General features: G+C 34.2%; 2 protein-coding genes and 1 pseudogene across 2 annotated transcripts; 1 reads left to right on the top strand and 2 right to left on the bottom strand.

Annotated features, from left to right (window-relative positions):
* Positions 1-24,682: 24,682 nt before the first annotated feature.
* LOC140873429 (probable flavin-containing monooxygenase 1) lies at positions 24,683-26,788 on the bottom strand (annotated as a pseudogene).
* A 9,087-nt stretch (positions 26,789-35,875) lies between these two features.
* LOC140873432 (uncharacterized) lies at positions 35,876-39,235 on the top strand. Its single transcript, XM_073276540.1, has 3 exons — positions 35,876-36,061; positions 37,263-37,330; positions 38,995-39,235. The coding sequence occupies exons 1-3, from the start codon at positions 36,001-36,003 to the stop codon at positions 39,208-39,210; spliced, it is 345 nt and encodes a 114-aa protein (XP_073132641.1). The 5' UTR covers positions 35,876-36,000; the 3' UTR covers positions 39,211-39,235.
* Positions 39,236-50,269: 11,034 nt separating this feature from the next.
* On the bottom strand, positions 50,270-51,851 carry LOC140873430 (protein CHLORORESPIRATORY REDUCTION 6, chloroplastic-like). The gene is made up of 4 exons (XM_073276539.1): positions 51,617-51,851; positions 51,399-51,530; positions 50,835-51,043; positions 50,270-50,645 (listed from the first exon to the last, which is right to left on the bottom strand). The coding sequence occupies exons 1-4, from the start codon at positions 51,810-51,812 to the stop codon at positions 50,424-50,426; spliced, it is 759 nt and encodes a 252-aa protein (XP_073132640.1). The 5' UTR covers positions 51,813-51,851; the 3' UTR covers positions 50,270-50,423.
* Positions 51,852-72,089: the final 20,238 nt, after the last annotated feature.

Below are 72,089 nucleotides of genomic sequence, written 5' to 3' on the forward strand. Positions count from 1 at the left end.
TCGAACTTTGTTGGACATGGTTCGATCCATGATGAGCTTCACTGAGCTTCCACCTTCGTTTTGGGGCTATGCGCTTGAAACGGCGGTATTGTTGTTAAACAACGTCCACACTAAAGCAGTGGACAAAACACCATACGAGTTATGGAATGGCAAAGCACCTAAGTATTCGTACTTGAGGATTTGGGGATGTCCTGCTTACGTGAAGCGGACAGTGGGAGATAAGTTGGATAGTCGATCCAGCTTGTGTTATTTTGTAGGGTATCCGAAGAATTCAATCGGATATTATTTCTATTATCCTGCTGAAACAAAGGTGTTTGTTTCACGGAATGCCACCTTCTTGGAGAAGGAGTTCATATTGGATAAGAAAGGCGAGATGATGGAACTCGAAGAAGTTCGAGAAGAACCCGAAATACAAAATAACGATCCTACACCTCAGGAACCATTGCTGGACACGCCTGCACCTAGAAGATCCGAGAGGACTTCTAGACCTCCTATTCGATATGGTCTTCTTCTTGAAGGGGATCAAGATGAACCCGACATTGGATGTGATCCAAGAAACTTCAAGGAAGCAATTTCTGATGCGGATTCAAATTTATGGCTTGAAGCTATGCAGTCAGAATTGGATTCGATGCATACAAACCAAGTTTGGTCTTTAGTAGATCCTCCCGATGTAATTGTTCCAATAGGGTGTAAATGGATCTACAAGAGAAATCTTGGGCCTGATGGTAAGGTATTGACCTACAAGGCGCGATTGGTGGCGAAAGGTTATACTCAAAGGCAAGGAGTTGACTATGATGAAACCTTTTCACCAGTTGCAATGTTCAAGTCCATAAGAATCCTTATTGCCATAGCTGCATGGTATGACTATGAGATATGGCAGATGGATGTGAAGACTGCTTTTCTTAATGGAGACATTAAGGAAGAAATCTATATGAAGCAGCCTGAGGGGTTCACATCCATGGGAAGCGAGCATAAGGTATGCAAGCTTCAGAGATCAATTTATGGTCTAAAACAAGCATCAAGAAGTTGGAATCAGAAATTTGATGAAACAATAAAAGATTTTGGTTTCATCAAGAACCCGGAGGAACCATGCATGTACAAGAAAGTATTTAAGGATGCTGTGACATTCTTAGTACTTTATGTTGATGAAATCCTACTCATTGGGAATGACGTAGGGATGTTGCAGTCAACAAAGATATGGTTATCAGGTAGATTCTCGATGAAGGATTTGGGTGAGGCATCCTACATTCTAGGGATACAGATCTATAGAGATAGATCTAAGAGAATGATAGGACTCACTCAATCAACCTACATCGACACCATATTGAAACGGTTTTCAATGGATGGGTCCAAGAGAGGACATCTACCCATGTGTCATGGAGTTTCTCTATCCAAGTCTATGTGTCCCAAGACTGATGAAGAGATAGAGAATATGACACATGTACCATATGCGTCAGCTATAGGTAGTATCATGTATGGGATGATATCTACCAGACCGGATGTAGCATTTGCTCTGAGTGTCACGAGCAGATATCAAGCTAATCCTGGTCAAATGCATTGGAAAGCCGTGAAGGACATTCTTAAGTACTTACGAAGGACTAAGAATATGTTCATGGTATATGGAGGACGAGAACTGAAATTGGAAGGCTAAACCGACTCTAGCTTCCAAAGTGACGTGGATGACTCGAAGTCAACCTCTGGATTTGTGTTCATGCTCAATGGCGGTGCTGTCTCTTGGAAGAGTTCCAAGCAGGACACCACAGCGTATTCCACCACTGAGGCTGAATACATTGCAGCATCAGCTGCTGCTAAAGAGGCCGTTTGGATGAGGAATTTCGTCCAAGAGTTGGGCGTCATTCCTGAAGTTGTTGGTCCAGTCCCGGTGTAATGTGACAACACGGGTGCCGTTGCTCAGGCAAAGGAACCATGTCTCATCAAAGATCCAAACACGTACTGAGGAAATACCACATCATCCGGGAGATTGTGGAAAGAGGAGACATCACAGTCGAAAGAGTGGCCTCTACAGACAATATCACTGATCCACTTACTAAGCCCTTGCCAGGACCATTATTTGACAAACATCGCGAAGCAATGGGTCTACGTAGTATGACTAGTTGGCTATATGGCAAGTGGGAGATTGAAAGAGTGGGTGCCCAGTGAGCCAACTTGTGGCTATGGGCTTTGATGACTCTTTGTATAAACAATCTTTTGTTTAATATAATTTACACTTTTATTAAAGGCAATGACTTTATCTTTCTTCATATTGTTATATTTTGATATACTATTGTTGTTTTGATAAAGACCTTGAATATACTATAGTGTATGCAAGATGTGGTAGAACATGGGGATGTCTATCATGAAACACATCTTATAGTCACTGTATATTCTAAACCGTTCCTAGTCGATTGAGCCGTCCGATAATAAGGATAAGGATCGCTCGAGTTTGAGACTAGCATTTGCGATGCAGAGTACCACGTTTCATTGGTAGGGAACATGGAGATGTTCGAAGCATGCAAATGGATATTCATATGATGAATAATCGAACTACCCTATCCGGACTTTCCAAGTGGTTATCACTTATCGAGTGGATAAAGTCCGCGGTTTTGGTTGTACACCATTAGTCCTTACTACTTGAAACATCATGGAGACTCTATATGCTAGTACTGTGCTTTGACTCGTTTACCGACTCTATTGGGGTCATCAGGTGTCGAGATTGGGTACAGTTACAACACATATAGGAGTCGATGCATTGTTGTCAAGGATTCACCACATACTTGCGAGTGTGGATATCCTATGCGATCTGAGGAGATATTAGTGTGACGAATCTCTGGCCAGAGTACTTGATGTGATTTAAGAAATGGTTTCTTAGTAGCACATGCGATGTCACTAATTTGATCTTCAAGATGTATTGCATAGTTATCGAATCTTGAGCGTCTCTCGATATACCAATGGTTGTTGATTCGATCGGGATATATGGATGAAGGGACCGTACTGTACGCTAACCAAAATCTACTGGTTCTTGTAGGCACTATCAGTGATACCTAGGGAATCATGGGGCGATGTTGCTAGGCGCTTTACCATGATTCGTTGGGCAAGTCAGAAAGTGTTGTTCCGAGTCACAAGGAGTTGTGAGCCCACGGCTAGCTGTATCCCTGAACCATTGAGGGTCACACAGAGTAATGGATATTTAATCCCCGTTGAGATAGTTAAATTTAAAGTGTTAAATTTAATGAACAAAGAAGTTGGACTTCTTAATTAAGAGTAAGGGAGTAGGATTTCCTAAAATGACATAGGGATGGACATTTTTGGAAACCACTGAATTCGGATTCAGAAATATTTATCTTGACTTTAAAAGGTGCAGAAATGGTTTCTGTGCACATTGGTGAAATCGGTTCATCAATCGGAGTCACGATTAATTTTATATAAATTTTTGAACATGCGGGCTTTGCTTGTCGGGCCTGAACTTATGACTAATGGGCCCTAAGGTGTTAGTGGCCTGCATTATAAATAAGTTATTGCAGTACAGAAATTACACACAACAGGTCATAATTTGAGAGACTAAAAATTTCGAAAACCCTAGCTCTCTCTCCCTTGTGGCCGCCGCCCCTCCCTCACTCTGCCTGAGTTTTTCCGGTCTGTGATTTTGAATTGCAGTCAGGATTAGCGAATCAAATTCGTTATTCTCTTCGTAGAAAACTTCTGATAGATTTTCTAGTGCAATCTATCAGAGGGATTAAACCTCCATTCGTGGACCTGATTGAAGAAGCATTCAATCATCAGTTCCAGGGAGATACAAGAAGCGCAGAGAAATCTGTGTGGTGTCCATAAATCTCGATTCGAGATTGAAGGTAAAATTTAATAATAGTTATTTAATTTTACACAAACACAAATAGTTTAATCGTTGAAGGTTTGATACCCATACTATGAAATTGTTCCATACAAAATTTTTAAACTTCCGCTGCACCGGGTATCAATACCGATTGATCTGAGAACCGCGTTTTCCAACAGTTAAGTATTCTCCACCTCGATCCGATCGAAGTGCTTTAATACTTTTACCTAGCTTGTTTTCTACTTCAGCCTTGAATTCTTTGAACTTTTCAAATGCTTCAGACTTATATTTCATTAAATATAAATACCCATACCTTAAATAATCATCAGTAAAGGTAATGAAGTAGGTGTGGCCATATTGAGTACCAACTCTAAATGGACCACAAACATCTGTATGGATCAAATCCAACAGATTTTGACTACGCTCAGGTTTCCCCTTAAAAGGAGATTTAGTCATTTTTCTTTTTAGGCAGGATTCACAAGTAGGTAGAGAGTTAATATCAGACATATCAAACATGCCCTCTCCCACTAGCTTGTTCATCCTCCTTTAGGAAATATGACCTAGCCTAGCGTGCCAAAGGTTTGCCGGGTTTTGACTATCGATTTTCCTTTTGTTTGTTGTTGCCGGTTTATCAATAATTTATTGGAACGTCTTTTAGTTTTAAGTTATATAGATCATTTTCAAGTTGTCCATTTCCAATCAAACATTCATTCTTGTAAATATTGCAAATCCCATTCACAAAATTGCAAGAATAACCTTCTTTATCAAGCATAGAAACAGAAATAATGTTTTTAATCAAATCCGGAACAAATAAAACATCTCTCAAAAGTAACTTAAAACCGTTCTGCAAAATTAAATAAATATCTCCCACAGCTTTAGCTTCAACTCTGGAACCATTTCCGAGCCTCAGCTGGGTCTCACCCATTCTAAGCCTGCGACTTCTTGTCATCACCTGCAAATCATTGCAAATGTGAGATCCACATCCGGTATCCAATACCCAAGAAGTAGTATTAAGTGAAACATTTATTTCAATATAGAACATACCCTTCGCAGTTCGCAACTGCTCTAGATATTCCTTGCAGTTACGCTTCCAATGACCGGGCTTCTTGCAGTAATGGCAAACATCCTTGGACTTTTCCATGTTTGAAGCCTTTGTCTTGTACTTCTTCTCGGGTTCGATTTTCTTGGGTGGGGCAGAACGTTTCTTACCCTTTGTACTTGGCCCCTTCTTAGCAGAAGAAGAGGAGCCCACCAAGAAAGCCGGTTTATCCTTCTTTAAAGTGGATTCATATGTCACAAGCCTCTATCTTGTTCATATTGAAATTCACCACAAATCCGTCAAACGAAGAAGGAAGAGATAGAAGTAGTAAGTCCACGTTGAGTTCATGCTCCAACACCAAATCAAGGGTTACCAACTTCTGTATGAGCCAAATCACTCGTACCCCATGATCACGGACCGAAGTCCCTTTACGCATGCGACACGTCATTAGCTCCTTTACAGGAGCAAACCTTTCAGCCCTCGATTGAGCCCCAAAAAGTTCCTTGAGTTGTACGTGAATGTCAGCAGCATTCACGGTGTCCTCAAATTGCCTCTGGAGTTCATCAGACATCGAGGCTTGCATATAGCATTTGGCCATGATATCATGGTCCCACCATGTATCAAGTTTGGCTAACTCTTTCGGACTTACGTCAGCTGGTGCTTCCTTCGGAGGAGATTTTTCTAACACGTAGAGCATCTTCTCCGAAGTCAAGACAATCTTCAACTTACGAAACCATTCCGTATAGTTTGCGCCAGCCAATTTATTTTGTTCGAGGATCGAGAAAAGTGGATTACGCAAATTCATCTTTATAAAATACTGAAAAGAAACAGACAAATATCAGTGATTGTTTAATTAATTTACTAAGACATAAAATAGGCGAAATTTATTTTATGAATCTCACTCCCACTATTTTAACGATTTCACTACCCTCTAGTGAAAACGGAAAACTGTTTTCCTTAGTGAGAACATGGAGTCCAATTGACAAACTATGGTCCCGAATAATATCAGCCAACCATAATTTTCAAAAGGTAGAGCCCAATTGCTTCCAAAGCAACCTCCACGTTTTTACCTCATGTCCAATAAGGGCCCAATAATATGACGCCGTTTATTGTGACATGTCAAGATGACCCATCAATATTAAGTTGTGATGGACGGTCGCCATGTGGATCCCCCAATAATATGAGCCGATCCCATGGGAGTTCCACCCAACTTACAACATGTGTCAATCCAATGTACAGCTTTCCGACGAACGAGCCCCCCAATAATATGAGCCGGACCGTATCCGCGGGTAGCATCTCATACATTGATCGTTGATGGAAGGTAGGAGCATTTAAACAAATTTAAATTTCCTTTATTTATCTTGATATCAATTTTAAATCATATTTAAAATGAGGGATTTTAATTTTGAAAATTTGTCTCATCATTTTTAAAATTTTGTATGCTTGCCGGATTCACACAATTTTGTCTAAAACTTGCATACAACAATAATATCACATATTATATAGGATGATCGATTCCATTTCTAATCGACCCGTGGTTGCCAATCACATGTCTTAGTCCAATCCTAGGTAATATGCAGTATGCAATGCAATCCTATTACATTGTGCTTCCAATTTACATTTCTTCTGTCTTTATTGTCTACTGGGCCCACCTCCGTCTTCAAATCTTCATCTCCCACTAAATCTAATGTATTTACAATAAATAACAATGACAAGTAGGGGATACATTTTTAAGGGGTGGGAACGGGCCATAAACCAAGCCCACATTTATTACATATGACAATTCATATTGGGTCATAAACCAGGCCCATTAATAAATCCAACAACAATAAAAACAAATGTAAATTTCTAACATACACCTACCAAATTGGTCATGGCAATCGATCATCCTTATCCAATAACATTTAATTCAAAATAAATTTATTGGATAACATGCAATGGCAATTTAAATTTAAAAGGATAAAATCATATTTCATATATAAAATCTTATTTTACATACAAAATCATATTTTATCTTTTTATCAAATAAAATCATATTTTATCTATAAAATCCAATTTTATACATAAAATCATATTTTACTCAATATATCCATAAGATCATATCTTATCATCAATTGTACCAAAAATAATTAATTTCAAAATTCAATTTAACGGATAAAATATTTAAATTTTCAAAAAATTCAAATTTATCCAAAAATCAATTTTAAAATTTTCGGACTCGAACAATTCGATCCGACGCCTCGTGGACCAATCAAAAACAATTTTCGATCGGACCAAAAATAGAATTTTAACATATTAAAATTTAATTTTAAAATTAAAAAATTAATTTTTCCGCGGGCCGCCCGAAGGATTAAGAATATGTTCATGGTATATGGATCGCTGCCTAGGTTTTGCCCGAAAAAAAAAATTTTATTTTTAAAATATTTATTTTGTTTCAAAAACCGAGGCTTAAAATTTTTTTTGTACAATCGATTAATTTAATCGCTTGATCTGAGCAACCTGGCTCTGATACCACTGTTGGAGAACGCGGCGATCAGATCAATCAGAATTGATACCCAGTGCAGCGGAAGTTTAAAAATTTTATATGGAACGATTCCATAATGGGTATCAAAACTTAACGATTAAATTGTGTGTGTAAAAATTAAATAACAATTATAAATTTTTACCTCCAATCTCGAAGCGAGATTATGGACATCAACAGATTGCTCTGCTCTTGTTGTATATCCCTGAAACTGATGGACGAATTGTTCTTCAATCAGGTCCACGAACGGATAATTAATCCCTCTGATATATTGCACTAGAAAATCTATCAGAAGTTTCTACGAAGAGAATTAACGAATTTGAACCGTTAAACCAGACTGTGTTGGAGAACGCATCGTTCAGATCAATCAGGATTGACACCCGGTGCAGCGGAAGTTTAAAAATTTAAATATGGAACGATTCCATAGTGTGGGTATCAAACCTTTTACGATTAAATTATGCGTGTGTGAGTAAAAATTAAATAACTATTATTAAATTTTTACCTTCAATCTCGAATCGAGATTTATGGACACCAAACAGATTTCTCTGCTCTTCTTGTATCTCCCTGGAACTGATGATCGAACCTTTCTTCAATCAGGTCCACGAATAGAGGTTTAATCCCTCTGATAGATTGCACTAGAAAATCTATCAGAAGTTTTCTACGAAGAGAATAAAGAATTTGATTCGCTATTCCAGACTGCAATTCAAAATCACAGACCGGAATATCTCACGCAGAGAAGGGAGGGGGCGGCGGCCACAATGAGAGGGGAGGCTAGGGTTTTCGAAAAATCCTGTCTCAATTATGACCAGTTGTATGTAATTTCTGTATTGCAATAACTTATTTATAATGCAGGCCACTAACAGCTTAGGGCCCATTAGTCATAAGTTCAGGCCCGACAAGCAAAGCCCGCATGTTCAGAAATTAATATAAAATTAATCGTGACTCCGATTGATGAACCGATTTCACCAATGTGCACAGAAACCATTTCTGCACCTTTTAAAGTCAAGATAAATTTTTCTGAATCCGAATTCAGTGGTTTCCAAAAATGTCCATCCCTATGTCATTTTAGGAAATCCTACTCCCTTACTCTTAATTAAGAAGTCCAACTTCTTTGTTCATTAAATTTAACTCTTTAAATTTAACTATCTCAACGGGGATTAAAAATCCATTACTCTGTGTGACCCTCAATGGTTCAGGGATACAGCTAGCCGTGGGCTCACAACTCCTTGTGACTCGGAACAACACTTTCCGACTTGCCCATCGAATCATGGTAAAGCGCCTAGCAACATCGCCCCATGATTCCCTAGGTATCACTGATAGTGCCTACAAGAACCAGTAGATTTTGGTTCGCGTACAGTACGGTCCCTTCATCCATATATCCCGATCGAATCAACAACCATTGGTATATCGAGAGTCGCTCGAGATTCGATAACTATGCAATACATCTTGAAGATCAAATTAGTGACATCGCATGTGCTACTAAGAAACCATTTCTTAAATCACATCAAGTACTCTGGCCAGAGATTCGTCACACTAATATCTCCTCAGATCGCATAGGATATCCACACTCGCAAGTATGTGGTGAATCCTTGACAACAATGCATCGACTCCTATATGTGTTGTAACTGCACCCAATCCCGACACCTGATGACCCCAATAGAGTCGGTAAACGAGTCAAAGCACAGTACTAGCATATAGAGTCTCCATGATGTTTCAAGTAGTAAGGACTAATGGTGTACAACCAAAACCGCGGACTTTATCCACTCGATAAGTGATAACCACTTGGAAAGTCCGGATAGGGTAGTTCGATCATTCATCATATGAATATCCATTTGCATGCTTCGAACATCTCCATGTTCCTTACCAATGAAACGTGGTACTCTGCATCGCAAATGCTAGTCTCAAACTCGAGCGATCCTTATCCTTATTATCGGACGGCTCAATCGACTAGGAACGGTTTAGAATATACAGTGACTATAAGATGTGTTTCATGATAGACATCCCCATGTTCTACCACATCTTACATACACTATAGTATATTCAAGGTCTTTATCAAAACAACAATAGTATATCACAATATAACAATATGAAGAAAGATAAAGTCATTGCCTTTAATAAAAGTGTAAATTATATTAAACAAAAGATTGTTTATACAAAGAGTCATCAAAGCCCATAGCCACAAGTTGGCTCACTGGGCACCCACTCTTTCAATCTCCCACTTGCCCTATAGCCAACTAGTCATACAACGTAGACCCATTGCTTCGCGATGTTTGTCAAATAATGATCCTGGCAAGGGCTTAGTAAGTGGATCAGCGATATTATCTGCAGAGGCCACTCTTTCGACAGTGATGTCTCCTCTTTCCACAATCTCCCGAATGATGTGGTATTTCCTCAGTACGTGTTTGGATCTTTGATGAGACCTTGGTTCCTTTGCCTGAGCAACGGCACCCGTGTTGTCACAGTACACCGGGACTAGACCAACAACTTCAGGAATGACGCCCAACTCTTGGACGAAATTCCTCATCCAAACGGCCTCTTTAGCAGCAGCTGATGCTGCAATGTATTCTGCCTCAGTGGTGGAATCCGCTGTGGTGTCCTGCTTGGAACTCTTCCAAGAGACAGCACCGCCATTGAGCATGAACACAAATCCAGAGGTTGACTTCGAGTCATCCACGTCACTTTGGAAGCTAGAGTCGGTATAGCCTTCCAATTTCAGTTCTCGTCCTCCATATACCATGAACATATTCTTAGTCCTTCGTAAGTACTTAAGAATGTCCTTCACGGCTTTCCAATGCATTTGACCAGGATTAGCTTGATATCTGCTCGTGACACTCAGAGCAAATGCTACATCCGGTCTGGTAGATATCATCCCATACATGATACTACCTATAGCTGACGCATATGGTACATGTGTCATTTTCTCTATCTCTTCATCAGTCTTGGGACACATAGACTTGGATAGAGAAACTTCATGACACATGGGTAGATGTCCTCTCTTGGACCCATCCATTGAAAACCGTTTCAATATGGTGTCGATGTAGGTTGATTGAGTGAGTCCTATCATTCTCTTAGATCTATCTCTATAGATCTGTATCCCAAGAATATAGGATGCCTCACCCAAATCCTTCATCGAAAATCTATCTGATAACCATATCTTTGTTCACTGCAACATCCCTACATCATTCCCAATGAGTAGGATGTCATCAACATAAAGTACTAAGAATGTCACAGCATCCTTAACTACTTTCTTGTACACGCATGGTTCCTCCGGGTTCTTGATGAAACCAAAATCCTTTATTGTTTCATCAAATTTCTGGTTCCAACTTCTTGATGCTTGTTTTAGACCATAAATTGATCTCTGAAGCTTGCATACCTTATGCTCGCTTCCCATGGATGTGAACCCCTCAGGCTGCTTCATATAGATTTCTTCCTTAATGTCTCCATTAAGAAAAGCAGTCTTCACATCCATTTTCCATGTCTCATAGTCATACCATGCAGCTATGGCAATAAGGATTCTTATGGACTTGAACATTGCAACTGGTGAAAAGGTTTCATAATAGTCAACTCCTTGTCTTTGAGTATAACCTTTCGCCACCAATCGCGCCTTGTAGGTCAATACCTTACCATCAGGCCCAAGCTTTCTCTTGTAGATCCATTTACACCCTATTGGAACAATTCCATCGGGAGGATCTACTAAAGACCAAACTTGGTTTGTATGCATCGAATCTAATTCTGACTGCATAGCTTCAAGCCATAAATTTGAATCCGCATCAGAAATTGCTTCCTTGAAGTTTCTTGGATCACATCCAACATTGGGTTCATCTTGATCCCCTTCAAGAAGAAGACCATATCGAATAGGAGGTCTAGAAGTCCTCTCGGATCTTCTAGGTACAGGCGTGTCCAGCAATGGTTCCTGAGGTGTAGGATCGTTATTTTGTATCTCGGGTTCTTCTCGAATTTCTTCGAGTTCCATCATCTCGCCTTTCTTATCCAATAAGAACTCCTTCTCCAAGAAGGTGGCATTCCTTGAAACAAACACCTTTGTTTCAGCAGGATAATAGAAATAATATCCGATTGAATTCTTTGGATACCCTACAAAATAACACAAGCTGGATCGACTATCCAACTTATCTCCCACTGTCCGCTTCACGTAAGCAGGACATCCCCAAATCCTCAAGTACGAATACTTAGGAGCTTTGCCATTCCATAACTCGTATGGTGTTTTGTCCACTGCTTTAGTGTGGACGTTGTTTAACGACAATACCGCCGTTTCAAGCGCATAGCCCCAAAACGAAGGTGGAAGCTCAGTGAAGCTCATCATGGATCGAACCATGTCCAACAAAGTTCGATTACGACGCTCTGATACACCATTAAGCTGTGGTGTCATAGGAGGAGTCCACTGAGAGAGAATCCCATTCTCTTTCAGATAGTCCAAAAACTCGATACTTAAGTATTCTCCACCTCGATCCGATCAAAGTGCTTTAATACTTTTACCTAGCTTGTTTTCTACTTCAGCCTTGAATTCTTTGAACTTTTCAAATGCTTCAGACTTATATTTCATTAAATATAAATACCCATACCTTGAATAATCATCAGTAAAGGTAATGAAGTAGGTGTGGCCATATTGAGTCCCAACTCTAAATGGACCACAAACATCTGTATGGATCAAATACAACAGATTTTGACTACGCTCAGGCTTCCCCTTAAAAGGAGATTTAGTCATTTTTCCTTTCAGGCAGGATTCACAAGTAGGTAGAGAGTTAATATCAGACATATCAAACATGCCCTCTCCCACTAGCTTGTTCATCCTCCTTGAGGAAATATGACCTAGCCTAGCGTGCCAAAGGTTTGCCGGGTTTTGACTATCGATTTTCCTTTTGTTTGTTGTTGCCGGTTTATCAACATAATTTATTGGAACGTCTTTTAGTTTTAAGTTGTATAGATCGTTTTCAAGTTGTCCATTTCCAATCAAACATTCATTCTTGTAAATATTGCAAATCCCATTCACAAAATTGCAAGAATAACCATCTCTATCAAGCATAGAAATAGAAATAATGTTTTTAATTAAATCTGGAACAAATAAAACATCTCTTAAAAGTAACTTAAAACCGTTCTGCAAAATTAAACAAACATCTCCTATGGCTGTAGCTTCAACTCTGGAACCATTCCCGAGCCTCAGCTGGGTCTCACCCATTCTAAGCCTGCGACTTCTTGTCATCACCTGCAAATCATTGCAAATGTGAGATCCACATCCGGTATCCAATACCCAAGAAGTAGTATTTAGTGAAATGTTTATTTCAATATAGAACATACCCTTCGCAGTTCCCAACTGCTCTAGATATTCCTTGCAGTTGCGCTTCCAATGACCGGGCTTCTTACAGTAATGGCAAACATCCTTGGATTTTTCCATTTTTGAAGCCTTTGTCTTGTGCTTCTTCTCGGGTTCGATTTTTTTGGGTGGGGCAGAACGTTTCTTACCCTTTGTACTTGGCCCCTTCTTAGCAGAATAAGAGGAGCCCACCAAGAAAGCCGGCTTATCCTTCTTTAATGTGGATTCATATGTCACAAGCATATTGACCATCTCTTCAAGGGAGGCCTCTATCTTGTTCATATTGAAATTTACCACAAATCCGTCAAACGAAGAAGGAAGAGACAGAAGCAGTAAGTCCACATTGAGTTCATGCTCCAACACCAAATCTAAGGTTACCAACTTCTGTATGAGCCAAATCACTCGTACCCCATGATCACGGACCGAAGTCCCTTCACGCATGTGACACGTCATTAGCTCCTTAACAGTAGCGAACCTTTCAGCCCTCGATTGAGCCCCAAAATTTCCTTGAGTTGAACGTGAATGTCAGCAGCATTCACGGTGTCCTCAAATCGCCTCTGGAGTTCATCAGACATCGAGGCTTGCATATAGCATTTGGTCTTGATATCATGGTCCCACCATGTATCAGGCTTGGCCAACTCCTCTGGACTTATGTCAGCTGGTGCTTCTTTCGGAGGAGATTTATCTAACACGTAGAGCATCTTCTCCGAAGTCAAGACAATCTTCAACTTCCGGAACCATTCCGTATAGTTTGCGCCAGTCAACTTGTTTTGTTCGAGGATCGAAAATAATGGATTTCGCGAATTCATCTTATGAAATACTGAAAAGAAAACAGACATATATCAATGATTGTTTAAGCAATTTACTAAGACATAAAATAGGCGAAATTTAATTTTATGAATCTCACTCCCACTATTTTAACGATTTCACTACCCTCTGGTGAAAATGGGAAACTTTTTCCTTAGTGAGAACATGGAGCCCAATTGACAAACTTATGGTCCCGAATAATATCAGCCAACCATAATTTTCAAAATGTAGAGCCCAATTGCTTCCAAAGCAACCTCCATGTATTTACCTCATGTCCAATAAGGGCCCAATAATATGACGCCGTTTATTGTGACATGTCATGATGACCCATCAATATTAAGTTGTGATGGACGGTCTCCATGTGGATCCCCCAATAATATGAGCCGATCCCATGGGAGTTCCACCCAACTTACAACATGTGTCGATCCAATGTACAGCTTTCCGACGAACGGGCCCCCCAATAATATGAGCCGGACCGTATCCGCGGGTAGCATCTCATACATTGATCGTTGATGGAAGGTAGGAACATTTAAACAAATTTAAATTTCCTTTATTTATCTTGATATCAATTTTAAATCATATTTAAAATGAGGGATTTTTAATTATAAAAATTTGTCTCATCAATTTTTCAAATATTGCATGCTTGCCGGATTCACGCAATTATGTCTAAACATGCATACAATCATAATATCATATATTATATAGGATGATCGATTCCATTTTTAATTGACCCGTGGTTGCCAATCACGAGTCTTAGTCCAATCCTAGGTAATATGCAGTATGCAATGCAATCCTATTACATTAGCTTCCAATTTACATTTCTTCTGTCTTTATTGTCTGCTGGGCCCACCATCTTCAAATCTTGATCTCCCACTAAATCTAATGTATTTACAATAAATAGCAATGACAAGTAGGGGATACATTTTTAGGGGTGGGAACGGGCCATAAACCAAGCCCACTTTTATTACATATGACATTCATATTGGGCCATAAACCAGGCCCATTAATTAAACCAACAACAATAAAAACAAATGTAAATTCATAACATACACCTACAAAATTGGTCATGGCAATCGATCATCCTTATCCAATAACATTTAATTCAAAATTAATTTATTGGATAACATGCAGTGACAATTTAAATTTAAACAGGATAAAATCATATTTTATATATAAAATCTTATTTTACATATAAAATCATATTTTATCTCTTTATCAAATAAAATCATATTTTATCTACAGAATCCAATTTTATAGATAAAATCATATTTTACTCAATATATCCATAAGATCATATCTTATCATCAATTGTACCAAAAATAATTGATTTCAAAATTCAATTTAAGTATAAAATATTAAAATTTTCCAAAAATTCAAATTTATCCAAAAATCAATTTTAAAATTTTCGGACTCGAACAATTCGATCCGATGCCTCGTGAACCAATCAAAAACAATTTTTGATCGGACCAAAAAATAAAATTTTAACATATTAAAATTAATTTTAAAAAATAAAAATAATTTTCCCGCGGGCCGCCCAGGAAGTTCCCGGGCTGCCCGCGCCCCAACAGGCCGTATCGCTGCCCCACCGGGCAGCGATCCAATCGCTGCCCGGGTTTTTGCCCGAAAAAATTTTTTATTTAAAAAATATTTATTTTTGTTTCAAAAACCGAGACTCAAAAATTTTTGTACAATGGATTAATTTAATCGTTTGATCTGAGCAACCTGGCTCTGATACCACTGTTGGAGAACGCGTCGTTCAGATCAATCAGGATTGATACCCGGTGCAGCGGAAGTTTAAAAATTTAAATATGGAACGATTCCATAGTGTGGGTATCAAACCTTTTACGATTAAATTATGCGTGTGTGAGTAAAAATTAAATAACTATTATTAAATTTTTACCTTCAATCTCCAATCGAGATTTATGGACACCAAACAGATTTCTCTGGTCTTCTTGTATCTCCCTGGAACTGATGATCGAACCTTTCTTCAATCAGGTCCACGAATAGAGGTTTAATCCCTCTGATAGATTGCACTAGAAAATCTATCAGAAGTTTTCTACGAAGAAAATAATGAATTTGATTCGCTATTCCAGACTGCAATTCAAAATCACAGACCGGAATATCTCAAGCAGAGAAGGGAGGGGGCGGCGGCCACAATGAGAGGGGAGGCTAGGGTTTTCGAAAAATCCTGTCTCAATTATGACCAGTTGTATGTAATTTCTGTACTGCAATAACTTATTTATAATGCAGGCCACTAACAGCTTAGGGCCCATTAGTCATAAGTTCAGGCCCGACAAGCAAAGCCCGCATGTTCAGAAATTAATATAAAATTAATCGTGACTCCGATTGATGAACCGATTTCACCAATGTGCACAGAAACCATTTCTGCACCTTTTAAAGTCAAGATAAATTTTTCTGAATCCGAATTCAGTGGTTTCCAAAAATGTCCATCCCTATGTCATTTTAGGAAATCCTACTCCCTTACTCTTAATTAAGAAGTCCAACTTCTTTGTTCATTAAATTTAACTCTTTAAATTTAACTATCTCAATGGGGTTTAAAAATCCATTACTCTGTGTGACCCTCAATGGTTCAGGGATACAGCTAGCCGTGGGCTCACAACTCCTTGTGACTCGGAACAACACTTTCCGACTTGCCCATCGAATCATGGTAAAGAGCCTAGCAACATCGCCCCATGATTCCCTAGGTATCACTGATAGTGCCTAAAAGAACCAGTAGATTTTGGTTCGCGTACAGTACGGTCCCTTCATCCATATATCCCGATCGAATCAACAACCATTGGTATATGTTGAGTCGCTCTAGATTCGTTAACTATGCAATACATCTTGAAGATCAAATTTGTGGACATCGCATGTGCTACTACGGAAACATTTCTTAAATCACATCAAAAGTACTCTGGCCAGAGATTCGTCACACTAATATCTCCTCAGCATAGCATAGGATTTCCACACTCGCATGTATGTGGTGAATCCTTGACAACAATGCATCGACTTCCTATATGTGTTGTAACTGTACCCAATCCCGACACCTGATGACCCCAATAGAGTCGCTCTAAACGAGTCCAAGCACTAGTACTAGCTTTTAGAGTCTCCATGATTACCTTGTTTCAAGTTGTATGGACTATTGGTGTTACAACCAAGACCGCTGGAACTTTATCCACTCGATAAGTGATAACCACTTGGTAAGTCCGGATAGGGTAGTTCTGATCATTCATCATGCATGAATATCCGTTTGCATGCTTCGAACATCTCCATGTTCTCCTACCAATGAATAGTGGTACTCTGCATCGCAAATGCTTGTCTCAAAATCGAGCGATCATTATCCTTATTATCGGACAGACTCAATCGACTTGGAACAGTTTAGATTATACAGTGACTATAAGATGTGTTTCCATGATAGACATCCCCATGTTCTACCACATCTTACATACCCTATAGTATATTCAATGTCTTTATTCAAAACAACCATGGTATATTCACAATATAACAATATGAAAGAAGATAATGTCATTGCAATTAATAAAAGGTGTAAATTATACTTTAAACAAAAGATTGTTTTTACAAAGAGCTCATCAAAGACCTTTAGCCACAAGTGGGGTTCATACTGGGCACCCACTCTTTCAGATACTTCTAGTCCACCACGTACACCAACCACGTTACTATACTTGGCAATGGAATTTTGCCACGGGTTAAGAGCACATTTTCTTTGCTTTCTAATACAGTGAATGATAATTGTTTCGATTCAAATTATTGATAAAATATAATGATTGATTTGTAGGCCACTGGAACGTGTCATAGAAAGGAAATCCCACTGCAGCCAATAGCGATTGAAAAATATTTTAACACAGATTGTCCTAGGTCGCACATATTTCCACGAAAAAGGGCATAATCCAACGAGATGTTGTCGAAGCAGCAACATTTTGCTGGATTCAGATTGAAGGAACGTCAAAATAGGGGATTTTGGTTTCGGTAAGTTTAATTTTATAAAGTTATTGTAATTTGTTTTATTTTTAAATGTAAATTTTTCTGTCCAATTATTTCTTTCACCCATACACTTTGAATGGGCAAGCTTCCACAATGATGATCACATCTGGACCTGGTGGAAATGTTTATACCGTTGTGCTCCAGAAATTTTTAGGATCGCCCACTCAATATAAATGACAAGACCGACGTGGTTCTCTCTCGGATTGAACCTTTTTGCGATGCTTTATCACATGAACACTCAATCCGAAAGATCAAAGATGTATGAAAAAATACGATACCGATCGTTAGACTGGAGCGCAATAGTTCTGGGAATCCTATGATTGTATCCATAGCCTACTGGAAATCGATCCTTACAAGCCTGTTGCTGACAAAAGATCCTGGATTTGGTTGCGAAGGATACAAGAAGAGTAATTTTTGTCTTGAAGGTAAGCGTGATCATTAACAACTACTCGTTTTAATGCCTTTCATGGTCTTGAAACTGGGAAAATATGCGTAGATGGTTTTTAATAATCCATATGTATATCAATGGGGGCTTTATTTCGTGGATTATGTTTGTGTATATGAATCATTGTATAAAAGTTTAGGTTATGGCTAAAAGTTGAATTGTGTTTTGTCTTGTTTTGTCTCTGTAGTTTATTAAAATCGATGTTGTGGTTGTGTTTAGTCTTTTGCGTATGTTGTTTGGGGGCATTTAAGTCCGTTTCTTTGTTGGTGATGCGGATTTTCTGTGGTTTATTGTGGGATTGAAAGGTGTGAAATCTCTTGATGGGTGCATACTTTTCATGTGTTTTAAGTCTTTTTGTTTCTTGTTCTGTTCAGGAATTCTTGTATCCTTTTTTTTTTGAGAAACTTTGTGTTGTTTGATCGACTTTACTGTAATTCTTGTTTCTACCTGTACATCCTTCTGTTTGAGAATTGTGTTATATTCTATTGTGAAAATTATAAGAGGTGGAAGGATGGTGCCCTTTGATGCATGTATGTTTTTCTAGGTTTGCAGGTATTACTTTCCTACGTTTTGTGAATTGTGATTCCTCCTCTTTCAAAATTCTCATGCGAGATAGAAGGGGGGGATTTCTTTATATTTTTAAAAAAACGTTTTATTGGGGTTTGACATGTTTCCCTGGTTTGTTGTTTACTTTACTCACTCATTTTGTTTCTCTTTGTCTAAGTATTCTTACTGCTTCTCATTGTGCATCTGAATTGTCCGAGGTTGTGTCATTCCTTGATCGCTTGGCTGACAGCTGTTCGTTATATTCTGATAAGGTTTTTATACTCTTTGGGGTGGTCATATGCTCATCAGTTTAGTTGTTTTAATCTTTCGCATAGTTTGGCTTTTTCTTGGTCTTTGGTATCTTGGATTGATCTTTGAAATTCGTGCAGCTACATCTTGATCGCATGTGTTTGCCTCCTCCATTTGGTCTGTCTTCTATGTTATTGCCCAAGAGGTTTTGCAGTTTGAACTTCATGTTGTTTTTGTCATTTGGTCTTTCATTGCTTGATGGTTCGAATTTTTTTGGGTGTTATTTTAGCTTGTATTTATATCTAGACTTTTACATTTGCCCTTTGCTGGTATATCGAGGGATAAAATATTTAGTATATGTAATCTTGATGTTGATTAATTATATGTTATAATTATTTCTTTTCATATAGTTAAACGTTTTCAACTCCACAAACAACCAGGATGGCCAAATATGAACCAGCCCAATGAAGTAAGGAAAGAAACTTTTAGAATTGATAAAAGTTTTTTGGATCTTACATTGTCTAAATAAGAACAAGCCCAAAGAGTAAAAAGAAACTTTTAGGAATTATAAAAGTTTCATGGTCGATACATATTTATCGTACATCCAGATATGTGTGCAGATTAAATATGAAATATTTTACTTATGTCAGAAGCTAATTTTTAGTGATATCGATAACAAAATAAGATGACAATTTGCCACTAATTGATCATGTAGAGTTTCAAATTGGCATTACTATTTCGATTCAAGACTATTTAATTATTCATGTCAAATTAAAAGGATTTGTATTGTGTTTAAATAATAACATTAATTAAGCTATTCCCGCATGTTGATGAACTTCTTAGAATGGTCTCCCGAATTCGTTTCTTACCGGCTTGTTTCATAAATTTATTAAGTACTTGGGCTACCTGCCATCACTGTTAATTAAAAATCTCTCTATATTAATGAAGCATTCTTTTTAAAGATGGTTTAGTACTACGAAGGGGACTTACATCTCACATGAGTCAGATGTCTCATTGGCTCATGCGGGGGTTTAAATCAAAGGATGTGCCATGAGCGACAGGGACCTGAAAAAGAGCAACATGATCATACCTCAGAGCATATATCCCACAATATTTCAGCAGGAATATATGAACTTCACACGAGGAAACGAACTCGCAACGTTTGGAAAATTTTTTTTTCTTACGTCATTTCAAGTCTTACCAACTCGATTATACCCCTGTTGCTTTAATGAAACCTTTTTTTTTTTTTTTCAATTTCCATTCTTTTATTTTTATTTTTTTTATTTTTACATTTATTCGTTGGTTACTGTTGTTGATACTAAAGTTAATTACCCATATCCAATGACAATTTTCTTCATATAATTATTTTGAATAAGAAGTAGTTACCTATGTTCAATCGAATCTTTACAAATATATATTTTCTTCATTATATAATATATTTTTAACATAAAAATTAATATTTTACGCTCAATCAAAAATATATTATATATCTATGATATTTTCTCAATAAAATAACTAGTGATAGTTTTTGCAGTGAAAAAAATATATATAACATAAAAATAATATTTTCTTATGAAATATCGAGATCAAAAAAGATTATGAAAGTGACTTTTTTAAAAAGAAGACGAGAGCTACACAATCGTTAGCGGTTTTTTTTTCATCACTGAACTTTGTACATGACACGTCCTCGTTATAGTGTTAGCGTTTTTAATTCAAATCAATACATACTACACAATATTTTGTAATAGCATAACAAACAAAATATATTATGTTTTGATGAAAAATTATATTTTCATAATAAAAAGTAAACTTCTTTTCGGACAGTTAATTTATAAAATATTTTATAAAATGTGCTTTTTTAATTTTTATATTTTATAAAATATTTCAAAATTTATTTTAAAAATAAATGAGGTTCAGACAACTGTTTAATAAAAATGTTTTTATAATTAAAAAGTAGTGTATTTTATTTTTTTCGTTATTTTTTTTAATTTTAAAAATATTTAAAAGACGGATCTTGGATGTTGTTTAAAAAATATATTGAAAAGAATTTTTTTCCTTAAGAAAAACATTTTTATAAAAATATTTTTACAATTGAACTTCCGATATATTGTCTGCAACCCAACCACGTGTGAGTGCATCTCCATTTCACAAACAAAACATATATTACTTATCGGGCCATTGAGTTGCCAGATAAAGAAAAATTTGATGATTTGTGGATCAGTTGGGACATCCAGTGGGTATGTGGTTTATTCCAACAGGTGACCAGTCTAAAATACTACTCTGGCGGTTTAGAACACGGTGCTCACTGGATTCTCCTGCACAGAGTGAGTATCGATGAGATGGTGTCACAACTCCCACGCCGTAAGTTGATGCCCCTTCGACACAACAGGGGAGAGATCAAAGTTTACGGTTTTCATCCCAAGTCGGAAGTAATATTTGTAGGAACACCTCGCCTAGTACTCAACTATAATCCGAATACCAAGCATGTTAAAACGTTCTTTCATTTAATACCCGACCGGGAAATTGTTGGTGGTCAATACAAATGTACCCTTCCTCGTGCTGCCCGGTTATTCTGAATGGTGTTCTCTCTTCGTCGGTAAGTTCTCCTAGCTTCTCTTTTACAGCATTGTGTGAGCCATGTCATATTTTCTGTAGACACGATTGAGGAGGTTTGCTTTTGTTGCAATAGTTTGAAGCCTACGTATTGTGAGGCATTTCTGGTAAACAGATGCAAGATATAAATAACATGTCATAACTTAGTTTGAACAAGGGACGTTGTTGATATTTTTGTTGTTCTTACATGTAGTGTAGTCTTCCATCAATTGAAATAACTTATGTTAAGGCAAAAGATGATTCTCAGTCTTCAAAATTTAGCGCCTTTACCAAAGCTTTGTAAACCAAAGTCTCAACCGTTGCTTGCTGTGAACGATCCCACGGCACACTTTACTTCAAATAGTTGCTTCCCCCTATTCCCCTCCAAGCATGACAACGTTATAGATATCTTCACCAAGCACTTGCTCCTCAAGTCCTCATCACCAGCATCTTCTTTTAGATAACTAAACATACCTTCTATTTTGACAACTATTCGATAGATGGCTTGGTTTGTTGCGACCATTTTCTGAGAGTTAGATGTAGTATTGACTAGTTGTGGTTACTGATTTTGACCTTGAGTATTAGGCTTTAGGTCGGACATGGGCTGAAGGTTTCAATTTGGCGTGGCTTTGAATTTTGGGTTGAACGGGTGTTGTCACCGTGATACCATGTGAAATCTATGTTCTGACATGGGGTTACTTGAAAAACAAATTGAGGCTTAATATATAGTTTGATGAATATGCTCTGATTATATCAAGGCTTATATTAAAACTGAGGACATTTGTTTATTAGAAGGCAGACAATCAGATAGGTTAGAAACTAAATATGAAAAACATTTCATTGCAATCCAGCATGTTCTTACAAGTTTTTATGCAAAAAACAAATTGTCATTAAGTTATAAATGAGAACTTGGGATCCACCGTCCCCAACACTTCATGCAAGCATAATAGGTGCCTTGATGCTCGACAGTGCACATTAAGGTCATGGTTTCATGGTTAAGGTGTTGCACCACATCTAAGGAATTGCGCTCTGACTTGTGTTGAGGTGCAAGAACTTGGCCTCGCTATGATGACTTGAGGCTAGAGTTTAGAGACGTTGATACCCAATCATTGAGAAACCTGCATGCATTAGTACAAGGACATGTTGGTTTTGTTGTTATTAAGATTTGATCCATGGGTCAGCACGTTCATGCGATTTGCTCAAAATTTTTAATCCCACTTTGCTTCTGTATCAGAAAGAATTTTTATCGTGTAGGTAACGGGGCTCATTCATCTCGTTTCCGATTGTACAAGTTTCTATACAGGTATGTATATGTGCCTGCAGCTATGACTTTTGTTGTACATTTCGACAGTTGATTGTATCTCATGGCATATTCCGTCAGGTACCAACCCAGGATGAGAAGGGCATGAGAACGCAAAGGTGTTTAGGATGACGATCAAACAAAGTAGAAAGGCCAGCAGTGTCGAGGATTAATTCATCAAGTTATTTAGCTAATTTCTAGTATTGTTTCAAGTTTATTCACATGTAGTCATGATTATGTTTATCTTGAGGATTTTAACAGAGTTGTTTATTTATTAGAAGCTTTAATGTATCATTAAGCTAGCTCAAAGCTTGGTTGTAAAACTTGGAAAATAAATGATTTTGAATTTGATTTCAACATGTATTTAAAATTCTCATTCGAGCTTGGTTGTAAACTATGAACAATGAATTCCATTGATCGGCACAAGTTTCATTGATCGAAGGACTTCCAGAATGAAGAAAATTTTGATGATTGTGGATCAGTTGGGACATCCAGAGGGTATGTGGTTTATTCCAACAATTGACAAGTCTAAAAATACTAGTCTGGCGGTTAGAACACGGCGCTCACTGGATTCTCCAGCACAGAGTGAGCATCGATGAGATGGTGTCCACAAACTCCCGCGCCGTAAGTTGATGGCCTTTCGACCACGACCGGGGAGAGATCAAAGTTTACGGTTTTCATCCCAAGTCAGAAGTAATATTTGTAGGAACACCTCGCCTAGTGCTTGACTATAATCCGAATACCAAGCAGGTTAAAATTTTCTTTCATTTAGTACCCGACCGGGAAATTGTTGGTGGTCAATACAAAATGTACCCTTCCTCGTGCTGCCCGGTTATTCTGAATGGCGTTCTCTCTTCATCCGGTAAGTTCTCCTACCTTCTCTTTTACAGCATTGTGTGAGCCATGTCATATTTTCTGTATACAGGATTGAGGTGGTTAGCTTTTGTTGCAATAGTTTGAAGCCTACGTATTGTGAGGCATTTCTGGTAAACAGATGCAAGATATAAATATCATGTCATAACTTAGTTTGGACAAGGGACGTGTTGATATTTTTGTGTTCTTACATGTAATTTAGACTTCCATCAATTGAAGAACTTCAGGGGCCTTTCTAGGCAAAATCGATTATGTAAGGCAAAAGATGTTTCTCAGTCTTCAAATTATGCGCCTTTACCAAAGCTTTGGAAACCGAAGTCTCACTGTTGCTGTTGTCAACGATCCCATGGCACACTTTTCTTCAAATAGTGTTTCCCCCTATCCCCTCCAAACATGGCAACGTTATCTTGAGATTAATAATCCAACTCTCGTTGCCGCCGTTTTGGAAGATTTCTCCTTTGTCATCATTGGTGAAAATCTCAGCCTCCATGAAAAGGAAGAAATAACTCTTCTTGCTCATCATAAGCCCATCACCAGTGCTTGCCGGAAAGCGACGCACATTAGTATAAAAAACATCTTGGTTTTGTTTTGATTAACATTTGATCCATGGGTAAGCATGTTCCTGCAATTTGCTCAAAATTTTAAAATCCCACTTTGCTTCTGTATCAGAAAGAATTTTTATCGTGTAGGTAACGGGGCTCATTCGTCTCGTTTCCGATTGTACCAGTTTCTATATAGGTTCATGTGCCTGCGGCTATGAATTTTGTTTTACATTTCGACAGTTGATTGTATCTCATTGCATATTCCGTCTGACTATGTTTTCAGGCACAGACCACGTTGAAAAGGGCATGAGATTGCGAAGGTGCTGGAAGATGTCAAGGATGACGATAGAACAAAGGAGAAAGATCCGCAGTGTCTTATTCACCCCAGAGTAATGGTTATGCTATTTATCCAAGGCCTTGTTTAGTTAAGTTGATAGGAATGATACGAGATAAATTATCAATAATTTGATCTACAGTAAGATTTATGTTTGTTGCGACTTGTTTAGTTTTCTGACCACTCGAAAATATTGATAATTCAATATAAGTGCCCACCACTATAAGGACACATTATCACATTAGGTCCGAGAAATTAAAGCATATGTTTTGGGCTGATTGGGGAAATTTTATGACTTAGGATCTAATCCTGTATAATCCGCCATTCCATAAGGCTCAAACAAATCTTTTGAAGAACCCTTTCTTTCTTCTTGGATTGCACCCAATATCTTTGCAGAGTTGATCATTGTACCAAATATGAGTGCCTGCAATACAAGCTCTTCTGTACATATTGTTGCCTGCATACTTCTTCATGTGATTCTCCCACATCTTCACGTCATTTTCCATTCGTTTCACGCTTGGTAATTGAAACTTTCGATCAAGAAAGAACGAGAGCCATTGACACCTCATCTCGAACGTGTAGAGGTTCGAGATTGACTCGGAGTAGCCCACCACTGCTAGTTGAGGGATTCTAGGATGGATCATTTGTCTGCATTGGAACAAACATAGTCTAGGAGTAAATATACCAGTGCAGAGAAAGTTGATAATGATACTTAGTAGTTCAATAGTCTTAGATATGCAACATTACCTATACAGAGGAACTGAAGAGGTTGGAGTTCCTGCAATTATGTTAGCAAAAAGTAGGAGAGGCAAATATATTCTTGAGCTTCTGATCACCTCTATATCCTGTGGCGAAAAACACGATATCCGCCTTCAAGGGATCGACCTCTCCATCGACTACCAACCCTTCTTCGCAGAAGCTAAAACGTTTCGATTTCCTCAAAACGATGCTCCCTTCTTCAACTTTATCATAGAAATGATCCGGTAGGAAAAATATCGTACAAGAAGATAATTCACCAACAAAACTATGCTTGGGTATCATCCCGTATTTTCTCAAGGGAAGTTTCCATCTAAGGTAGCTCTCAACAAACTTCGACACGCCCCATCGCTATATAAACACCATGAAAACGAACACTTACAGATTACCAAATCATAAACTACCAACATCGAATTCCATTGACCAACAAAAGTACTCATTGATTAAAGGATTACCAAAGGTGCAAGCAGAGATGCTAAGATGCTTTGAAAGAAGCCTTCCCCGGGTTTATGAACCATAAGCTCCCAGAACCGGTTGAAAAACAAGTAACCAAAGTTAACTCCCCACGGTTGCCCATCAGGAAGCGCCCAATGAATGGTTCTTTGAATCATTGTGCATGGTTTCTCGATCCCTGATCATCGAGTAACTAACGATTAGAACTCAAAAACATTTTAGCTTTACATGGATCAAACATATCGAATCATCGTACCGTTAACCTGAGCACATTCGAATGCAATATCCACCGCTGATTTCCCAGAACCTACAACCACAATGTTCTTCCCTTTAATGAAATTAGCAGCACTCGCATTGTCCATGGCGGAGTAATCCATGGAGTGGATCACTTTCCCGGAGAACACCTCCGGGCCGTGGCCTTGGGGGAATTCCGGGATTTCCGCCAATCCACTGAATCTTCCATACACAGAATCACAAACTCAGCCTCATACACCTGAAAACAGAGTCACTTATAATCTTGACAATATATATTTCCACACAAATTGTGAACAATTTCAGAACCATTTATATATTACCTCCGTGGAATCCTCCTTTATGTGATGAACTTTCAACTTCCATTTCCCTTTGGATCCAAAAGCATTCCCATCTCCAGTACCACCCCAAGATTCCCAAGCCTGAATCTCCTTTTCAGACTCCTCCCCCACGTAGTCGATGCTCACCACTTGAGCGTTGAATCTCACGTATTGCAGCAGATCAAAGTGTTGAGCGTAAGAGTGAATGTATTCGAGAAGCTGGGAGTTGTTGGGGAACATTTCTTGGACAGAATCCGCCATGGAAGATCAGAGAATTGGTAGTATTGCTTCACATTCTGGAGCTTGGTGGACTCGATGGTTTGTGTCCAGAGCCCACCAACTTCATCTTTTGCCTCGAAAACAATGGGTTTGAAGCCTTTGGAAACTGCGTATTTGCAGGCAAGAAGACCGCTGACTCCAGCTCCGATGATTGCCACCCTTTTCTCCATTTGATCAAATTAATGTAAGGAGAAAGATTTGCTTTGCTGGTTAAATATTATAAGAATTGGCGTTTAGCACGAGCAAGAGATGTCCTCTACGGAATGGATACCATATATAAAAGCTAAAGATTTTGCATTTGTGTGAATTGATAGAGGCTGCATTATTCTATCATATATTTCTTATCAGTTTGATACATCTGACGCAGTATTCGACGTATTATTTTCAATAAAATAGCACGTTCTCCTCCTCTGGTTCTTTCACAATCAAAGATAACGATATTTTTTTTCTAGAATATTTTATTTTTAGGTTTTTTTTTTATTCGTATCTGCTGCAGTCTCCAGTTGCGTCATGTGTTTCTAGTCAAATATAGAATTATAAAATTCTTTTGTTAAAAAGAAAAGAAATGAAAATTGACTACTAGTGTCTCTGATTACGAGACCATGCGTAGTTGCGTACTATTCAATAATTATTTATTTTATAAAATTGACACGTCAAATAATATTATATAAATTTTTTTGTTAATATACACCGTCTATAAAAATAAGTTCAATGGAATAAATAAAATCATCAATAAACAAACTTACTAAAAATATTAATTTTTATTTAAATTTATTGTTTTAAATCTGTTTTCAGAATTGATCGAACTTTTCCAAATTATGATATAATAGTTATTGATTTATGAGATAATGCGTTACAAATGTCATTGAATTTGAAAATTGCACTTCGTCATCATGCCCATACGTGTCGGATCTTCGCTTAAAGAAACGTTAACTATCTTTCAAAAGATTTTCCTTGAAAAAAAAAAAAAAAAGCTCTACTTTAAAAAGATATATTAAATTGAACAAAAAAGTAAATGATTCGTCATATTAAACAAAATTGGATTTAGAGGTTTTTGAGACCAATTATTAAGAAAATTAGAACTCACAATCCATAAATAATTACATGGATTAATATGAAAATTTTGAAAAATGTGAATTGCATTTCAGCGAGATGATTACATGGATTAATATAAAAATTTTGAAAAATGTGAATTGCATTTCAGATCAATCATCTCGCATCGAAATATTAGCTACAATAATTAATTAATATTTTATGATTCACGTCAAATAATGTTTCTAATACGTACAAAAAGCTATTCAACTTAAGTCGAGATGGCCGAACAAAATAATAACTCTAGGGTTTGAAAGTTCAAAAGGACACAATATTGACCTGACAATAGGTATAGCTAAAAAGATGGTTGATATTTTGAAGTCAAATATAATACATATGAATACATATATATAATAATTGAGTGTCACCTTAACGATGAACACAAAAATGAATATCTTGAATAAACATCATATAAAAAATATATATATATTCATCCACTTGAACCGAACTTTCATGCATATTGAATTTGGCTTGCGGTAGTTGGATGCTTTCATATATATATATATATATTCGTTCATCCGAACCGAACTTGCTCGATTCACCCGAATTGACACCCTTAATCAGACATCCATGAATATTCGTCCACCCGAACCGAATTTGCTCGACTCATCCGAATTGACACCCCTAATCAGACATCCATGAAAGCACCCAACTACCGCAAGCCAAATTCAATATGCATGAATATTGTTCAAATTACATGTTTATAAGAGAATTAACTTTACAAATCATTTATTACATGTGGATATGTAATATAAATAATATTTAATTCAAGTTCTAAACAAGTGTTTTGGAGAGATTTTGTTTATTTAAAAGTGATATTTTTAAATATTATTTGATGTTGGTGAGAAGTTAAAATCTAGATTTTTGAAAATAGAAGTTTAAAACAAATATAAGCTAAAGTTTAAGTGTTTGGAGGATAATTGATTCCAAACTTAATTTTTGGTTAAATGACAATCATTCTTTTAAACTACATAAAATTGATCTCTTTTAATTATTTAAATTTTGATACTTACATTATATAAAAATATATTTATATAATAATAATTATTATAATATTATGAATATTGTATCAATTTTTTTTTTTACTACATAAATTCTTGAAAAAATATGTAAGAGTAATAAAATATAAAATATAAAAAATGAAACAATTTGTATGAATACAAAACATATGTATAAAACAAAAGATATATGGTTTGATTAAGAAATCAGACATCCATGAAATGAAAGCAACCAACAACCGCTAGCCAAATTCAATATGTATGAATATTGTTCAAATTACATGTTAAGAACTTAAAGAGAACTCTTCAAATAATTTATTATACTGTATAATGATTTTTATTTTTTATTTATAGTGAGCCAACCTGCGGGCCGGACCGTTTTCAAACCCGTCAAACGTTGAATTTTTGGTGGCTGGTTCACTCTGTCGTAGATTGGTCTGTTAGACAACTCTAATTATACACTTCGTTTTGTAATATAATACTTGATTCAAAGTTGTAAGGAGTGTTTTGGAGAGCTTTTACTTATTTAAAAATGATTTTTTTAAAAAATTATTTTGAAGTTGATGAAAAAGTTAAAAGTAAAGAGTGTTTGAAAATAAAAGTTTAAAGATAATACAACTAAAATTTGAGTGTTTGTAAGAATAGTTGATTCCAAACTTAATTTTTAGTTAAATGACAATCGTACATTTAAAATCATAAAATTGATCTCTTTTAATTATTTAAAATTTTGATACTCATTACTATAAAAAATATATTTATATGATAATAATAATTATTATATTATGAATATTGTATCAAAAATTTATTGTTTTATTACATGAATGCTTGAAAAAATATATAAGATTAATAAAAATAAAATATAAAAAATGACAAAATTTGTATGAATACAAAACATATGTATAAAAAAATATGAAAATGTAAATTATATAAAAAAATACAAAATATTATTTAAAATATAAATTTTCGTAATAAAATATGACTGAAGTTTTATATATTCTATTAGAAAGTATTGAAAAATTATATGACTGAAAATTAAGTCAAATGAATCAAGTGAATACAATTAATATGATTAATATTTTAAGAATTTAAATGTCAACTAGTAATTTTAAACTCTAAACTAAAAAGTAGAAGCAGAAAAAATCATGATGCTATTGCTTTTAGTTTTTTACTAAAATTTATATAAGCTTAAGCTGAAGTTGGCATTCACAAACACTCAAAAAACATTAATATGGAGCTAAAATCTAAAATTGTTTCATAAAAACTCTTCAAAAAACTCCTAAAAAATAAAAGAATAATAAATCACATGATATAAACCAATATACGTGTAAAAATATTTCTCCTATATTTTTTATATACCTCAATGTAATTTGGAGTATTTTAATTCACTAGCTATTTTTATTTTATTTTTTATTTTTTATTTTTGAAAGGCGGCAAGTGGCATTCTAGCTTTTATACATAAAATATTAGTGTTCCTAGACCCAAACACCAGGAAAATAAATTTTGTGCCCCTTTTCACCCAGCCCAATTAGCATGCATGTACGAAACCTATTTTGGATCTGGGCCTGTAACAAGACCTGGCCCGAAAACATTATGAATTAATTTTTGAATATACAACCTAAAAGATAGTGATGCGTATTCAAAAAAAAAAAATCCATAGTCTCAGAGATTAATTTCATGATGCAGATTTTCTATTACATTCGACTCATGAAAATGTATTACTTTTGATGCCAAAATTATTTCTTTTTCAGTACTGTAGACGTGAAAATTGGGATTTGGTCGACCCGTCGAATAAATATAGATCTGAAAGATCGTCTGACAAGATATTTGATATAATATCTATATATATATATACACACATATGTGTATATATATATATATAGGTGAAAATTTAAAATGAGAGAAATTTATAATTTAAATTACTTCTAATTAAGGTTAATTACATATACCTCCCTAAGAATTATAATAATTACAAAACAAAGCCTAACAAACTTCGAAAATTACATATACTACTTCCAGGGACGTAGCCAGAAAATATTTTAACACTGGGCTAATTGATTCAATAAAAAATTAAAATGATTTTAAATAAATAATGTGAAATAAAAAAATAATAAAAGTAGTAATTTATATAAAAAACGTTTGCAAAATATTTAATGGTAGAAATTCTAAATTACTGAAGAAGTGATGATTCAAGTGAACTGAATCCAAAAAATCTTGATGGTCGTAAAAAATTAGAGTTTCGCATATATTATATATTAAATTTTCTATTCAGTCGGTAAGATTACAATATACTTAGAGAAAACATATGATTTTTCAAATAATATATAGAAATTAGAGCACATCATGAAAAAACTAATACGTAACCTACATAAAAAATACCTCATTAATTATTATAAAATAATGAAGAAGTTTTGAGGTGCAAAAGCTTTCTGAATGAATCCAACAAAATTTATAAATCCTACAAGTAAATATCTTAAAAACATGCTTTATCTCCAATTTTCCAACGAAAAAAATGCAAAAAAGGACATAGAAAATAATAAAAACTAAATAAAACCATCTTCTAAAAAAATATCAGAAATCTTCACAATTATTTCCAAGAAACTCATAATTACACACATCTATTAAATCAAGCAGTTCAAAAACAACAAAATCTAATTTTAAAAAACACAAAAAAACAAGATAAAAATTGAACTTTTAAAAGAAATGAAAAAAAACTTGATTATAAAAATGACACGAAGAAGGGGATGTGCTTCATCTAATTAATTTTTTTTTTTAAAAATAATTTTATAAATCAAACAACACAAATTACACAAATATATTTCAAAAATTGGATTAAAAATATATTTCAGAAAATATATTGGACTAAGTATTGGGAAAAATCAACATTTAAGAATACTTTTAGCTTTAAATAATTACATATTTATATGATACTAATACAATTATTTTTTTTAAAATGGGCTAGAGCCCACCCCAGCCTTGGGTGGCTCCGTCCCTGACTACTTCTTCTCAGATTTATATCAAGCATAAATTCACACCCGTTAACTTTAAAATCACATATACCTCCTTAGAGTTTTTTAAATACCTTACAATTTTTTTCTAAAAAAAATAAATAAATACCTTACAATTACCCCCATTTTGTGCATTAATATTTGAAATTGATTTTTGGCAAACACTACCTAAATACATTACAAGTACTCCTCAGCGGCAAATGTCTTCTTCTAAAAAAATAATTTAAAGTTAGAACTCGATTCAAAGATCTCATAACATGTTCGAGTCCAACTAGAATTTGAAAGTTTGAATGCAAACTCAATGATATTATATTTGAGTTGATCATTCCATTCCACTCTTGTGAATTGTGTTTAGTTTGCACTTTATTTATTTATTTATTTTTGAAATATCGTTCCAACAAATTAAGTCTTTCAAGTTTGAAATACAAGAAGAAGAGCGATGCATGAATTTGGATAGAGCCGACAAGAAGCGTGTCCGAAAGTTGGGGGTGGGGGAGGCATGAGATTGGTGGGGTGGGGAGCATATCATTCACATTTAATAGCCCAACAACTTTTTTTGGGAAATTCTATCACCACGAACCCATTCCAATTTCGACCATCTCTTTTAATTTGTATATATTTATTTTATTTGAGAATGAATTTTAGTTTATATTTATTATAAATGTATTTGAAATTCATCATAATAACTTGTATATTTGTCTGAATGAAATTTTTTCAGTTTTTCATCAATAAAATTTTGAAATTTTGTTAACAAACAGTTGAGAAGTGTTTCTTGGAAGTTTTCTCAAACGCTATCTTAATTTATCTTAATTGTTTGATCATTCAGAGCAAGGAAATGGAAAATTATGAAATCCGTACCTCGCCTTAGCCCTAACTAAGAGGAGTGGATCCATGTCTAAGTACGTGGACCCTGTGTTTCGAAACCGATCGACGTTAGAATCGAATTTCTCCTCGACCATATGCAATAAACTAGATATATAGATATATATGATTTATGTGTGTGGATAAATGTTCATCGATCCTCCTTTGAATTGCACACTGTTCATGAAAGGCAACATAAAAGGAACCAATTATTTGAGACACAAAAATTATGGTATCCAATAAGTGGGTTTGAGTTGGATTTCACTGTCTGATTATTCCAGTTTCCAGAAATCGAATGGAGCCCTCGTTTTAGGACAAATTTGTTTTGTTCCTCCAATAGTGACATGACACATCCATCACTGTGCCGGTAATTCAATATATAGCACCAAATTATCAATCCTATTTTTCTTCTAATTAATTGCCAAAATGGTTTAATATTGTACGTAGATTCGTCCTTTCTTAGATGGCTATGTTGTGTGGTGTTCCGTGTAACCAAGAAGGACGAAGCCAGAAAATTTTATCCTAGAGTGTGAAATTTTATTATTTTTTGTTTTTTTTTAAAAAAAAATAGAAAACCGAATTATTAAAAGAGAAACGCATGTATTTAAGAATTTAATGGTTCTGTAAGGGTTTTTGACAAATTACAAAAGGAGAGAGAGCGCTAAAATTATTTTACAAAATAAAAAAAAATAGAAAACCGAATTATTAAAAGATAAACGCATGTATTTAAGAATTTAATGGTTCTGTAAGGGTTTTTGACAAATTACAAAAGGAGAGAGAGCGCTAAAATTATTTTACAAAATAAATATTTCTCGATGAAATAATAAGATGTTGAGAGGAGTTAAAACTTAAGTCATGCATGTATAATAAATAACACACGCCCTTCAAAAGTTTTGCAACTATAAGAGCATCTGTAATGGGAGGTTTATAAAATATAAACCTTCCCTTAAAAACCACACCCCCATTACTGGGGTGGGGTTTATAAAAATTTTCAAAAACCGGTCCCAAGATTTTGGGACCGGGATTAAATTTTTTTTTTTTTTTATTTTATAATTGTGCGCACTTCCCCATGGAGAGTTGCTGACTTTTTTATTAAAAAAAATTATTTTTATTTTAAATTCTTTTTTAGTTTATTATCTATATTAATTTAAATTTAAATTTAAATTTTGTAGTTGTACTTTTGTTTGTATTTGTGTTTGCATTTGAATCTTTTATTTATCTCGTATGTGTATTTGGTTTTTCATTTTACCATTTTATGTAATTTTATAGTTTTTTAATATATCATAAATTTTTTTATTGAACATATTAATTAATAATATATACAAATTAAATTATTAATAAAAACTGAAATTGGGAATAAGAAAATATAATTGAAGATAGTTAGTTGATAGTGGGACCCATAAAAATATAGTTGAAGAGATTTATGATAACTGATAGAGGTTTTAAAAATGTGTGAGGTTTGTAACTTTTGATGTGTCAGTGACGTGGCAGAGCATAAACCCCTTGTACAGGTTTATGATTACGGATGCCCTAAACAGCCATTGGGTTTCATTATTTCAAGTGAATAATTTAGGTCGGGCCCTATGCTGTGAGAGAGTTTAGGGGTGGGCACGGGTCGGGTTTTTCGGGTTTCGGGTTATTCGGGTCGGGTACCCGATTAGTCGGGTAGTGTTTTACACTACCCGAAACCGAACCGAGATGGTCGGGTACCCGACTAGTCGGTTACCCGATTAAATCGGGTTCGGTTTGGTTCGGTTTCGGTTTTCCGCTTCAAAAAAAATGAAAAAATAGATACAACCTACAGATTAATGTAATAAGAAAGAAACTCAAATGTTATCAAAATATTATTTTTCAATGTTTACAATAACAAACTAAACAAAGAAATAATAAAAATACACAACAGAAATCAAAAGCATCAGTCTTTCTGTGAATAATTCATATTTATTCAAATTCCTACAACAATATAGAGAGGCTTCTGATCTTCAATATCTTCCGATTCTTTCAAGATACCTGCTGCCTGCAAACCAAATCAGTGGAAGAAATGAAAATTCCGAATGAGATTAATGAGAAACTGAAAAAATCATCTTTCTGATCAATTATGATCAATTGTGAAACCTGAAATTAGTGTAAGGTGTAGAAATTGGCCGAAAATATTTTTCAGATTACACAAATATCTATCAAATATATAAAGATTCTAACACTTGAGCACACTTACCCGTTACCAGAGCAAGAAGCAAGCCGATAGAAGCAGGGGAAAAATGAACTCGAACAGTCGAAGTCCAGAAAACTCTTCAAGCCGATCGAAGCTGAGGAAAGACGAACTCGAAATCGATTGCTTTGGCCTTTGATTGAACTCTAGAAGCTGAGGATAAAATAAAGAACTCAATTGCTTTGAATAATTGAATCGATGAGTGAACAATCTCAAGATCCATGGAAGAACGAGGGCAGGCTGGCGGCGGCGGCTCTCTTGAAGAGAGTCTCTTCTCACTTCTGCTACTAGGTTACAGACACCCTCCAAAAATAATCGGATAATGGGCCAAATAAAACCAAATAATAAAAGCCCATATCATTTTTTTAAAATATATATAAATAGTCGGGTACCCGATCGGATAGTACGGGTAGTGTTAAACTACCGAAACCGAACCGACTAAATATATCGGGTTCGGTTATTACCCGAACCCGACTAAAAACCGAACTACCCGTTTTATCCACCCGATCGGTTTCGGGTCGGTTCGGGACCCGAAAAACCCGACCCGATTGCCCACCCTAAGAGAGTTACAATAAATAAATATATATATATATATATATATATATATATATATATATTTTTGATATTATGGGCCACCACCATGGACACCTATATGGGCAACATCTGACGTGATATATATATACTTGAGCTAAATATATTTTAACAAACTAAATCGTATAAAATGAGAAAAATTATAATTTGGTCAGGTAACTTGCACATTTTCTTTTGTCAAATTATATCAGTCAATTCACGTTCTGAGTACGTTAACTTTCATTATCTTTTTTTCACATTAATTTTGGTCATTTTTCACCGAATTGCTGACTTAGCAACTTATATATATATCAAAATTTTCAAGGAATAATTCATGATTCAAATGAAATAAATGCGAATTAGTTGATCACGGCCGTAAATTAACCGAAAACACGACCTAGATTTTTTTAAACCATACAAGCTATAACATGACCAAAACACAATTTTAATATACTATGATTATACTCTAAACCTGATAACACAATCCAATAAATTAAAAAAACAAAGTTGCTCAAAAATTGAAAACATGAATATATATAATTATTTTACGACATCAATTTCAAGAACAGAACAGACAATGGGGCCTCATAGTATTGAATGGCATTCACCAACTTTGATGAACAGACACACACAGGACATTTAAATTCCTTTAAAGCCAGCAGGGAACCCAGTTCAAAAAATCTTCATTTCAATTCCCCAATCTGTTCATTGTTTTTTTCCACCAAATTATACTGTTCTTCTGTCTGAAAACACATATATACATAACACAATATTATACTACTACTGTGATTCTTACTATGGGGTGGTTGCTGCTGACATTTTTGCTATTTTCGACATGTTTAATCTCTGAGGCTCCAGGTATGTCCAAATTAAATCATAATTTATAGACATTTAATTAATGTAACATTTTATTGTTATATATGTGTAATAATGATATTTGGAATGTTTTAAGATGATAATAAATGTCCCAGCATTTGTTATTTAATGCTATATATTATGATTTAATGCAAGCATGGTTCTGGCCGGGGAAGAGAAAAGAACACTAAGATTCCATGGAGAATATTATTGCATATATATGGGCTAAGAATTTAAGCACCTTTTATGATTTGAAAACATTATTTTCTCTCTTCTCCATCTTTTCTATATTATATTATATATATATTTGAAGAATCAAGTTACGATATTTTCTTTTGTATTAGTGGTTGAATAAATTAAATATATTAAGCATCGACAAGCTTATAAATCATGAGCCTGAATGCATATACCACTCTAAGTTAGCATATAGCTGTGAATTTGTCGGTTTCTCTTTGCATAAGATGATAAGCTTTCTTGTCATTTTTCAGTTCCGGTGGGGCATTTTTTAAATTCTATCACAGAAAAAGAACTGGAAAGATGGGGTTTTTTTAATAATTTTTTTTTTTTTTCAAAAAAATGACTTTGTAGGAAAAAATTTATATATATAATTTCTTGGAGCCAAAATGGTGGGTAAAAAGAAGCAGGAAATGATAGAATTCTGCCTAGTAAAAAATGTACCTAGTAAAGGTGAAAATCAAAAAATCGCTAGAATAAACATAAAATGAACTTGTCGAAACATATTGTTTGAAAAAGTTTCTAAAATACATTTCTCAACTTTTTTTTCACAAAATTTTGTGAAAGAAAAGTTGAGTAGAGTTTCTAGAAGCTCTCCAAACACTACCTAAATGTGTCATTTAAGTATCTAGGCACCAATATGTGTTCTAGAATACTCCCCGATCGATCATGCACCATCCCGCGCACCGGTTACTATATTTTTTTTATTGATAATAAATGTGTATTTTAATTTATATCAATGAGAATGCTGTGATTGAAAATTATATATTGGGCATACCCGGAGGATATGGTTACAAACCTTGTAGTTATTTTTATTGTAACTTGAATGAAATTAAATAGTTCTACCACTAAAAAAAGAAGTGAAATATTGCTCTCTCATTTTCTCCATTGATATTTTCAAAGGGGAAAAAATCATTGTCCTTGGCATATACAACTTCATAATTCATTTATTCAACTCTTGTTTTTGCAGAGAGGAAAACTAGAAAACTCATGATGACCCATAATAATGTTATAAGCACGACCACAGCTGCTTATAAGGTTTGTTCCTTGCAATAAATTATATGGTTCCAACATTTATATTGACCTTTGAAAAGTAACAAAGAAAATCTTTCTTCCATGTATGTATATATATATATATTATGTATACTTCCAATATTTCCTAAAAAAATAAAATTAACGGGAAAAATTATCTTTGCAAAATTATTTGGGAATGTGAAATATATTTAAAATTTGGATGTGTCAACCTCTTTTGTAGTAGATGTAATGATATCTCAAAGTATGTTAAGTTTAATTATTAGTTCTTAAATACGGTTATTTTAACATTTAATGTTACAATATATTTGCGGAAATTGTATCAACTCCTCTCAGCTCATGAAAATCGAAAAAAGGCCTCATATGTAAATTAAATCAATTGCATTATATTTAAAAACTTGTGTTATAAAAAGCAGGCATAAAAATCATTGCACGAGGGATAAATGTGCTTGAGTTTTGAAAACACGGGGGTTAAATGTGGTTGATTTTTTTGAAAACGTTTGGGGGTGTAAAAGGCTATTAATTTTAGGGAAAATTGCTTTTTTGGTCCTGTTTGTTTGTCACTTTGCGATTTTGGTCCTTTATATTTTCAGATTGCAGTTTTAGTCCGCTATCTTTATTTTTTTGGCAATTTTAGTCCTTTTTCCGATGTGGCGCTGACGTGGCACCAATTCAATGCTGATGTGGAGCTGACGTGTACAGTGCCACGTCAGCATTTTCGAAGAAAAAGGACCGAAATTGCCAAAAATCGAAACATACAGGACTAAAACTGAAATGTGAAAACATAAAGGACCAAAATCGCAAAGTGACAAACATACAGGACTAAATTTGCAATTTTCCCTTAATTTTATTCAAAAAAATTTGTGATTTTTTGAATTTGTATGACGATTTAAAATTCTTTTTTCCCCAATATACTATTTTAAAATATAATTCGGAAATGACGAAAGGTGTGTTGAATATTGTCTCACATCACCTCTTGAGCTAGCTTTTGAGATGAGTTAGGTCCAAATCAATTTTTAACATGATATCAGAACCCAGACCCTCCGCGTGTGTTGGACATCCCATAATTAGGCTGCCTATAGTTAGGTCACCCGTTAATATCTCAACGCTCCAGATGTTCATTCATGGGCGTGTGAGAGGTGTGCTGAATATTGTCCCACATCACCTCTTGAGCTAGCTTTTGAGGTGAGTTAAGTCCAAGTTTCATTTCTAACATGGTATCAGAGCCCAAACCCTCCGTGTGTGTTGGATGACCCATAATTGAGCTGCCTATAGTTAGGCAACCCGTTAATATCTTCATGCTCCAGATGTTCATTCCTGGGCGTGTGTGTGTGGAGGGGGGAGGGGTGTGTGTGTTGAATATTGTCCCACATCACCTCTTGAGCTAGCTTAATTTTGAGGTGAGTTAGATCCAACTCAATTTCTAACAAGGTGAATATGAGATAAATGACTTGTAAATGATAGTGTGTTAAATATTCTATACTTTTAAAATTGAAATATCATAAAACTTAGTGCATGTTTTTATTGTTTATACTTTCCTGAATAATAATATATCCCGGGAAAATATCAAGCCAACATTGCCTAATATTCTTAGTGTAGGTACTTTATAATAGCTTGAATTATATATATGTTTCCCTCAACGGATGTAACTATATATAACTAATATACAGAACTCCAAGAACCAAGCAAATAAATCTCATGGTCCCAAATCCGATCTTGATTCATCGAACAAATTGATAGGAAGCAAAGACGGGCATTTAGTCGTGAAATCGCCAACAAAAACCGAGAAACGACGACATTCCACAGACACCGATGGTCAGGAGAAGGTAGACATAGTCGAAATGGATTATACTCTTGCAAGAAGAAAGCCTCATATCCACAATTAATACTTTCAACAAATTTAGTTTTCGAATGCACATAATATATGATTATTTTAGTTTATCATAATCTGCATGTTTAGGTAGTGTTTGCAACTATGTACTACTTGATAATCGATTATTAATTCATGGAATTCAAGTATGTAAATGAGTGAATTTGAACGGAGGAAACAAGTTATTGGAGGGAGAATTGTGTGCTTATTATATGTTTTGTTTATTTGCCGAATAATCACATAGTTTATCTTTGTCTATATAATTTGTCCCTACACTATTTTTTTTTACCAAAATTATCCTTATTTGATACAGATATTATACTTTTGTTTTATTTTTATATTTCGATATTTCAAATTACAGTTTAGTCCATCGATAATTTTTACAATTATGATATTGCTCTTATTTAAATATAAATCAAATTAATTACAAAAATATTATACAACCACGCAATGCGTGCATCGATCAATATTCAATACACTAGTCCAAATAAAAGATCATGTTTGCAAATGCCTAAAGAAAGCTATTATGAGATTTTTTTACAAAATTTTTCTGACGCGGTGCAGATCGATTTCACCCTAACGTGGAGCTCAATTGTCTAGTGTCACAAAAAAAACTTGAAAATACAAGACTATAACTCAGTTTCAATAATATGGAATACCAAAACTTGCAAGGAGTCAAAAATACATAAATAATTAAAACTCCAATTTTTTCCCATCAATAATATCACAATATATACATATTAACACACACACACACACACATATATATATATATACACACACACATATATATATATATATATATATATATATATATATCTCTCAGAAAACTCACTTATCGTTTCACAAACATTAAAAAATGTCAAGAAACATTAGATAAATGCGGAAAAAATACATTTTTAGTCCTTATACTTTCATATCAAAATACTTTTGGTCCCTAAACATTTCAACAAAAAACTTTTAGTCCTTAAACTTTAAAAATGGTAACAAAATTAGTCCTTGCCATTTATTTTATAGTTAAATATATTTGTGAGGACTAATTTATGATATTATTAAATTTTAGGGTCTAAAAACAAATAAAATTAATAATAAAATATTGTGAAAAAAAAAACATAAAAATAGTAAATGAAACTATATTTTTTTAAAAAATGTTTTATCTTTATTTTAAAACTTTAAAAAAATTAAAAACTAAAATTAAAATTAAAGTTTCAACTTTCAAGATTAATTTGTATACCATATGTATTTTTTATTCGTTTTAATTTATTATTGATGTTTAATATTTACAAACATAATTATATATATTACATATATATATTTGATATTTTAAGAAAATTAAAATTTATCTAGTTCGTATTTTATTATTAAATAAAAGTAAATATTTAATTAAATTTGATATCAAATCAGTTATTTAGTATCAAAGATATTAAATAAATTTTATTTTAAAAATTTATTAGAAAATACATTAAGAAATGTGCTTATTAAAATATTTATAAGATATTTAATTTTAAAAACATATTCGATTATTTTTATGAAAAAAATTTATATTCTAAAGTAGATATTTTATGTTTAATAAAAAAATCGTAATAAATTTTATTTACATATAATAACATCATAAAAAAGAATAAATATGTTACTCAAAAAAAAATGTTTGTATTGTAGATATTATGATCTTTATTTTTCATGTTTTTTTTATTTATTTAGGTCTATAATTTAAAAATATAATAAATTAGTCCCCAAAAATATATTTAACCATAAAAAAACTATAAGAACTAATTGCGTTGCAATTTGTAAAGTTTAAGGACTAGAAGTGTTGCTTTGAAATGTTTAAGGACCAAAAATATTTTGATGTGAAAATATAAGGACTAAAACTGTACTTTTCCTGATAAATGCTTATGTAATGCCATTACGGAAATGTAAGCCCAAAGAAAGAGGAAACGAGATAATCGATGTGAGACCATTACAAAAATAATTGAGACGTGTATAATAATAATAATAATAATAATAATAATATGATCATAAAATTAATCCTATAAACCATATATTTGAACGGTGCAACAATCATTCAGACAAAAAAATCAACTAAATATTGTCTTGCACCTTGATGAGTCCCTGATTTGTCATATTTGTGCGTCATAGATTTGATGTTTTCCATTTATTTGAGTACAAACATGCAAGCTCAGATCTGATATGAGGTGAGTGAGTGAGTCTATTGCCTCATTCTTAGGTCCAAAACAAGGCTAAAAAAAATTCATAAATTATTATTAATGTATGTGTGCCATAAATTTTTTTTTTAAAATTTCATGATTTTCCAAAAAAATAAATAAATAGTATCAGTCATTTTTCTCTCGAAATCTGAATTTTTAGTCACATCGCAAGATAATTAATGGAGAACGACTTTTGGGTTTCAAAACTTTCACCACTCTATTTCATTATTGATTCTTGGATTTCATAAACTTACATGTTATTTTATTTTGGGAAAATTGCAAATTTAGTCCTGTATGTTTGTCACTTTGCGATTTTGGTCCTTTATGTTTTCACATTTCAGTTTTAGTCCTGTATGTTTCGATTTTTGGCAATTTCGGTCCTTTTTCTTCGAAAATGCTGACGTGGCACTGTACACGTCAGCTCCACATCAGCATTGAATTTGTGCCACGTCAGCGCCACATCGGAAAAAGGACTAAAATTGCCAAAAAAATAAAGATAGCGGACTAAAACTGCAATCTGAAAATATAAAGGACCAAAATCGCAAAGTGACAAACATACAGGACCAAAAAAGCAATTTTCCCTTTTATTTTTCCCCTAATTTTTCTGATTTCGTTAGGAATGTTGTGATATTTTATTCGTGGGTATGATTAGGTATAGTGTAAGAAGTTTTTTCAACTGATGCATTCATTTTTTTGAGTTTCGTATATTATCAAATAATTGATGTTTTTGCTGATAAAATAGCAAAGTTTTATTTAAGTGATTATTTATAACATTTTAGTTTATTATTTAATGACATTATAAAGTTTTGAGTATTATATATATGTTTTTATTATAACTAGTAAAAATCACGTGCGTTGCACGTGAGAACAACTTTTTATTATCGATAAATGTTGTTGAATAAATTAGTTGAAATGAGAAGAGATAAACATGCAATTAGTTAATAATCTTCATGATATTTAAGTAAATATTAAATTCAATGTAATATGATCTTTACAACATTTTTTTATAAAATGATTACGAATAATCTTTGTTTAAATATTTTATATGTTACAAGTCTAATTAAATCTATAGACGTTATTGCAAATAATGGTTATAACAAAATACGAATAAGTTTGCCTCTTTACCAAAAATTATAACAGGCGGTAATAATGCAACTCAAATCTTTTAAACCGCACAGCAATCAAGCGTCATGGTTTTGTGAACACGTTTGGGCAAGTCCAAACTCGTCTTTTTGGGGCAGGTTTAATACAAGTCTAAGTTTAGAACTGGTCAATTATCATCTCTTTATTAAAGTGTTGTCGTTCTTTAAATAAAGTATATTTTATAATAATTGGTAATATATACTATTTGAAAGAAAAACTATTAATGTTTAGTTATGGAATCAATATATAATCTTTAATATTTCAACTAATAAAAAAATTTACAATGTTTTCGAACAATGTAACCCCCGAGTTTCAATAATTTTTTTCATTTATGGTCATCATTATTTTATATCTACATTAAATGTTTAGAATAAGACATTATCAATAACTCATGTAAGATTATAAATATAGTATTTAATGTAGTTTTACCTTGTCATATTATTGATATTGAAACCTATGCAATTATTACAGCTAGTGTTTTTTTATTGTTTTTTGATTATGCTTGTGCAATTATGGTTTGTTTCTTATCATGAATTCGTCTTATTTTCTAACTCATGTATGTATGTTTTCAAGCAATATTATTTATTCTGTATTTGTTAATAAGTGAGATAAGTTAATTAAATTAAATATTTATTTTGTAATTTCTTATCTTATGTGTTGATTATTTATTTTGTGACTATTGATTTATGGAAAACAAATGTAATATAGATAATGTATTCTAAACCTTAATTTAAATTATTGTGCAATTATTTTTTCCTTTTATATTTTGAATTTTTTTCTCACTTTTTTTTTCCATTTATCATCCGTTTTTTATTTCTTTATGAAAGAATCAATATATACATCATCTTAATAGAATTTTTGTGATGACGTCTTTTTCTATCAATCATTTACATTTTGCTATCGTTATTATTTTATTTTTTCGTTGGACATACTTTTTTATTACTAAAAATTTTTAGTTACAAATATAACAATATATAATTTCATCGTTTCCAACTACATTCTGGTATGTATCGTCATCTATTACTTATATGTCAATATCGTTAATGATTAATGTAATTGTTGGACATCCTCTTTTCTTTTTAATTTATTATTTTTTAAAATCTAATTATTTCCTTTTGCTTATAATGTTTTCGTTGCCGAAATTTTTGATTGAATTTTCAATGTTATTAGTTAAAAACGTTTACATTTCATCTTTTATTTCAACTTTTTTTTTCTGTTTTGAGAGTAAATGCATATTCTTATTTATTTTGGTGTATTTAATATTTTTTCATTAATTGTAAGACTATCTCATAATTTTTTTAATGGTTTTAGCTTTTATGAAGAGGAAAATTAGTTAAATTTTTTTAATTTCAACTTTTGTATATATGATATGTGTGTGTTGGTGTATTTTTTATTTATTATTTTAGATTAAAACTTTACTCTACTTGAATTGATTTATTTCAACATGAGTGTGTAATTTAATTAACATATATATATATATATATTAATAACTTTAAAAATATAATAATATTTTATATTTAAATGAACTCATGATATAATTATTTATCTCAATAGGTCCTTACACAAATTAAAATATGTAAGATTTTTTTAAAAAATACGTTTATCCAATCTACAAACAAATAAAAATCAAATATCTGGTGTTTCAATCTATTAGTATTTAATTAATATTTTTGTTGAATTTTTTTAAAAAATATTTGTGGAAAAAAAATATTCACTTTATATACAAAAAATAGAAAATAAAGTATTTTGATATTTCATTTTTTTTGGAAACTGAATCTTTATTATCTAATATGCACATATTTTGTCAATTTTGATCTTATCATATTATCTACAAGAAAATAGAAAATAAAGTATTTTGGTATTTCAATTTTTTTGGAAACTAAATCCTTATCTAATATGCACACACTTTGTCAATTTTAACCTTATCATAATAATCAATTTTACATATATTATAAATATTGATTTACGTTTATGCCCTAGCTAAAATGTTGTTTTTACTTTCATAACCCTATATATTTTTATAGGTTTTGCTTATAGTGTAAATAAAAGGATAAAGTTCTTATTTTACAATTATAAAACTTTAACTTTTTATTCGTGAAATAACTTTGATCTTTTATTTAAATAGGTATAGATATAGATTAACTTTATAATATTTTGCATATTTAGTTTTCAAAAACTCTCTTAAATAATTTTTAAAAAGTTGAAAAATTATTTTTAAGTTCGAATCAAGCCCTAAAAATCATAGGTACGACAATGCAAACATGATATAGTGATCATATATATTCATCTTGTAGAATAAAAGGCTTAAAGGAGTTGAAAACTCATGAAAACAAACAAAAAAATACCTTCTAGACCGAAGCATCGAGGCCCAGGCATCCAAAAACAACATCGAAACAGAATGAAGCAGCGTTCCTATTTTCCAGATCCAAAGGCTCAGAGATGCAGATTTTCGGACACAGGAACAACATTGGCTCAGAAACCTATCTATATCGGGCTTTATGCGTCGTTTTTGATCCGTTAATGATATAATGTTATAAATAAAAGATGATGACTAAATTTTCAAAAACAGAAGCGACACTTTTCATTCTTTTTTCATCCAATTATTATATCCAAACAACACAACAATACAGTGCTATGTATTCAAAGAGACTTTGGAACATAGATTTGAGATGTTGGAGTGAACGACAGTCGACAGGGGAGAATTATTGAATCATAAGACGAAGAAAATTCATCTGAAAAGAGAATCAACATTACTCTGTGATTTTTATTATTCTACTTGAATAATTATGATGAGATTTTGGTATGTCTATGTATTGTACGTTTGATTATTTCATTATAAATTTATTGATTGTTTTTAGATATTTACGTATCTTGATTTAATTTGAATTTCATGTTTTATATATTATTTTGGTTACTATTATTTATTCTTAAAATTTATTTGTGTATTCATATTTTAACTGTCTTTTATTTTACTGATCATAAATTGAATGTTAAATTTATTTGAAATCTGACACTTAGAAAGGAATCTTGAATAGGATTATAGGAGAACACAAGCTATGATTTTTTCTAAAAGTTCGCGAGGCCTTATAATATTTTCTTTAAGTTCGTTGGAAGAAAAACAGAAAACTTGATTACATTATTTTAATATTTGATTCTTGATAATGATATCAAAATTAATATTAGAATAATTAAATTTATTCGGCACTCGAAAGAAACTTAAGGTTTCTTAGTCTATAAATTGAAATAGATAGATATTATAAATTGTATGATTTATATGGATGAAAATTGGGTGACATTTTTTATTTGGAACTCGTCTCAAATCGTATATCCCAAAGTCTTCCTTGAAGTTCTGTATTATATGTGAAAGAACATGTCATGCACATTTCTTTTGAATTGTTTCCTTATTGCATTCAAATTCTATATTTATAGTTTTGCCTTTCTTATAACAAGTTTTAAAATTGGTAATATCTGTTATATCTTGATTCGAAATATTTGATTTCTGATGATATATTGTTTTCATGCTTTGTAGGATCTTATTTATTGAAATATATTGAAGATCTATTTATAAGAGTGCTTGGACCGATCAGAACAACAACGAGAGAGAGAACGAGATAGAGAGATCAAAAGAGTAAAACGTAGAGAACAAAATACATAGAGAAATTACTGAAGAAATTCTAGAGTATTGAAGATCTATCATTGAAGAATTTCTGAAGAGATACAACTGCTACGTTGTGTTGCCGAGTAGTGTTGGAAACACTGAAGAACACACGAGTGAAGTGTTGTTCAGAAAGTGTTTCTTTGGTTTTTGTTTTTCGGTTTAGAACTTTCTATTGATTTTTTATTCTAGTTCTTACTAGTTTTTAGGAAGTTATTTATTTTTTCAATTTGTTGAGAAAAGTAGTTTTTCATAAACAATCACTAGTTGGTTTTTGTAAACTGATTTGATTTTCTAGTGATTATTTCGCCATGAGGCATCGTACAAGTACTTAGTACTTGTGCATAAATATCTGTGTGCTATTTTTTTTGCTGTTAGTTAATTATTTTGCTGCATAGTGTTTTCTTGAAGTGTTGACAACACTGAAAGATAACACACTCTCGAAAAGTTTTCTGGTATTTCTGTGATTTCATACTGTCCAAACCTTACAATATGCTTTATTTTACTTTATTGAAATGATCTCAAACATTATTTTTTAAATTAAGTTGATATTATTTTAATAGATGATATTATCAATTGTATGATTTTAATGGAATATAATACAAGAATCATCATGCGATAAAAAGGCCATATATGGACGATGAAGGAGCTAGGTGGGAGTGATCAGTTAATTATATAATGACATCTTGCCATTTTAAATGATATATATCTTCATGCATATTAATGTGCTGCTTAATTAATTGAGAATGATAAGATTATGCGGAGAATCAACATAATATATAAATTAATGATATAAATTAATAACAGAAACATTATTTATGCTACTGGTAATCATTGACACGTGATCATTTTAGAAAAACATAGACACCATAATATAGAATAATTAAATTAATACATTAATTTGGACGCATGAGAATTGAATATGTCTCTTGAGAAGGTAAAATACAAGACATCTTACCTCTTCCCCTCAGTTGTCCGCTCCGAAAATAGCTTAAATATTACCCATCTTCAACTCCTGGATACATACCTTATATATGCTTAATAATTGGATCTTAAGACGTTCACAACTTATAGTTTAAATATATATATATATATATATAAATTGTTTAAGCCGCAGGTGCCACGTTTGATCCATCATCGTCATCGTCATCGTCATCGCCCTCGATATCTCGGCGTATTTTAAAATAAACCTCGGACTCATGATCTTCTTTGATAAATAATTTCTCAAGACACCCTTGTTCCTTGCCACTAGTGTACACCATCTTGACTGAACACAAGAACAAGAAGTGTGACTAAAATAAAGGCGAAGAATTGCAAAATTATTGATTTAATTTCTAAGTGGCTTCAAGTCTACTAGGGTTTGAGGAGTTCCCCCAACGTATTTATAGCATCAATGAACAAATTAAATATTTTCATGATCCCTACTTTTACCAAGGACGTAATTCTTTCGTATCCCAACTTTTTAACTTTAGGACATTTTTCCCTACAATGAGGCCATGATGGCATTGACTTATTGTAAACCGAAAGGTCGCGAGTGACATGTCAGCACTCAACAGCAAGCAATGTACTCAAAAATTTAGTCAAATGATCTATACATGTGATTACAAGAATATATATAAAAATTAAAAATTTTCAAAAAAACACAGATAAAACTTGTAAACTTTTTAGTTAGAATTAAGGAAATTATTATTATAAGTGTGGGGTTGGTGTTAACTGAAATTTGTATTATCCTAAATGGCAAGAAGAAATAGTTAGGGGTGGAATCGGGTCGGGACCCGTCCCGTAACCCCCTTACCCGATTCCCATCCCGATAGGAATTGAGATATTTTTTTTCTCCCGATCCTGCACCCGAGATGTGTTGGGACCCGAATGTTCGGGATTCCGAACATTCGGGATCCCGTTGTTCGGGAGAGGGTAATCCCGAATAATATTTTTTTTAAAAAAAAATTATATGAAAATATTTTTTTAAAAAAAATTATGAAAAAAATCAAACAATTTCTTAATACATTACAAATAAATTAAAATTTCTTTATATATAACCATTAAAAAACTAAAACATTTTTTTAGTACATTACAAATAAACTAAAACAACTACTTGATTAATAAAAAACATATAATTATTCATAATAAAAAAAACAAAATAAAAAATTATAACTCAATGTTAATATTAAAAACTATAAATATAAAAAAAATTATATGGTATATAATTATAAAACATTAATATTAAAACATAAAATTAAAAAAAAATAATTTTTTTAATTAAAAAAATATTATTAAAAAACATTATTTTTATATTCGGGTCGGTCGGGAATCCCGTCGGAAAGGGTTGCCTATCCCGATCTCGATTCCGACATTGATCGGGTCGGGAATAATCTCGAACACTAGGAAAAAATTCGGAACGAAAAAAATTCGGGACAAGAATGGGTTGAAAATCGGAACGGGTAGAGATTTTTTAAAAATTTGCAACCCCTAGAAATAGGTGTGCATGAGGGAAGCTATGGGTGTGCACATCCTACACGTGGTGAGCAGCATTTGAAGAGCATTTACTCGTGCAGATTCGTGTGTACGTATAAATATTCTTCCAGCTCATGATGGAGAGTCAAGTGGGAAGTCAAACTAATTTCAACCCTTTTGGTCAATTGAGGTTTAATGGAATTGCTTAATTTATCGAGGGTTTCCTTAAGCTTTTGCGTATATTTAGATATGACAAATTTTTCCTCGTGGGTTTTTCGAGATGATTTAATATATATATATATATATATATGACGTATTCTGAATATGAGTAGGATCGGAAAATATTGTAATTTTGCTCATTTTATATTGTTTGTGATTGTACTTTTTATATATGCATGTTTGACAAATTTAATTGTAATCCATAATCTTTTGCTTTTTTCTCACAATTTTAGTGTTTTTTTTTTTCTGTGTAGTACTTGTTTAGTGCGTATATGTTGCTGACTTATTGACTTGTCCAGTACACTTCAATGAAAAAAAATTTAAAAAATGCGAAATAATGACAAATTACACTGAATAAAAAAATATTTTATTTCCAAAAAAAGGAAAATAAAGGAAGAAAGATACATGTTGTAGACCCATAGTCGAGTGTGGATTTGCTTTTGTAAAAATTAATAGTTTTTTTTTTCGGTTTTCTCATGATACTCGCATATTTACTTATAGAGTAACACTCTTGCATGTGAGACAGGTGAACCCTACCCATATTTATAATAATAAGTAAAACTTTTGGCATAAAATGTAATACTTTTTAATGGATAACATATATAAGAGATCCGTTTAAAAAAATGACCCTTGAGACCGTCTCATAGGAGTTAATTTTTGTCTTATATAAATTGATAATGTACTGAAATTGTTTTGGGAAAATGATATTTTTGTTCATATAACTGGCAAGTTTTTCAATTTGGTAATACAATCAGTCAATTCATAATCTTGCAAACGAAGAAAAAAATGAGAAACTTGCAAATTACAAAACAAAAAATGTAATGTTTTTACAATAATCCAAGACAAGTATTCAATGAAAAATTGATAAATCACCGTCAAAATGAAATAATCAGTTTTCGGTTAATCACACGAAACTTAAATGATAAGAACATGAGCAAATCTTATTGAGATATAGGAGTATAAATTGCAATACCAAGCTGATTTCCTCCGCAACTGACTTCAGTCTCGACTGACTCCAGCTTAATTTGCAATACCAAGACTGATCCAATCAACGCTACATCGGTTGCTTCCCTTCTTCAGTTGATCTTTCCTCAGCTTCTTCCATTTGTTCAATTTGGTGTTCAGATTAGCAATCAGTTTAGCTTCTCACTTCAGTTTTGGGCAAGACATAAGTTCCCACTATCAGTCTATTTTTCTCAGTTCAGTTTAGGTCTTCCCTCAACTGATACCAGCCAACTTTGTAGGCACATCATTTTAACAAAAATATATAAGTAATTCCCTTGTTTCGATTATATACCAATGTATTTGTATATATCTTGTTTTTAATAAATAAATTTGGTCGAAAGCAGGTTGCGAGATTTTTCATATGCAAAAAATTTTGATTTCGTAAAGTGGCGATATATAAATTGCTAGCTTAACCTTGTATTCGTTCTATGTGAGCCATGAGTATTACAAAGTAGTCTTGACATCATGCTCAACCTAATTAACTTCTCAAACAATTTTGTGTGTATAATGAAATGAAGCACCCGAAAATAGAATTCTTAATATATAAAATTATTTTGAAGGGCTTATTTGGTCGATATTGTTTTGGCCATCGACCAAATCAAAGAGATCATCTCCAATCCCAAACCCAAGCATCCTCGCCATGTCTTTAGCCTTCAATCTCGGCTTAGCAATGCCATGCTCCTTCAACCAAGAGTATGCGACAAACACCTTATTCATCACGAATAATTCGAGGGCCTCCGGGTTGAATACTATCCCCGTTCTCAAACTCATCTGCCAAAAAACCACATGTCACAAAATTTATATGTATGAAGTATACCAGCTAGTCAAATGTAACACCATCGAGTACTATCGGTACCATTCATCGCGAAATCGAATGTTTGTTAGACCCTCAATGGTTTAAGTGCAAGTGTGCATTGAGAAGGCACGAGTCTAGATTTTGAATAAGATTTTGGACGTTACCTGATGAGGTACAAGCATGGCGGCATAGCGCGCAAGCTCGCCTGCTCTCCAGTCCAAGACAACAGGGAGCCATGGGTACGTAGCATCCAATCTTACAAACCATAGCCTTATTTCAGGGAATTCGGACAGTTCTCGTGGATCACCTTCGTCTTCCCTAACGTAATTAATCGTAAAGCCGATGGTACGCTCTAGATAACCCTTTGGATTGGCTGCATAATATATATATATACTAGTACTTCAGCGCACGCTAATTAAGTACATGTTGTTAGAATATTTTAATAGGACAAAGAGTTGTATTGCACTCATCTATTCTAGACACATCGTTGGACAATATGAAATATTTAATTAACGATATACATTCAAAATCATATAGAATTTTGTTTTCACAAAAAATCTAACTACTCTTAAATATCACAAGCTGGAGGCATATGTATTAAAGCACATGCGCTTGTCTAAATATATAGTCACCGTTGATGGGACCAAAAGTTACTGAAGGTAGCGACCGCGGGTTCTCATTTATAAAAAAAAGTGACCGTAAAATTTACGACATTAACCAAGTGGTACCCGATTCGGGAGACGTTATTCCGGTGGCATTATGAAACGGGGACAAGTCGAGGCGGGTGATGTTATGGTTGTCGATGAGTACCTCATACCGGCCCTCGGACGGAGGCATTGGAGGAGGTGCTCTTGATGCATCTACATATATATGATTATTTTTACATGACAAAAAAAATAGAGCAAAATATATTATGTACAAATTAAATTAATATTCTCACACTTACCATTTTCATCGTCGTACAAGGAGAGATCATAGCTCCCAGAAGGATTGAATGAGACCGAAAGGGAAACGAGCCTTTGGGGTACTTGGGCAGTGAAGGTGGTGGATTTACAGTGAAAAACTGGTGGATTAATGGTGGAAGAGGGAATGGGCTGTTTGAGTGGACAAGAATGTGGATAAAGAGGTCTTATGGAAGCCATTTTGATGACTCCCCTTCGCTCTTATCCCATTTAACTTCTTTTTTTGTTTTAACTTCAACCACTCCACTTTTGTGGACTTGCAATTCCACCTCTATGACCCCTTTTTTTTTTTCCTCCAAATATTATTATCTATAAATATAATATTAATTACTCCCTCCGTCCCAATTATATTATCCACGTTTCCTTTTTTGTTTGTCCCAAATATATAGTCATACACCATATTTAGTAATATTTTTTTATAATTCTTTACTAATATACCCCTATTAACTACACCTTGAAAATTGTGCAAACATTTTTTAATACATTAAATAAGGATAAAATATGAAGTTTATATAAAATTTACTTTTTCAATAAATTTTTCTTAATTCGTGTGAAAACTAAAACAAGACAACATATATGAGACGGAGGGAGTAAAATTAAATCCTTCTGTGTTTGGTTCAATGGATTTTTTTATTCCAAAAGCCGTCTGTTATGACGGGGTTAGGCGGACCTCTACACATTTATTGCCAAAGAAAAGAAATACATGAGAGTGGAATACACCAAAACCTCCCAAGAAAAATCTACACAAGAGAATTAACAAAAACTAACAAAGTTATTTAGAATTAATCCTAACATAAGGAATCCCAGCTCTATCCAATCTACAAATGCACCGAAGTTTTCCATGAATTTGCCCATGTACATAAGGAATCTCAGCTCTATCCAATCTACATGGGCAAATTCATGGAAAACATATCATAATAAAATAAATTCATTTTAATTTAATAATATTTTTCAATCAAATTATGGATAAAATATTAATTATTTAGTATAAAAATATAATTATATATTATTAATATTACATATATAATTTATATTTTTATATATAAATGTATATTTTAAATTTATATAAATATATATTATGGCGGGGCGGGTCCGGGGCAGGTTTGGCCAAACCCGAAACCCGCCCCGGACCCGCTTGTGGAACCTCTTTGACGGGTCTAGACCCGCCCCGTCGGGGCGGGTTTGATGCGGGGTTAGGTTTGGACCCGACCCATTACCATTCTTAAAATTGACGACAAAATGATAAATTGCAAATTTACGTTTTTTATCCTTATCATTATAAATAAAAAAATTAATATTGTATTAATTATTAAATTTTCTTTCATTTTAAATTCAAACCACAAAAAATAACTTAAAATTTGATAATTAAAATATTAATAAATATTTTGAATATTAATTTTAATGTTAAATAAAAATTAGTAAAAATTACAATATTATTGTTAAATAAATAATATATTACTAATTAATAATAAAGTACGGTGAATAGTAATTAAATTAATTATTAAATTCGTTATATTATAAATTATATTCATTTATTATTATTTTAATATTAAAATATGGTGAATAGTAATTAAATTAATTATTAAATTTGTTATCTTATAAATTATATTTATTTATTATTATATTAATTATTAAATTTTCACTACTTTCAAACTAAAAAATAACTATAATATAAATTAAAATATATAAAATCCTTAAATTATTAATTAATATATAAAATTTTAATTTACATACCACAAAATTTTAATTTTAATTTCCATACCACAAAAAAATTAACGAAAGTATTGATTAATATATTTAAAAAATTAAATTTAATGTTACATTAAAATAAAATTAAAATAGTAATAATATTTTTAATATTAATTTTAATGTTAAATAAAGTTTAGTAACAATTAAAATATTATTTTTAAATAAATAATATATTATAATTATTATTAATAATTAAAATATGGTGAAAAAAATTAAAGTAATTATAAAATTAGTAATATTATAAATCACTTTTAAATATTATTGAATTTTTTGAATTTTTAATTATTTTAAATTGTAGGGTATTATAGGAAAAAAAAATGTGTCAAGCTCAATTCATGTCTCCCCTAAGATATTATTTAAATATCAAAAAGAGGATAATAGTCTTTATAGTTGCGGGTCTAGTGCGAGCTGGACGAACATGTCAAAATATTTATCCTGCCAACCAAACAATTCTCCCTTATCATGCATACCAAACATACTTTGGCCCCGTTTGATTTCAAAAGTTAGGCCAAAATTAGAGCTTTTTCAAAAGCCAAAAATTATAGCTTAAAAAAGTGTTTTTTTTAAAAAATGTCTACCAAATCCAAACGGGGCCTTTATAGTAATAAAATATAATGATTGCATTTCAATATTTTTAGCAAAAGCTATTTATTTCTCCAATTTCTTTTAGGATCGAATGTTATATTAATTATAACATGCCTAGGCATGTAAATTCAAAACGGGCAAGCGGGGCGGACGACTCACAACCCGCCACAATTCACCATTAGACGGGACGACTCATCTTTTAGGCGGATCGACAAAACATCAACTCAACCCACTTATTATAATTGTATATTTCTTTACGTAATAAAAATTACAATTTTCCTGTTTAAAAAAAAACATATTAGTATAGATCCGTGATAGGAAAAAAAAATCCAGAGTGGAGATTCCTTAGATAGTTTTTTTGAAAATAAATAAATAAGATAGAACTATACGTGTAAATTCATTGCATTGTTGATTTACTGATAAGTTTGGTACTCTTACGATGTTAATCCACGTTAATCCACCTTCTACATCTTCAAAAACGGTGGGATCCACATGTCACATACTAATTATATTAAATTTTTTAATTATTAACACACACTCACATTCATTTAATTTTAACACTCATTAGTAATGGGTCTCACCGTCTACTTATTCTTTCAAAAAATGAGAAATAATGTGTTAATTGGAATGAATTTCGTGATGAAATGTCAACTAATCTGGTCACTCATATTTATACATTAACTGGTATTAATATTAATTGATATTAAGAACATCAAATAATGTACCAATGTAGATGCTCTTAATACCGATAACTCGCACTAATTCATCACTCAGGATAATATTAAAAACGAAAAAGTCTATATTACTCTCGAAGAATTGCACATCATCATCTTTAAACCATTAGAATATTACATGAGTCTCGCATATATAATTTCTTTAGGGACCAACTCCTAATCTTAAAATCCAATTGTTGAAATTTTGTCGCACTCTAACAATTGGTAAAACAGCGATTTATCGATGTTCAATATATAAACTCAGTGATGTCCCGATGAGAAAACCCCGAGAGGAAAAATCCTGGGAGGGATTAACCACCCGGGAGGAGGATAAGTAACAAGGGCGCCTCTATTCCTCGGGACAGCGGAGCAGGTCCTAGCTTGAAATTACGAGGTGTCTAAATCACACGTGGTAACCATCCCATTATCCTGAAGGCTGTCAGTAAGCCCATACCTAATAATCATTGAGGACCCGGACGGACGAGTATAAATGTGGGGACCTCGAGTTGCTAATCTCATTTTAGGGCAATTAATGAACAATGAATATTTATTAAACGTCAATTAAATAAACCAAGAGCAAAGTAAAAAATATATATTTATATTTTTTTTAGAAAAACATCACCTCGCTCGATCGGGTGATCTCACCCGATCGAGCGAGCAAGTTTGCCCTGCTCTCGGGTTCCAAAAATTCAGGGCTGCGCTCGATCGGTAATAATCTTCCGATCGAGCGAGCCAAAAACTCAGATCCTATGTTTTGAAAATAATAAGGCCGCGCTCGATCGGTGATAATCACCCGATCGAGCGGGCATGTTTTCTAGCAAAACCAGCAGATATCATTTTGTTGTCCAACCCGATTCCTTTCATTCTAAATCATCAAAACATGATCCAATACATGATATATCCATTCCAAAACATGCATGTAGACATGAACAAACTCTCAAGAATCTACACAAATATTTATTACATCAAATAAGTCGTTAACAAAACAATAAACGACATAACTCTACCGAGTTTCCAACATGAACTACAAACTAACATAGTTCTAGCAAGTTTGATGTTTTTAAAAGGTCTAAGTTTAGCAACAACCCGAGTCCTCACGTGCTAGACTATCTCCCGGCTGTCAATAACATCGATGATTAGCTCCTGCCCCCTCTGTTATCATGCACACATACAAAACAAGACAACAGCCGGATAAACTCCGGTGAGAATAACTTCCCAGTATAAACGATATATATACAATCAGTTAGCACAATATCAAATCAACTCGAAACTTCTCAAGACTCAAGACTCAAATCAATCTAGCGCGCATATATCTAAAGAATTGATTCTTAACACTTCTTGGCCATCAAGATTTATAAATGATCTTGACATGGATATCCATCTAACGAGTTCGCAAACGACTCGAAAATAAGGTTTGTAAACGACCTTGGCATCGAATCAATTCATATCTCATATCATATCGTAAGCAATAAAGATCCACTACCTGTGATGGATCGACACAACAATTCTAAATCAAAAATAATAGTCAAACAATATGTGATTTGCTTCGAGGTAACTCGAGATCACCAATCTCGAGTATCAAAAGTCCTCTTCAACGGATATCATTTTATACCTTTTCTCTTCTCGATTCTGAATGCTTCAATGCTGAAATACAATATCAAATATTCATATCAAACTCTATTCAATCTCTCTTCAACTCCATCAAGAAATAGATATCAAATTCAGCTCAAAAGCAAAACAATTCAAACGATCAAACTACTTCAAACCTTCAATCAAACTTCTTCGGTTCAAAGTCGGACTTCTTGAGTTGATCGTGCTTGAAACAAATCTGAAATATAACGATTATAATCAAGAAGCATCAGTATACAATCACAAGATCCTGAGCTCAATCATAGGCTATCAAAACGACTTTAACAATTAGACCGACTGCGTAGCGATTGAAAATCGGTAACCGACAAAACATCGAAATCAATTCTCAACTCAAATCGACATATATCTTATAAAACCAGAAACCTCTCATCATAATCTCACATAACAGCAGGTATATAATTCGAATCATAAGCTGGAATTCATAAGAACACAATCGATAGCCGTTTGTCGATTCAGTTTACGATACAACACTTCAAGAACATGATCATAGGCAAATGTATTGATTTCTGCCATATACTGATTTTGAATTCCATTAAAAACATCACAAAACTTACACGAGATCGAAGCCCTCGTTGCAAGGATTCCAGAACAATTTACGGAATCGAAATCGAATAACCGGAGCAAAAGTTATAAAGATTTGAAGATCAAACTTTCCAAAAGAAAAGAAAGGGTCTCGACTTTCAGCTTCAGAAATCTGATTTCATATGCAAAGTACACGTATCCAATTCTGAGTAATATATTAGAATCGGATATGTTTAGGTATAATTGCAATTTAGTCCCCGAAACTTCGTAAATTGTAATTCAGTCCTCGACCTTCTTTTTAATTCAATTTCAATCCTAAATAATTTAAGAATATTAGAATTTGAATCGAAACTCTAAATATTCTCAAATTAAATATACTCGAATTAAAATTAAATAAATTCGGATTAATAAATAATCCCGGCCTTCTGCACTTTAGTTCTTCAAACTTCAATATTTACAAATCGGTCTCTGATCGGATTACATCTTCGAAATACATATTCTTTAATTTCCATAGATTCTTAAATCCATGTTTACCCAAAATATGGAATTTAATTCTCAACTCCCATAATTAATACTTTAATATTTATGGGCCTTACAATAAAAACCTAGGGAGAATCTCTCAAGAGGCATCATGATCATTCCGCACACACTCACTCTCTCAAATATTCGTATAAGCTTCATTTCCAAATTAATAAGGTATTAACCTATATTTTCCACTCGGGAGTTACCCTACCCCCGGGTATCCATTTTATGATAATCACATCATTGGCGCCGTCTGTGAGAAAGTGAGTTCAAGGCGTAGATATGACAATCATGGATGATCCAGAAGGCTCTCATCGATCAATTACCGCAATTCAAGAACAAATAAACGCTATGGTAGATGATGTTGTACAGAGAATCATGACAATACAACAAGAAGGAGGAAAAGATGGCCAAGGAAAGGAGAACGAAAAAGGACTAGAAGGAGAAAAAGAACAGGAGCCGAGGGCCGAAAAAGAAAAGAGCAAAGGCATACACTTGGAAGAGGAGGGAAATTCACATGCTGGATCTGCGAATATCACCATGGCGGGAGAGCTGGAGATGCTGAAACAAAAAATACAAAAACTGGAGAACACGGTCCCGCGGGAATCTTCGCGGGTCAAAAGTTTGGGTTGTCCTTTCTCCCCGGAAATCATTGGGGAGCCATTGCCGGTATATTTCAAATCTGCCAAAATCAAGGAGTATGATGGCAGCACCGATCCAGAGGAGCATGTGACTCGATTTGAGAATGTGGCCATGTTACATTGCTATGGTGATCAAATCAAGTGCAAGGTATTTTTGACTACCTTGGTGGACTCCGCCCAGAGATGGTTCGAAAACTTGGAAGAAGGAAGTATTAAGACTTTTAAAGAATTCCGAGAAGTCTTTTTACAACACTTCAGCAGCAGCAAGCGATAAAAAAAAAAACCACTCTCAGCCTCTTCGAGATAAAGTAGCTAAACGAGGAGTCTTTAAGAGCTTATATTAAGAAGTTCAATAAAGTGGCCCTTAAAGTACTTGCATATGCACCGGAAACCAAATCACTGCTTTCACGCAAGGACTTAAAGAAGGAGAATTCTTCCGGTCTTTAGTCAAGAGGGCTCCCCGATACTTTGAGGACCTCTTGGCTAGAGCCGAGAAATATATCAATATGGAGGAAGCCCAAAAACAAAAGGGGAAGAAAAATAAGTACGCGTCAGAATGTTAAAAAAGAGTAAAGGGAAGAACACAAGAAATAGAATGAAGTGGAGAATTACCAGGTTGAGTTCCCGGGACAGCGTATTGGTCAATCACCTGGTCCAGGAGATCTTTCGCCCGGGTACTCAACCCGTAAGCCTCAATTAGATCTTTTGTCAACAGGGATGAAGAGGGGAAGGTCTTATTCCCTACTAGCTCAAGACAACGAAGGTAGGGCTCCTCAACCTTGTAGTGAGGGGGTAGTTCGGGTTGAGGAGGGATACCCGATAGGAACCCGGTCTTATAAGAAAAAAGGACCTGAGAAAGCGAGCATTCAGGCGGGCAGCCAGGGAGAAAGCCCCCTCATTATACCGGCAAGTAAAGAAATAATGAAAAATTAGCGGGGTAATGGCTAAATTGTTCATTTTTAAAAAATATCCCCTAAGGTATTATTTAAATATCAAAAAGAGGATAATAGTCTTTATAGTGCGGGTCTAGTGCGAGCTGGACGAACATGTCAAAATATTTATCCTGCCAACCAAACAATTCTCCCTTATCATGCATACCAAACATACTTTGGCCCCGTTTGATTTCAAAAGTTAGGCCAAAATTAGAGCTTTTTCAAAAGCCAAAAATTATAGCTTAAAAAAGTGTTTTTTTTAAAAAATGTCTACCAAATCCAAACGGGGCCTTTATAGTAATAAAATATAATGATTGCATTTCAATATTTTTAGCAAAAGCTATTTATTTCTCCAATTTCTTTTAGGATCGAATGTTATATTAATTATAACATGCCTAGGCATGTAAATTCAAAACGGGCAAGCGGGCGGACGACTCACAACCCGCCACAATTCACCATTAGACGGGACGACTCATCTTTTAGGCGGATCGACAAAACATCAACTCAACCCACTTATTATAATTGTATATTTCTTTACGTAATAAAAATTACAATTTTCCTGTTTAAAAAAAAACATATTAGTATAGATCCGTGATAGGAAAAAAAAATCCAGAGTGGAGATTCCTTAGATAGTTTTTTTGAAAATAAATAAATAAGATAGAACTATACGTGTAAATTCATTGCATTGTTGATTTACTGATAAGTTTGGTACTCTTACGATGTTAATCCACGTTAATCCACCTTCTACATCTTCAAAAACGGTGGGATCCACATGTCACATACTAATTATATTAAATTTTTTAATTATTAACACACACTCACATTCATTTAATTTTAACACTCATTAGTAATGGGTCTCACCGTCTACTTATTCTTTCAAAAAATGAGAAATAATGTGTTAATTGGAATGAATTTCGTGATGAAATGTCAACTAATCTGGTCACTCATATTTATACATTAACTGGTATTAATATTAATTGATATTAAGAACATCAAATAATGTACCAATGTAGATGCTCTTAATACCGATAACTCGCACTAATTCATCACTCAGGATAATATTAGAAACGGAAAAGTCTATATTACTCTCGAAGAATTGCACATCATCATCTTTAAACCATTAGAATATTACATGAGTCTCGCATATATAATTTCTTTAGGGACCAACTCCTAATCTTAAAATCCAATTGTTGAAATTTTGTCGCACTCTAACAATTGGTAAAACAGCGATTTAATCGATGTTCAATATATAAACTCAGTGATGTCCCGATGAGAAAACCCCGAGAGGAAAAATCCTGGGAGGGATTAACCACCCGGGAGGAGGATAAGTAACAAGGGCGCCTCTATTCCTCGGGACAGCGGAGCAGGTCCTAGCTTGAAATTACGAGGTGTCTAAATCACACGTGGTAACCATCCCATTATCCTGAAGGCTGTCAGTAAGCCCATACCTAATAATCATTGAGGACCCGGACGGACGAGTATAAATGTGGGGACCTCGAGTTGCTAATCTCATTTTAGGGCAATTAATGAACAATGAATATTTATTAAACGTCAATTAAATAAACCAAGAGCAAAGTAAAAAATATATATATATTTTTTTTAGAAAAACATCACCTCGCTCGATCGGGTGATCTCACCCGATCGAGCGAGCAAGTTTGCCCTGCTCTCGGGTTCCAAAAATTCAGGGCTGCGCTCGATCGGTAATAATCTTCCGATCGAGCGAGCCAAAAACTCAGATCCTATGTTTTGAAAATAATAAGGCCGCGCTCGATCGGTGATAATCACCCGATCGAGCGGGCATGTTTTCTAGCAAAACCAGCAGATATCATTTTGTTGTCCAACCCGATTCCTTTCATTCTAAATCATCAAAACATGATCCAATACATGTCCATTCCAAAACATGCATGTAGACATGAACAAACTCTCAAGAATCTACACAAATATTTATTACATCAAATAAGTCGTTAACAAAACAATAAACGACATAACTCTACCGAGTTTCCAACATGAACTACAAACTAACATAGTTCTAGCAAGTTTGATGTTTTTAAAAGGTCTAAGTTTAGCAACAACCCGAGTCCTCACGTGCTAGACTATCTCCCGGCTGTCAATAACATCGATGATTAGCTCCTGCCCCCTCTGTTATCATGCACACATACAAAACAAGACAACAGCCGGATAAACTCCGGTGAGGATAACTTCCCAGTATAAACGATATATATACAATCAGTTAGCACAATATCAAATCAACTCGAAACTTCTCAAGACTCAAGACTCAAATCAATCTAGCGCGCATATATCTAAAGAATTGATTCTTAACACTTCTTGGCCATCAAGATTTATAAATGATCTTGACATGGATATCCATCTAACGAGTTCGCAAACGACTCGAAAATAAGGTTTGTAAACGACCTTGGCATCGAATCAATTCATATCTCATATCATATCATAAGCAATAAATATCCACTACCTGTGATGGATCGACACAACAATTCTAAATCAAAAATAATAGTCAAACAATATGTGATTTGCTTCGAGGTAACTCGAGATCATCAATCTCGAGTATCAAAAGTCCTCTTCAACGGATATCATTTTATACCTTTTCTCTTCTCGATTCTGAATGCTTCAATGCTGAAATACAATATCAAATATTCATATCAAACTCTATTCAATCTCTCTTCAACTCCATCAAGAAATAGATATCAAATTCAGCTCAAAAGCAAAACAATTCAAACGATCAAACTACTTCAAACCTTCAATCAAACTTCTTCGGTTCAAAGTCGGACTTCTTGAGTTGATCGTGCTTGAAACAAATCTGAAATATAACGATTATAATCAAGAAGCATCAGTATACAATCACAAGATCCTGAGCTCAATCATAGGCTATCAAAACGACTTTAACAATTAGACCGACTGCGTAGCGATTGAAAATCGGTAACCGACAAAACATCGAAATCAATTCTCAACTCAAATCGACATATATCTTATAAAACCAGAAACCTCTCATCATAATCTCACATAACAGCAGGTATATAATTCGAATCATAAGCTGGAATTCATAAGAACACAATCGATAGCCGTTTGTCGATTCAGTTTACGATACAACACTTCAAGAACATGATCATAGGCAAATGTATTGATTTCTGCCATATACTGATTTTGAATTCCATTAAAAACATCACAAAACTTACACGAGATCGAAGCCCTCGTTGCAAGGATTCCAGAACAATTTACGGAATCGAAATCGAATAACCGGAGCAAAAGTTATAAAGATTTGAAGATCAAACTTTCCAAAAGAAAAGAAAGGGTCTCGACTTTCAGCTTCAGAAATCTGATTTCATATGCAAAGTACACGTATCCAATTCTGAGTAATATATTAGAATCGGATATGTTTAGGTATAATTGCAATTTAGTCCCCGAAACTTCGTAAATTGTAATTCAGTCCTCGACCTTCTTTTTAATTCAATTTCAATCCTAAATAATTTAAGAATATTAGAATTTGAATCGAAACTCTAAATATTCTCAAATTAAATATACTCGAATTAAAATTAAATAAATTCGGATTAATAAATAATCCCGGCCTTCTGCACTTTAGTTCTTCAAACTTCAATATTTACAAATCGGTCTCTGATCGGATTACATCTTCGAAATACATATTCTTTAATTTCCATAGATTCTTAAATCCATGTTTACCCAAAATATGGAATTTAATTCTCAACTCCCATAATTAATACTTTAATATTTATGGCCTTACAATAAAAACCTAGGGAGAATCTCTCAAGAGGCATCATGATCATTCCGCACACACTCACTCTCTCAAATATTCGTATAAGCTTCATTTCCAAATTAATAAGGTATTAACCTATATTTTCCACTCGGGAGTTACCCTACCCCCGGGTATCCATTTTATGATAATCACATCATTGGCGCCGTCTGTGAGAAAGTGAGTTCAAGGCGTAGATATGACAATCATGGATGATCCAGAAGGCTCTCATCGATCAATTACCGCAATTCAAGAACAAATAAACGCTATGGTAGATGATGCTGTACAGAGAATCATGACAATACAACAAGAAGGAGGAAAAGATGGCCAAGGAAAGGAGAACGAAAAAGGACTAGAAGGAGAAAAAGAACAGGAGCCGAGGGCCGAAAAAGAAAAGAGCAAAGGCATACACTTGGAAGAGGAGGGAAATTCACATGCTGGATCTGCGAATATCACCATGGCGGGAGAGCTGGAGATGCTGAAACAAAAAATACAAAAACTGGAGAACACGGTCCCGCGGGAATCTTCGCGGGTCAAAAGTTTGGGTTGTCCTTTCTCCCCGGAAATCATTGGGGAGCCATTGCCGGTATATTTCAAATCTGCCAAAATCAAGGAGTATGATGGCAGCACCGATCCAGAGGAGCATGTGACTCGATTTGAGAATGTGGCCATGTTACATTGCTATGGTGATCAAATCAAGTGCAAGGTATTTTTGACTACCTTGGTGGACTCCGCCCAGAGATGGTTCGAAAACTTGGAAGAAGGAAGTATTAAGACTTTTAAAGAATTCCGAGAAGTCTTTTTACAACACTTCAGCAGCAGCAAGCGATAAAAAAAAAAACCACTCTCAGCCTCTTCGAGATAAAGTAGCTAAACGAGGAGTCTTTAAGAGCTTATATTAAGAAGTTCAATAAAGTGGCCCTGAAAGTACTTGCGTATGCACCGGAAACCAAATCACTGCTTTCACGCAAGGACTTAAAGAAGGAGAATTCTTCCGGTCTTTAGTCAAGAGGGCTCCCCGATACTTTGAGGACCTCTTGGCTAGAGCCGAGAAATATATCAATATGGAGGAAGCCCAAAAACAAAAGGGGAAGAAAAATAAGTACGCGTCAGAATGTTAAAAAAGAGTAAAGGGAAGAACACAAGAAATAGAATGAAGTGGAGAATTACCAGGTTGAGTTCCCGGGACAGCGTATTGGTCAATCACCTGGTCCAGGAGATCTTTCGCCCGGGTACTCAACCCGTAAGCCTCAATTAGATCTTTTGTCAACAGGGATGAAGAGGGGAAGGTCTTATTCCCTACTAGCTCAAGACAACGAAGGTAGGGCTCCTCAACCTTGTAGTGAGGGGGTAGTTCGGGTTGAGGAGGGATACCCGATAGGAACCCGGTCTTATAAGAAAAAAGGACCTGAGAAAGCGAGCATTCAGGCGGGCAGCCAGGGAGAAAGCCCCCTCATTATACCGGCAAGTAAAGAAATAATGAAAAATTAGCGGGGTAATGGCTAAATTGTTCATTTTTAAAAAATATCCCCTAAGGTATTATTTAAATATCAAAAAGAGGATAATAGTCTTTATAGTGCGGGTCTAGTGCGAGCTGGACGAACATGTCAAAATATTTATCCTGCCAACCAAACAATTCTCCCTTATCATGCATACCAAACATACTTTGGCCCCGTTTGATTTCAAAAGTTAGGCCAAAATTAGAGCTTTTTCAAAAGCCAAAAATTATAGCTTAAAAAAGTGTTTTTTTTAAAAAATGTCTACCAAATCCAAACGGGGCCTTTATAGTAATAAAATATAATGATTGCATTTCAATATTTTTAGCAAAAGCTATTTATTTCTCCAATTTCTTTTAGGATCGAATGTTATATTAATTATAACATGCCTAGGCATGTAAATTCAAAACGGGCAAGCGGGCGGACGACTCACAACCCGCCACAATTCACCATTAGACGGGACGACTCATCTTTTAGGCGGATCGACAAAACATCAACTCAACCCACTTATTATAATTGTATATTTCTTTACGTAATAAAAATTACAATTTTCCTGTTTAAAAAAAACATATTAGTATAGATCCGTGATAGGAAAAAAAAATCCAGAGTGGAGATTCCTTAGATAGTTTTTTTGAAAATAAATAAATAAGATAGAACTATACGTGTAAATTCATTGCAATGTTGATTTACTGATAAGTTTGGTACTCTTACGATGTTAATTCACGTTAATCCACCTTCTACATCTTCAAAAACGGTGGTATCCACATGTCACATATTAATTATATTAAATTTTTTAATTATTAACACACACTCACATTCATTTAATTTCAACACTCATTAGTAATGGGTCTCACCGTCTACTTATTCTTTCAAAAAATGAGAAATAATGTGTTAATTGGAATGAATTCCGTGATGAAATGTCAATTAATCTGGTCACTCATATTGATACATTAACTGGTATTAATATTAATTGATATTAAGAACATCAAATAATGTACCAATGTAGATGCTCTTAATACCGATAACTCGCACTAATTCATCACTCAGGATAATATTAAAAACGGAAAAGTCTATATTACTCTCGAAGAATTGCACATCATCATCTTTAAACCATTAGAATATTACATGAGTCTCGCATATATAATTTCTTTAGGGACCAACTCCTAATCTTAAAATCCAATTGTTGAAATTTTGTCGCACTCTAACAATTGGTAAAACAACGATTTATCGATGTTCAATATATAAACTCAGTGATGTCCCGATGAGAAAACCCCGAGAGGAAAAATCCTGGGAGGGATTAACCACCCGGGAGGAGGATAAGTAACAAGGGCGCCTCTATTCCTCGGGACAGCGGAGCAGGTCCTAGCTTGAAATTACGAGGTGTCTAAATCACACGTGGTAACCATCCCATTATCCTGAAGGCTGTCAGTAAGCCCATACCTAATAATCATTGAGGACCCGGACGGACGAGTATAAATGTAGGGACCTCGAGTTGCTAATCTCATTTTAGGGCAATTAATGAACAATGAATATTTATTAAACGTCAATTAAATAAACCAAGAGCAAAGTAAAAAAAATATTTATATTTTTTTTAGAAAAACATCACCTCGCTCGATCGGGTGATCTCACCCGATCGAGCGAGCAAGTTTGCCCTGCTCTCGGGTTCCAAAAATTCAGGGCTGCGCTCGATCGGTAATAATCTTCCGATCGAGCGAGCCAAAAACTCAGATCCTATGTTTTGAAAATAATAAGGCCGCGCTCGATCGGTGATAATCACCCGATCGAGCGGGCATGTTTTCTAGCAAAACCAGCAGATATCATTTTGTTGTCCAACCCGATTCCTTTCATTCTAAATCATCAAAACATGATCCAATACATGATATATCCATTCCAAAACATGCATGTAGACATGAACAAACTCTCAAGAATCTACACAAATATTTATTACATCAAATAAGTCGTTAACAAAACAATAAACGACATAACTCTACCGAGTTTCCAACATGAACTACAAACTAACATAGTTCTAGCAAGTTTGATGTTTTTAAAAGGTCTAAGTTTAGCAACAACCCGAGTCCTCACGTGCTAGACTATCTCCCGGCTGTCAATAACATCGATGATTAGCTCATGCCCCCCTCTGTTATCATGCACACATACAAAACAAGACAACAGCCGGATAAACTCCGGTGAGAATAACTTCCCAGTATAAACGATATATATACAATCAGTTAGCACAATATCAAATCAACTCGAAACTTCTCAAGACTCAAGACTCAAATCAATCTAGCGCGCATATATCTAAAGAATTGATTCTTAACACTTCTTGGCCATCAAGATTTATAAATGATCTTGACATGGATATCCATCTAACGAGTTCGCAAACGACTCGAAAATAAGGTTTGTAAACGACCTTGGCATCGAATCAATTCATATCTCATATCATATCGTAAGCAATAAAGATCCACTACCTGTGATGGATCGACACAACAATTCTAAATCAAAAATAATAGTCAAACAGTATGTGATTTGCTTCGAGGTAACTCGAGATCATCAATCTCGAGTATCAAAAGTCCTCTTCAACGGATATCATTTTATACCTTTTCTCTTCTCGATTCTGAATACTTCAATGCTGAAATACAATATCAAATATTCATATCAAACTCTATTCAATCTCTCTTCAACTCCATCAAGAAATAGATATTAAATTCAGCTCAAAAGCAAAACAATTCAAACGATCAAACTACTTCAAACCTTCAATCAAACTTCTTCGGTTCAAAGTCGGACTTCTTGAGTTGATCGTGCTTGAAACAAATCTGAAATATAACGATTATAATCAAGAAGCATCAGTATACAATCACAAGATCCTCAGCTCAATCATAGGCTATCAAAACGACTTTAACAATTAGACCGACTGCGTAGCGATTGAAAATCGGTAACCGACAAAACATCGAAATCAATTCTCAACTCAAATCGACATATATCTTATAAAACCAGCAACCTCTCATCATAATCTCACATAACAGCAGGTATATAATTCGAATCATAAGCTGGAATTCATAAGAACACAATCGATAGCCGTTTGTCGATTCAGTTTACGATACAACACTTCAAGAACATGATCATAGGCAAACGTATTGATTTCTGCCATATACTGATTTTGAATTCCATTAAAAACATCACAAAACTTACACGAGATCGAAGCCCTCGTTGCAAGGATTCCAGAACAATTTACGGAATCGAAATCGAATAACCGAAGCAAAAGTTATAAAGATTTGAAGATCAAACTTTCCAAAAGAAAAGAAAGGGTCTCGACTTTCAGCTTCAGAAATCTGATTTCATATGCAAAGTACACGTATCCAATTCTGAGTAATATATTATAATCGGATATGTTTAGGTATAATTGCAATTTAGTCCCCGAAACTTCGTAAATTGTAATTCAGTCCTCGACCTTCTTTTTAATTCAATTTCAATCCTAAATAATTTAAGAATATTAGAATTTGAATCGAAACTCTAAATATTCTCAAATTAAATATACTCGAATTAAAATTAAATAAATTTGGATTAATAAATAATCCCGGCCTTCTGCACTTTAGTTCTTCAAACTTCAATATTTACAAATCGGTCTCTGATCGGATTACATCTTCGAAATACATATTCTTTAATTTCCATAGATTCTTAAATCCATGTTTACCCAAAATATGGAATTTAATTCTCAACTCCCATAATTAATACTTTAATATTTCTGGGCCTTACAATAAAAACCTAGGGAGAATCTCTCAAGAGGCATCATGATCATTCTGCACACACTCACTCTCTCAAATATTCGTATAAGCTTCATTTCCAAATTAATAAGGTATTAACCTATATTTTCCACTCGGGAGTTACCCTACCCCCGGGTATCCATTTTATGATAATCACATCATTGGCGCCGTCTGTGAGAAAGTGAGTTCAAGGCGTAGATATGACAATCATGGATGATCCAGAAGGCTCTCATCGAGCAATTACCGCAATTCAAGAACAAATAAATGCTATGGTAGATGATGCTGCACAGAGAATCATGACAATACAATAAGAAGGAGGAAAAGATGGCCAAGGAAAGGAGAACGAAAAAGGACTAGAAGGAGAAAAAGAACAGGAGCCGAGCCGAAAAAGAAAAGAGCAAAGGCATACACTTGGAAGAGGAGGGAAATTCACATGCTGGATCTGCGAATATCACCATGGCGGGAGAGCTGGAGATGCTGAAACAAAAAATACAAAAACTGGAGAACACGGACCCGCGGGAATCTTCGCGGGTCAAAAGTTTGGGTTGTCCTTTGCCGGTATATTTCAAATCTGCCAAAATCAAGGAGTATGATGGCAGCACCGATCCAGAGGAGCATGTGACTCGATTTGAGAATGTGGTCATGTTACATTGCTATGGTGATCAAATCAAGTGCAAGGTATTTTTAACTACCTTGGTGGACTCCGCCCAGAGATGGTTCGAAAACTTGGAAGAAGGAAGTATTAAGACTTTTAAAGAATTCCGAGAAGTCTTTTTACAACACTTCAGCAGCAGCAAGCGATAAAAAAAAAAACCACTCTCAGCCTCTTCGAGATAAAGTAGCTAAACGAGGAGTCTTTAAGAGCTTATATTAAGAAGTTCAATAAAGTGGCCCTGAAAGTACTTGCGTGTGCACCGGAAACCAAATCACTGCTTTCACGCAAGGACTTAAAGAAGGAGAATTCTTTCGGTCTTTAGTCAAGAGGGCTCCCCGATACTTTGAGGACCTCTTGGCTAGAGCCGAGAAATATATCAATATGGAGGAAGCCCAAAAACAAAAGGGGAAGAAAAATAAGTACGCGTCAGAATGTTAAAAAAGTGTAAAGGGAAGAACACAAGAAATAGAATGAAGTGGAGAATTACCAGGTTGAGTTCCCGGGACAGCGTATTGGTCAATCACCTGGTCCAGGAGATCTTTCGCCCGGGTACTCAACCCGTAAGCCTCAATTAGATCTTTTGTCAACAGGGATGAAGAGGGGAAGGTCTTATTCCCTACTAGCTCAAGACAACGAAGGTAGGGCTCCTCAACCTTGTAGTGAGGGGGTAGTTCGGGTTGAGGAGGGAGACCCGACAGGAACCCGGTCTTATAAGAAAAAAGGACCTGAGAAAGCGAGCATTCAGGCGGGCAGCCAGGGAGAAAGCCCCCTCATTATACCGGCAAGTAAAGAAATAATGAAAAATTAGCGAGGTAATGGCTAAATTGTTCATTTTTAAAAAATATAAGTAGAGGCCATGATACGAAAGGAATTCGGGTAAAATTGGTTGACCGGGACATTGAAAAAGTTGGCTATGTCTAAATAGAAGGAAGGGATAGGAAATCTGAGACCACTACGAATTTGGTCTCGAAAGAAAGTATGGCATCCTTTCGGAGGGGAATCTGGAGCATCGCTCGAACTACTGCTTACCTCCTCATATATAGGCGAGCCTTTAGCATTTGCGCCAGAGGTGGAAGAGGTACCCGTAGACATAAAGGGATAAGGAAACTTACGGAGTGCAAGAGTGAGGAGAAGATCGCGAGAGAAAACAAGCACCGAGAATTTGGGAATCGTAGCAGGAAACGGGGAGAGCGCCTGAGGAAGAAGATGATAAGAGAGGAAGGGATTGGGCAAAGGAATTATATATCCTTAGAAAGGAAAGATCGGAGCCGTGTATTATGAATTTAATGGCGGAGATAAGCAAAGCGTACTCAAGAAGCTGAAGAGACCTCTGACAGAATCTCTGACACACGCACTACGAAGCGGTTAGGGCTGACGTCAGGGTGATTTCTCGGTGAGGAAAGCCCGGGAGGGATTAACCACCCGGGAGGAGGATAAGTAACAAGGGCGCCTCTATTCCTTGGGACAACGGAGCAGGTCCTAGCCCGACTATCTTTAGAAAGTGTGGTGATGTCCCGGTGAGAAAACCCCAAGAGGAAAAATCCCGGGAGGGATTAACCACCCAGGAGGAGGATAAGTAACAAGGGCGCCTCTATTCCTCGGGACAGCGGAGCAGGTCCTAGCCCGACTATCTTTAGGAAGTGTGGTGATGTTCCGGTGAGAAAATACCCGGGACCCGGGTATAGGGAAACCCCGGAGGGTGTAAATACCCGGGAATGCCTCAAGAATCCCGGGAAGTCGGTTGGACCCGAGATTTTCTATCCTTAGGGCTAGGAAGTGGCCACGTCTACTTAGAGTATAACAGATTCAAATCACAAACCAAATCATTATTAACCACGTCCCAATGGGATGGGCTCTTTCCTGAAATTACGGGGTGTCTAAATTAGGGCTGGGTACGGTACGGTATACCGTACCGAACTACGATACCGTATACCGCACCGTACCATACCGGTATGAATAAATTCATATCGGTACCATACCGAAAATTCGGTATACCAAATTTTTGGTATGGAGAATTTTTATACCGAATACCGTACCGAAAATAAAAAAAAAATTCGGTATACCGAAAAAAACTCGGTATACCGAAAATTTTTTTGGTATACCGAGTTTTTTTCGGTATACCGTGAAAAATTTAAAAAAAACATTCGGTATATTCGGTATACCGAAATAAAAAATTTTATATACCGATACCGATACCGATATCGAAAATTTCGGTACGGTTCGGTATACCCATTTTTTGGTATATTCGGTAAATTTTTTGGTACGGTATGACGGTATTTTCGGCATTCGGTATTTTTCCCCAGCCCTAGTCTAAATCACACGTGGTAACCATCCCATCATCCTGAAGGGTGTCAGTAAGCCCATACCCAATAATCATTGAGGACCCAAACGGACGAGTATAAAAACCTAGGGAGAATCTCTCAAGAGGCATCATGATCATTCCGCACACACTCACTCTCTCAAATATCCGTATAAGCTTCATTTCCAAATTAATAAGGTATTAACCTATCTTTTCCACTCGGGAGTTCCCCTACCCCCGGGTATCCATTTTATGATAATCGCATCACTCAGATATGAATGCAAGTTTACATGTAAATGTATTGTTAACACAATGGAATCTAAGCAACAAGAAGTAATCAAAGAATAAACACAAATCAATTTACGTGGTTCGGTCTAAGACCTACTGTAACACCCGGTATTTTAATACGTAAATTCGCATGCATAATTAGGAAATTTATTTATTTAAAATTTTAGATTTATGGGTTAAATTATGATGTGAATTATTTGTGCATGTTTTAAGATTTATTTTCAAGCATTTAACCCATAATTTGAGATTTTTATTATTTTTGGTATTTAAATTATTTTATCGCGTAGACGGGACCGTGGACGGACGAGATGACAACTTTCTATCCAATTTATTTCATGAGCCTTTTAAGAGCCCAAAAATATTATTTTGAGTTTTATCTCCTCAAAATTTTCAGTATTTAATTTTATATAATTTTAGGAGTCCATTTTTATCCAAATTTAGCCAAAATATTGACTTTTAATTACCTTTAAAATTCCCATTATTTCGGGATTTTTAAGTTAGTTATTAGATTTTACTTATTATTTAGAGTTTTTAAGTTATATATATATTGTATATTTAAAACCCTTATTAATATTTTAATTACCCTATATTCTAATTAAATCAAAAACAAATTTTCTACCCTACATTAAAACCTTCAGCCGCCTCCAACATCATCATCAACCCTCCTTCACGCCTCTTTATCAGAAAAATCATCCCCATAGCCGATCAAGCTTAATTCTTGAGGATTTTTGGTCGTTCGTCGTTCCGGAATCGTCATATACGTCTTTTTCTTTTCATTCTACGGTGCAAGGCATGTTTCTTTTCATTTTTATTGTGCCATATCAGTGTTCATGCATGTGTGTGTGTATGCACCAGTTTTATTCAAGGATTTTCAGAAAAAA

Source organism: Henckelia pumila, unplaced genomic scaffold (genome assembly GCF_033568475.1).
Source record: "Henckelia pumila isolate YLH828 unplaced genomic scaffold, ASM3356847v2 CTG_550, whole genome shotgun sequence".
NCBI lineage: Eukaryota > Viridiplantae > Streptophyta > Magnoliopsida > Lamiales > Gesneriaceae > Henckelia > Henckelia pumila.

What these genes read in the sequence shown, in the direction of transcription:
- LOC140873432 (XM_073276540.1), top strand. Translation starts at nt 36,001, where the DNA reads ATGGGGTGGTTGCTGCTGACATTTTTGCTATTTTCGACATGTTTAATC. An exon ending in TTTAATCTCTGAGGCTCCAG is followed by an intron (nt 36,062 to 37,262) that starts GTATGTCCAAAT and finishes TTGTTTTTGCAG; the next exon opens with AGAGGAAAACTAGAAAACTC. An exon ending in CGACCACAGCTGCTTATAAG is followed by an intron (nt 37,331 to 38,994) that starts GTTTGTTCCTTG and finishes ACTAATATACAG; the next exon opens with AACTCCAAGAACCAAGCAAA.
- LOC140873430 (XM_073276539.1), bottom strand. Translation starts at nt 51,812, where the DNA reads ATGGCTTCCATAAGACCTCTTTATCCACATTCTTGTCCACTCAAACAG. An exon ending in CTTGTACGACGATGAAAATG is followed by an intron (nt 51,531 to 51,616) that starts GTAAGTGTGAGA and finishes ATATATATGTAG; the next exon opens with ATGCATCAAGAGCACCTCCT. An exon ending in CCATGCTTGTACCTCATCAG is followed by an intron (nt 50,646 to 50,834) that starts GTAACGTCCAAA and finishes GTTTTTTGGCAG; the next exon opens with ATGAGTTTGAGAACGGGGAT.